A 72,089-nucleotide genomic window follows, 5' to 3' on the forward strand; every position below is an offset into this window, starting at 1 on the left:
AAAAATTTCTTACAGTTATCTGCAGCAATGCTATGAAATTAGGGAAATGATTATTATTCCTGCCTGACAGATGGTTAAACTGAGTAGCCCAGAAAAAGGAAGTGACTTATCAAAGGCGTGCTAATGGAAGAGTCAGGCTTTTTGAATTTCTGGCAGGCCAGAGCTTTACTTGGGGCCTTCATTTAACCATGGATTGGTCCTTCGTACTCTGTGACATCGCAGCTTCTCAAAAGCTGTTTTATTCATGTTAGGGAGATAGAGCGAGTTGGGCGACTATGGAGGCAGAAGAGTGTGGAGAAAAAGCTAGGAACATCTTTAGGATTTCATGTTTGTTAAAGACCACCAAGTTCAGTGCAGTAAGTCCAGGCTCTGGCTTCTAGAACATGGAAGAGGCACAAAAGACAACTCACCCCATTAGGCTAAAAATTATTTGGTGGGGAGGGTATAAGAGTAGTCTGGGCCTCACTCTCCTTATCAGTCACAAAGGCAAATAGAAAGTGCTGACAGGGTTGGTCAATTTCCTGAGGAGGAAGAGAGAGCTTTTGTGCAATAATTAATAACATCTGGCAAAACCGTTTCTGATTAGTCAGCATGGATTCCTAGGGTAACACTCCAGAATTCAATGTTGTACAGTTCACATGTGGTTGTCAGTGTAAGACAAATGTAACAATAACTACACTTCTTCATTCAGATCACTCGCTCATCAGAATCCCCCATTCAGAGATTAAAAAAACATGTCTTGGGTTCTTCTTTCTTTTTTTTTTTTTTGTAGGCTTCACTTCTAAAGTGTACCCCCTCCCTGTTTCTAGGCAAGGTTAGGTCAGGCCACAGGAAAACAGCTTCACTATTTCTCTCTGTTTCACCACCACCTATTTCAGCTTCCCCTCCCTCTCTGTCTCCCCCTCTCTCACAAGTGCAAGCATGAGCACATGTGTGTGTGTGCGTGCACACACACGCACAGTCTCAGTGTTGCTTCTCTGTGTTAACCTAGGAGATTCATACTCTCTCACCACAGATATGGTGCGGTTCCTCAACACAGCAGCTTAGACTGTCCAAAAAAAAATTACCACTGCCAACTTCTTACCATATGCCAGGTATTGTAGTTTTTAATAGAAACCCTGTAACAAAACTTGATTAAGTGATATTTTATATTGAGCTATAATTGCCATATAACATTATATTTCAGGTGTATAACATAATGATTCACTATTTGTAGATATCATAAGAATTGGGAGATATTATTAATCTGTGTCTTATAGATGAGCAAACTGTGGCTTGAAAAAGGCAAGGGAGGCGATGGAACTAGAAATCAATGCCAGGTATCTCTAGTTCCAAAGCCCCATGCTCTGTGTATTAAAGCTGCTCATTGAGGAAGAAACAGCACACCAGCCAGGCACTAATCATGAGAAACTTATATCTGTCTTATTTAATTCTCATGACAAACTGATGAGTGAGCTCATTCTGCTATCCTCACTTTACCGATGAAGAAACTAAGGCTCATACTCACTCCCACAGTACAGTATCTAAAATTGGAGCACTGGAAAGATCATTAGCATGGCCCTATATAAAGAGGACATATAAATTATACCACACTTTTATATATTTGTGCAAGAAAATGACGACTAGCAACATGAATGAATGAGTACCTGTAGTACCCTATATCTTGAATGAATCTCACAGTTACAATATTGGATGAAAGAAGCAAAACAAAAAGGAGAAAGTAGGATATGATTCCATTCATATAAAATTTTAAATCACTAAACCTAAACTATAGTGTTTATATAGAGAAAAGCGAGGAAAATATTATTTATTATTGTATATTCTCATTTATTTTCCTTCCCTTACTCATTCCCTCCCTCCATCATTTCCTTTCTTCTTTTCCTTTCTCCACGTCTTTTCTCTCAAACAGGGATCAGCAAACTATGGCCAACTAGGCCATATCCATCCCAGGGCCTGTTTTGAAATGGCCTATGAGCTAAAAATGCTTTTTAAATGTTTAAAGAGTTATAAGAAGAAAAAAAGGAAGAAGAAGAAGTAAATGATACAGTGTTTGGCCCACAAAGCCTAAACATACTTACTATTTGGCCCTTGACAAAAAAATTGGTCTAACCCTGCACTAGACCCTAATGTAGGGGGAAAAGCACGTGTAGTGCTTAGTCTGTGGGAGTTACTTTTTCTTTAACCTACCCCATCTTTCTTACTCCTCTTCTTCTAGTAACAGATTCTCCCCAGTCTGGGTGATCATGTGATCTAGGCCTGGCCAAACAAATGTCCCACTTCCTCTGGCAACAGTGATTGGTGCAGCCCAAGCAGGGCTAATCTGAATCCTTCTTTGAAATACATGGATGGTAGGAGAAAGAAGCTATTTTTCCATTGAAGTTGCTAAACCTAGGTTCTTGACAGTCATTTTTCCTGTCCAGTAGATAAGTGAGAGGATATGAAAATGACTTGCATAAAGAAGCAAAGATGAGAGAAGCAGAGTAAAATAGAGTCCCAGCAGCTTTGAGTCCCTCATCATAGTCATCAAAGTCTGGGTTCCTGCAGTTCTTCCTTTGATTCTGAGTTATCCTAGTCCTGTTCCCAAGATGATCCCAGTAATTTCCTCCCAGAATAAAGCTAATAAATACATTTTTGTTGAGTTGTTTTTTCCTAAGCTAGACCGAGTTGGGTTTCTGCACTTATAACTAAAAGAATCCTGCTCCAATAGAGGACAGGTTTAAAATCCAGTACACCAGAAATCAAATCAGTATCCTATCTTCTAACTATATAACCTTTGGCAATTTACATCATGGTTCCAGGGCCTCAGTCTCCTTTTCTATAAAACTGGGATAGTAATACCTATGTAGTAGGGTCATTGTGAGAACTAGATTAGATACATACAATAGAAGCCACAGGGCCGGATGCAGGAGATAGTCCATAAATTTAAGTTCCCTTACCCAATGATAAGATCCAAAAGCCCAGCTGATCTGCATATAGGAGAAAGCATCTGTGATTCCTAGCTTCTCATACCTTTCTGGGTGACTCCTGAGCATAGTAAGAATTCCAAACATCCACCCTATAAGTTAGATCCTGGGCCAACCAGTCAGTGTGGCAGGTGTGGCTTAGGAGCTTGGCATTAACAAACCACTGAAGCTCCTCTAGTTCCTCTTTACCCAAGTCAGTCTACTCTTGATGCACTTGTCCAGCCTCCTAAATTGTACTCTATAGCCGTCCCAGGTTTTCCTAGCTGTGAAACAGGCTCATCTGTAACAAAGCCCTCCAATTGGGATGAAAGGGTGTTCTGGCCTATCTGACTGAGAAAAAAAATCTAAGGTCAGCACACCTGTCCAAGAGAGTAGTTTCATTAGTCTTAAAGAACAACTCCATTAGCCTTAAGGTGGAGGGAGAATAAGTGAATGAACTGGCCAATGGAACAGAAAAAGTAGTCCAGAAACATATCCATGCACATATAGTCAACATATTTATGTAAAAGGTGATACTGCAGTGCAATGAGGAAATAATGGCTTCTTAGATAAATACTACTGTGTCAACTGGATTGCCACATGGGGAAAAATGTGCCTTGACTCCTATAATACCATACCTGGGACACAGTTTCAGTTGTATTGCAGATCTAAAGGTGAAGGATAAAACAATAAAGGTTTCAGGGGGAAAAAAAAACAGCATTTTCATGACCTTGGAGTAAGCAAAGATTTCTAAAACAGGACACAAAAGCCCTGTCCATAAAGGTGAAATTCAATATCAAGAACTAAATTAAAATTAGGAACTTGTATTTATTAAAAGATGTCATGTCAAGAGAAAAAAAATGCAACTCAGTTGGAAAAGATATTAGCAATATATCTGACAAAGGGCTTATTTCCAGAATGTATAAAGAATTTCTACAAACTAATACCAAAAAGACAAACCTGTTATAAAAATAGGCAAAAAGACACTTAACAGAAAATGATATCCAGATTCTCAATAAGTGTCGAAAGGAGTGCCCAATTTCATTAGGTATCAGTGAAATACCAATTGAAACTACAGTAAGGTAGGGTAACACTAGATACTCACCAGAATGACTAAAAAAATACCAAGTTTGGGTGAAGCAATGGAGCAACTGAAACTCTCATATACTGTTGCTGGAAATGTAAATTGGGACAAACACTTGGTAAAACTCTTGGACAGTATCTGCTAAAACTGCACATAGGCACATCCTACTCCTAGGTATATATACCCAACAGAAATTGGTACACATGCTCATCAAAATACATACTCAAGGATTTTCATAATGGCACTGTTTGTAATAGCTCAGTCCTGGAAGCTCCCCATATGCACAGCAATGGTAGATGGATAAAAAGAATAAATACATTCCATACAAGGAATACTCTACAGCAATACAAATAAAACTTCTGCGGTTATGTGCAACAATGTGGATGAATCTCACAATCCAGCAAAGGAAGCCAGAAACAAATGAATGCAAACAGTATGATTCTGTTCATATAAATCACCAAAACAATCAAAACTAATCTATGTTAGAAGTCTTGATAAATGGCTATTTTGGGGATGTGTTGTGACTAGAACAGGGCAGAGGTGGAACTTCTGGGGTGGTGGCAGTGGTTTTTACATATTGATTTGTTATACTTTAATAAGAGAAGAGAAGGAAATCATGGCAGTGTATTAGCTTACCAGGGCTACCATAACAAATTTCTACAAACTTGGTGGCCTACAAGAACGGAAATTTATTTTTTCATAGGTCTGTAGGCCAGATGTCTGAAATCAAAGTGTATTCCCTCTGAAATCTCTAGGAGAGAATCCTTTCTTGCCTCTTCCAATTTCTGGTGTTCCTTGGCTTGTGGCTGCATAACTTTAATCTCTGCCTCCACCTTTATATGGCTTCTCCTTCTTTCTGTGTCTCATGTGGATCTCATAAGGACCCTTGTCATTGGATTTAGGACCCACTTGGATAAATCAGAATTATTTCATCTCAAGATTCTTAATTACATCTGCGAAAACACTTTTCCAAATATTGTCATGTTCCCAGCTGCTGGGACATTAAGACATGTACATATCTTTCTGAAGACCACTATTCAACACACTACAGGTAAGAAGAACATTTCAAGAGAAAATTTTTAGCAGAGGAAGTCTTTCACTGAGATCTGTAAAGGCCTCTTGCTCAGTGCATTGGTATTTACTATTGCTATTCTGGCCTCTTGAATCGAAAGTATTGCCAAAATATTTCAGCAGTATGTGCTTGGTGACCTAATTGAAGGCACAGGCTTATTTGAGATTGAAACCCTGGAAGAGATTTGGAGCCAGGACTATTCATGAAGGAGTCACAGGAGAGGCAATTGTGGAACTACCTGGCTCCCATACTCCCAACAAAAGTTTCTCTGGCAGGTGGTGTCTGTCTAGTCCTGCTCTGTAGGTTACCTTGTTTCCAGCTGTCCCCAGTGACCATCCCCATGCCTTTGTCTTTCTGTAGCTGAGCCAAGTCCTATAATGTGGTCAGTCAGCAGGGCAGTTAAAAAGGAAGGGTAATTTGTATTCAATAATGCCATTCTCGAAGGCATCTTCATGCTGAGATCTGTAAGGTCCTATTGCTTAATGTATTGGTATTAACTACTGCACAGTTAAGACCTTTTGTTGGTAGGTGATAATGAGCCAGAATGGTTGCATTTGTGAAGGAAAACATGACATTATTGCATAGGTCCCCGGAAAGACTCAAGTTCTAGCTCATGGCTGACTTAGGGTATCTCATTACAGATGAGCCACATACCTGCAGAGTTGATGCCTTAACCAAGACAGTGACACCCGAATTTAATTTCACTTTGTTCTCTTCATTCAGATATCTCTTTAAGTGGTTAATAGGCATCTCAGACTTAACATAGAAAAAACACAGTTCTCACCAAAACCAGTCCTTCTCTCATTGTTACTCATTTCGGTAATTGGCACCTCCACCCAACCAGTTGCTCAAGTGAAAAATCTAGAAGTCACCTTTGATTTGTTTTACCACATGCATTCCATTGGCATGTCAAATCAACTCTGCCTCCAAAATACAGTGTCTTATGAATTGACCTACTGCTACTACTCAGTACTACTGCTAACAACCAGGTCCAGGCTCCTAGAACATCTCATCTGGATTACTGCAACAACCTGCTAACCAGTCTCCCTACTTCCACTTGCGCCCCTACGATCCATTCAAACAGAAACCAGAGTGATATATTTTTAAATAAAAATGTTACAGGGTTGTGAGTGTGAATTTTCCTGTTGGCTTGATTGTGATAATGAGGGTCTAAAGAAGGAGAATGAAGAGGAAAAGGAAGAGGAAGAAGAAGATAAAGGGGGAAAAGTACCTCATTGTAAAATATATTGCCAACAACTGAAGCCAAATATGCTCTCGAGGGCTTTCTGGGGGGTGAAAACATTGGTCTTGTCACAACCCCAGTATCTCAATCACCACTTAGCATGTAAAAAGCATATACGGGGCAAGGAAAAGAACTATCAACCCCAGGCATCATTGGCCTAATGGATAATATAGTGGCTTTTGCTTCATTTTCATGGTTTGAATGTGGGACTGTCCTGACCCTCGAGTGATATGAGAGGGTGCTTCAAGACAAAAGAATCACTCTAAGCAATTGTGGGAACCTTTGAGATGGGAAAACTAACATCTTATTCCTCGGTCTGTAAGGAGAAATGAATTTCCTGTGCATCAAGTGGTCACTCTAGAGAGTAGCTAAATTGGAGCTATTTTGCTAGGTGCCTATCCAAGAGGGCCTGCTACAAGGCAAGGGCTCCCCAGCAGCAAGAGTCTACGTGGTTTACAGGTGGGAGTGGCAGAAGAGGATGAACTGAATCTGGATCTCCCTCATTAGGAAACTAATCAGTAGGAGGCCCCTAATAACTCATAGGTGAACCTCTTGAACTCAAGGCATCAGTATTCAGTCAACATTATCCATAGAAACCAAGAAAATCAACAGAGAGGATCACAAGTGGGAGTACTTAAGAAATGTTTGTCCTTACTTTCCCGTTGTCTCTTTCCCCCAACACCAGAGTGGTTGGGTCTTGAAAGGGGAAGTGGAAAAAGTACCTACAAACTTGACCACTGCCACCCCCTTTCCTGTGCCCCGACATGCATATCAATCTGAAAGTGCTGGAGAGGGTGGAGTGGGGGGAGGAGGAGGAGAATAACATTCTATATGATCTTCACAATTTGGGCCCCTGGAAGCTACTTCCACCTGGGCCTATTATGCAGAGGGGAAAGCTTTGAATGAAATATGAAATTACAACATTAGATAGGGTCAAAGTTTAATAAAAAATGTGACCAGGTAATTGTGGAATCTGCCCAAGCTGTCCTTAAGAGATTTGCCACTTAGCAGTGAAAGAGTATTTGGCATAGCACACAAAGGTATTGAAGAATTGCAAAACTATGTCGTATTTGTTCTCTGCTGAGTGGCCCTGTTCAATAAATCTGTTATGCATAGATAAGATCTTGTCACTTTCGTAAAACACTCCAAATGCATCTGATCTCCGAATAAAACCAAATTCTTTATAATGTTAAACAAGGCCCAACATGGTCTCTCAACAACTGATGCACTATACCAAACTCACATTAACTTTCTCACATTCATTTAACCCAACACACTTGTTCTCATCTGTGCAAATTGTCATTTCCTTTGTATGCCACCTTCTCCACCTAGAACTCACAGGTCTGATTCCTTATCATTCAATTATCAGCTCAAACATTACCTCCTGGGAGAGGCCTTTGTGGACCACCCTATCTAAGATGGCCTCTTTGTGCCCCTCATTTATATCTGAAATCATTTTAATAAGATTAATTGCTTATCCGTCTCCCTTCTCTAGAATATAAGTTCCATGAGAGTTGGGAATCTTTTTGTGTTATTCACTGTTGCATCCCCAGCACCCAGCACTGTGGTCGGCACATAGAAAGCACTCAATCTGTACTTGTTGATTAAAAGTATGAAATATCTATAAAATCATACTAGTGTAGAAACTGCGGCTTACCAAGATATTTTGAGAACGTTCAATTCAACTCCCCACGCAATGCTTACTCTGTGTTTATAATATTATTAGCCAAGTCAATTATTCCCAACTCTGTTGGGACACTTTCAAGAAAAGGGAATTTGTTATACCTCCCGGGTACCCATTTCATCCCTGGACAGTTTTGTGAAATGGTTAGATGAAATCAAAGTACTTTTGGCTGTCGCTGCTGCTAAGCACAATGGAAACCCCTGGACACTGTATATAAAACTCTACAAGAAGACTAATGAGGTCTTCAGGGCCTGAGGATCAGAGATCAGTTCCCTAGGGTTTTGCCTCACACATCCCGAATTGGATACTGGAGAAGCTGGCAACTCAGAAACACCAAAGACCACAGAAAAAAAAAGCTGAGAAAAGCTTGCTGTCTTCTGCCAAAGAGTCAAGAAAATTTTTTTTTCTGAGCAAGACAGAAAAAATTTAAACAATAACAGCTGTACTGCAACCAAACACCACAAAAACAAACTAAAAAATATGGCCCCACACTCACCTATGTCAGCGAAAATCGAATAGGGAGGCTAGAGTTACATCCTAGCCAGATTGTGACGAAACACCTTTCCCTCCTCTCCATTCCCCACACCGTGGATGTAGTAAAGAAGGTGAGCGGGGGAGCCTGGTCTTTCACCACTGTCCAGTGGTGATAAGCCTCCCTGCCCTTCCCTTGCTATGTTGCTAGGACGGGTTTAAGCCTGACACCGAAAGTCTCTCTGTGATGCAGTGACTGCAGGTGGGCTGCACGAGGTGTGGGCTGTTGTTTGCTGTAGAATTGGAGGCCCAGCAGAAGCGCAGGGTGGGGCTGGCTGCCAGGTAATGGGCTGGAGGGGAGGCGGATCCCAGGGAGACATGGAGCATCTCGCCGGCCAATGCAGCTTCATAATCGGCCATGAGGGGCAGGCTCAATGCAGGCAAGATGGCGCCCACCTGCAAGCTGCGCAGCAGGGAGCTGAGGAAGGAACCATGGCACCTGTCCCTCCAGTCCTTGCCTGGTGCCAGGCAACTCAGTCCCTCCCTGCATGTCTCTTGCATTTCCTGAGCTGCTGACCCTCTGCCAGCACCCATGGTGCGTGTCTGTGGGTGAGTGAGTCTGTGCTTGGGCCCTTTAAGGAGACATCTGGGTTTTCATGTTACTTCTGTCTCACCTGGATGGCTGGAATCCCCACTTGGTTTTACAGTCAGATTTTATGGGAACTTCTCTCCCTTGAGGCTGGAACCCTGGGCTGGGGAACCCCTGGATGGGGTGGGACACCCCTCTCCTTCAGGGGGGACTCTGCAGCTGCACCCTCCCTCCCGATGCTAGCATGCTTTGTGTCCACCCCTCTTACCCGTCTCCATGTGGCCTCTTCTTTATATCTTCAGATGTATGTGTCATGATCAGCTAGATTCCAGGCAGTTCTCCACATTGTTTGCTTTATAATTTGGTTGTAATATTAATGTGGTCCTGAGAGGAAACGAACCCCGCTTTCACCTAGCCCGCCATCTTCACCCCGACTCTAAATTTTAAACAAGGATCCTCATTCTTTCTCCTGATGCAACACTAAACAAATCCTATTTTCCCTATTTGTTCCTCATGACAGCTCCTCAGGTACCCGAAGTTAGCAATCAGTTTGTTTCCTATACCATCTGCCTCCCCAGTCCTCTATTATAGGCTCAATATTCCAAGTTATTATAGTGAGTCCTAATAGAACGTGAATTCAGGTCACTTCCCCAGTTGGGACCTTCATCTTGTGACACACTCGAATTTGTTAATAGAATTTTCTATTAACAACTTAATATCTGAATTTACACTGATACACTGATCAGTAAGTTAGGGGAACTTTGAGATGGTTATATTATTACTAAGTATTGATATTGATATCTCTTTCTAAAATGATAATTAAGACAGGCCAGTATTATTGATATCCCAGAGATCTAGGTTGGAGAAAATGATGTGGACAGTGGGGATGACACATCTAATGAAAACAGGCTACCATCTGAATTTAGTGATTCTTTTTCAGGTGATGAACATGGGTGGCTTCAAAGCCTAGAATGAATTTATTATCCTCATCACTGGAGGTGATTAAGAAGAGGCTAGATTAATTTCTAGGGATGGTGTAGAAGGGATTCCAGCAGCAGATGGCAAATGATATTAGATGGCCTTTAAGTTTGCTTCTAGCCTTAATGTTCTGACTTGATGCTTCTATCCTTTGCCATTCTAGTACTCCTTTCTCTTTTTCTGTCTAACTACCTCTATAATAAGGGTCATATCAGTCAACTTGTGATTATTTTAGGGTTTTCATTTCTTTGACTCCTGCTTCTGCCTGACCCCCGTTAGTCAGTGAGTGTGGCTTCTCAATAAGAATATGCTGAGAAATCTAATAGGCAGATTAAAAATTAATACATACAAAACCACACTCTTGATTCTTTAACCTCATAAAACTTGCTCCTCCCCCAGTCTTCTCATCTGAATAACTGTCTACACTATTCATCTAGTTGTTCAAGCCTAACACCTAGGAGTGATCCTTGGTCCCTATTGTTCCCTCACTCCCCATACCCAATCCAGTAGCAAATTATCTAAATCTTACCTGCAAAGCCAATAAAGAATCCAACCATTTCTTATCACTTTATGTCCAAACCAGCATTGTCTGTTGCCTGGGATGATGTTATAGCCACCTTACCTTGTCTCTTCTCGTCTACTCTTGCCCCCTAAAGTCTGCTTTACACAGAGAAATCAGAGTCATACTTTTAAAATGGAATCCGGATCATGTCTCTCCTTAGATCAATACCCTCCAGGGGCTTTTTATCACACTTAGAATGAAATCCAAACTCCTTACCATGGCCTACCTGTGTTCTACATGACCGGCCAGCCACCTGCCAATCTCTGACCTCTCTTTCTAAAACTGACATTCTTGGTATTCTTTGAACACCCCACCTCTACACCTTTGCTCTTGTTTTTCACTAATGCTAGAACACTCAGAGAGGCCTTCCCTGACAATCTTGTCTGAAATAGCCACTCCCCATCATATACTCCCTTTCTATATTTTATTTTTATTCCTAGTGCTTATCGATACTTAAAATTATGTTGTATATTTGTCATTTGTTTATTTTTATCTCTATTCACAATAACAGTAAGTATCCTTTGTTCATTATCTTCTCTGTCAGAGATATATGGCAGACCTCAAGATAAGATTAGGCTCCACTGTCTTCTATCAAGGGAAATATATGAGGACCAGAATAAAATATATTTGAAGCCAGTGTCACACATTAAATGTGTCTGAAGTAGAGCTCTTTACAGCTCTCGTAATGTAAGCTAGGCTCAGAAGGCAGAACAAGTATAGGATTATCGTTTCACAAAAACTGCAGGGACAAAGTCATGTTAACAAAGAATACATGCTTTGCTCATGTGGAACTAGACTCCGTCCTGGGAAAAAAATTATGCCCTGCTTGGTAAGGTGTGCTTACTTTTTAGGTAACTAAAGATGAAGTTATCTATGGCTTGTACCAGTGGTGTGAATGAATTGGAATCATAACACCCACCACTCACACACAGGACCAGAGCTCACTCTTTTGCCTTTAGAGAAGACACAGGGCAAAAAATAGTTTTCATTATCAACAAGCCAAAGCCTGAGGAACTAGAATTTTCAGAACAATACAAGGGGAGAAGCTATGGAAGGGGTGGGGCACTGGAACTAAGGATACTGAAAAAGAGAGGTCTAAGAGCAGTAGAGAGCGATTGGACAGAAAGTGAGATCAGAAGACAAGGAGCGTTTGCTTGGGTCACGTGCTTGAAGACCTAAGTAGTTAAGGCTTCTTCCCATTGAGTGGTGTAAGGAAACTAGAACGTTGGTCAATACAAGCACAATGGAGCGCTTCTGCACTCTGTGGAATCCAGTGCATTTACCTCTTTCACTGTCAAGAGTGTTTGGTCAAGGAAAAACGGGCAAGGCAGGAGGTACTGGGGGTGAGGGTTGTTCTAAAAGAGATAGAATTCAGGCCATACTCAGAAGTATTAGATGGCATGATCACTGAGTATCTCTAGCTAGGTGGGGGAGCGCTGTGGACCAGCAGCTATAGAGAAACAACTGACCAAATGATGACTCATCTCCAGACATCCACCACACTCACCAAACAGCTCATCTATAGGGTAGCAAGGAGCATCCCTAAGAGATCTAAAATAGAAGACTTAACTTCATCCAATAAAAAAGATGTGAGGTCGAACGATGATAGATTGAGATATTCACAGTTATTGAGCATTTCTAAACGCATTTCATTATCAAAAAGCTCTAGAAACTTAGTATTTCTAATATATTTCACTTGAATAAACTTGATCAGAGTCACACAGTAGGTGAGCAACTCGTGGCTTGAATTCGGGACTCTCCTCAGTAAAGCCCATGCCCTTTCTACTGTATTCCAGTACCATTTCATTATTGATAGACAAGAGCCAATATGCTGTACCTGAAAGAGCAAAGGTTTTTCAGTCAGAAACACCTGGTTCCAAACCCAGTTTATGCACTTTCTATCTTAATGACCTTAATCCTTCCACTTCTCAAATCCTAGTCACATCATCCATGAAGTAAGAATATGAGCTCTGTCTCACTGTGTCATTCATTGTATTAAATGAAATAATATATAGGAAGGGCTTAACACAGCCCACGACATGTATTAAGTTCTTTATCAATGGCAGCTATTTAGCAATAAGACTAAAATAGTCTTACTGCTATTTTCGAAATGAACCTGGCAAAATACGTATTACATATTAGACAATGATTTCATGGTAGCTAATATTATTATGGGGTTTGTTGTCAGAACAGAGGCTATGTTTAACTCTTAATGTTGCTACTGCTTAACTGCATATCTTTGGTAAGTCACGTAACCTCTCAGAGCCTCAATTTAAATAAGCCTGTGGACAGATGTACCTCAAGATTCCCGTGAGGCACAGATAAATCAGATAAAGTACTTATATAATCCTAGGTAGTCAGTCAACTACCTAGGATTATAACTTCAGAGTTCATGCCACATGCAGTGGGAACCTGACATGGAGATGCCTGACAAAGGAAGTGGGTGAATGCTTGTTCTCAATCCTCTAGCGGTTCCCCAGGAGGGGAGACCCAAGAACTCATGTTTTGGTGTTGAAGAGTTGTTTCTACATTGGTCTGGGGGAACCTCTTAGGTCAGTGAGGCTGGTTGAAGGCTGGAAGGTGGAAGGCTGGGGTGAGGGAGATGAGGTTGTCAGAGGGAAGTGGTTGGAGGGAGGTCTGCGTGGGGTTATTGCTAAGGAATCTTAAAGTCTCTTGATATAAACCCAGAGACACAGTAATTCCAGGAGTCAAAGTAGAGGTAAAGACCCGCCCCCACCCCATGCACAAGTGGAAGGAATTCAAACGTTTGTGGGTAGAGGAGCTGGACACAAAAAGGAAGGTGACTAGTAATAAAAGTTCCAGTGAAAGAGAGGTGAAAAGTAAAGCAAGGCAGGGGGAAGAGGCTGAGACTGAGGCTCTCCTCCTCTGCCCCAAGAGGAAAGGCTAGGATGGGTAGAGAGAGAGAGAACCTTCCAGGCATAAAGGAAAGGGGTGGAAGGACTTTGTGCCTAACAGTATCTGTTTTCTTGATGACAAGGAAAGGCGTCCATTTTTCTGGACAGATAAAGTGCCAGAGCTGGGACTTTAGGGAGAAAGTGGAAGTGTAGAATAGCTGTGCAGAGAGGATGGAAAGAACCTCTGGGAAAGAGAAAAGAGATTTCACTCAGGGCGTGCTTTAGAGCTGTGGTATTCAAAGTTGAGTGAGCATCAGAGTCACCTGAGAGAGCACGTTAAAACAGTTTCTGGGCCTATCCCTGGAAACTCGGATTCATTACTTCTGGGTGGGACTAGAGAATTTGCATTTTAAACAGATTTCCAGGTGATAGTGATTCTGCTGGTGGAAGACCTGAGTGAGTGAGAGTGCTTAAATCAGTTCCTGTTTGCTGGTTGTGTGACCACAAACAAGCTCCTTGGTCTCTCTGTAGCTTGGTTTTACATTGGAAAGATAAGGATGATAACCATAGTACCTATTTCATAAGGCTGTTGTGAAAATTAAATTAGCAAAGATATTCGAACCACTTAGAATGGCCTGGTGGCACCTTGGCGTCAATGCTGAGGACTCGGGAACAGTTGGAAATGCAATAAGGCTGTGCTGTCATTTTGTTCTGGCACTCTCTCCTCTCTGCCCTACTCCTATATCTCAAACCAGACCCCAAGACTGCCTTCACCTCCCTTATAGGTGCCAACTAGTTTCTGGGGATATCTGTGGAGAGGCCTGCTCCCGGAGACTTAGTAGTAACTGCCTGTAGCTTGTATACCTAAGCGACCTGCATCCACTGCCTTCTTAGATCACGCGTTAAAATTGCTTCAGGGTGAGCTGTGAAAGCCCAGGTTGACCTTGACCTCTCACCTTATACTTCACTGGGTGGAAATCAAGCCAAGGTTCATAAAGCCACCCTAGGGACAAGGCTTGAGAGGCAGCTAGAGGGCAATCCTAGGTCTAAACTCCCCTGTAGAAATTACTCCAAATCCAGGCAGGCTGGAGGTAGACAGTAAGGGCAACAACCCTGGCTGCCTGACCTCAGGCTGGTAACATTAAGTTAGTAGAGACATATGGAAAAGACCATTGTCTGGAGCCCCGGAGACCTGGCTCTTCATTCTATTAGCACATCAGCCCTGTTGACCACAAACCGGCCTGTGCATTCCCCGAAAGTCCTCATTGGGCCCCTCAAGCTTACAAATCTCATCTGTTCCTTCTACCTCTTGACAGCCTTTCAGGTATTGACGGAAAGTGACCAAGTCCTCCTGAGACTTCTCAAACCAAACACAGTGGCAGGGGGTGGCAGTGCAGTGGGCGTCTGGATGTCTTGCCAATACTAAAGAGAATAAGAATTTTAGAAACTGCCCTCTGGACACTAGATAAAACTCTTATATGACTATGAATATTTTATATGGTATGTGTCCCTTAATGTCACCACTTGCCACAATAACTAATTTCTTTCCTTCCCTCCTTCCCTCCCTTCCTCCTTCTCTCCCTCCCCGTTTCTTCTCTCTCTCTCTCCCGCTCCTTCTCTCCCTCTTTCTTGTTTCAGGCATGTCATGCTACAGATTCCTTTTGAAATTCTACTGAGGTAAACTATCTTAGTATTTTGCACAAACACTAACCTTATGGCCCTCATCCTGTAAATAAGTTCTTACAGAGAATTAGCTAAACTTTTTTTTTTCTTTTAGCATCCTCATTGATAGTTTTGTATCACCACAAGGCTGTCTGTAAGTGAAAAGCAGCATAGTGCTGTGCAGACAGCTTTGAGATTGGACTTACAAAATCCAGGTTCAAATCTTAACAGCCCTGCTTGGCAGTTCTGTGCTCATGTGGATTTCAGTTAATATTTTCTTTATCCATTTTTGTTTCCGTTTGAAAACAGAGGTAATAATCCCCAGATCATGGAAGCGCTCTAGAAGGATTAGTGAGATAACATAAATTGCCTATCGCACTTCCTGCATGGAGTACATCTCCAAGAGGTGGCATTTCTGCCCTTTCCAATTAGTAAACTGGCATAATAGCATGATTATGAAGACTGAGTGAGATACAGGTGTACAGAACTCCAAAGGGCCATGCTGCTCATTAGTTCAAAGTAAGATTAACAAACACATGCATGGAAGAGTCAGAGCTGCACAGCCTTCTGGTTACCGCATGCTGAGCTTCTAAGCCTAGCCTTGTAGAGGTCATGTGCAGAGAAGACACAAGGGTGGCTACTTGCCTTAGTCGAAATTACATTCTTTCAAGTGACATTCGAGTCAAACAAAAACAAACAAAAACAGAAAGCAGTGACAAGAAAGACCAATAAGGTTAGGCAAAGGGTAGGAAATCAGTTGGGGTAAAAGCTTGATAACTATAGCCATCATTATCACCATTATCTGAACAGAGCTCAGCTATTGAGTTCTGTGTGTCTAGACCTAGGTTAGGAAGTATGTAAATAGTCCTCTTTAATCTTTCCTGAAACCTTGTTTCTTTCCATATTTTATAGATGAGGAAACCGAGTCTCAGAGAGGTTGCAGTACTTTCCCAAGATTACAGAGCATGCAAATTAGTAAGTGACAGATCTAGGATCCCAGTTCAAAATTCAGAGCCGCTCTACCGCTGTGCCACATTCTTACTCACTAGAGCAAGAGCAAGACGGCATGATATGACATACTTACAGGCAGGTCCTAGCTATAGTTTGGGATTAAGCTTGTACTCTCTGTGTGTCCTTCACCAATTCGGTTAATTTCTCCACTTTTGAATTGTCACATGTATACATAAGGGAAACAGTACCAACTTCAAAGCATAGCTTTATGGCATAAATAAGATGGTGTGTATAAAGTGTCGTGAGGGCCCCAGCCTCATAACATCATGGAATGAGACAAGGGAGAGTAAAGATACAATGTGAGAAAGAGGGCTTTAGAGAAATATAGAGAAACCAGGAGACAGTGGTGTTCTCCCACTCAAGAGAGAACACTTCCCAAAGAAAAGAGTGACCAGCACTGGAAAAGAACTATAAATAAATTAGAAGACTAGGGAAAATATTCCCTAAAATTTGGCAGTAAAGAGGTCACTTGTGACCTCAGGGAGAGAAGACAGGGCTAAAAGCCAGATTACAACAGATCAAGAAGCTAAAGGAAAGTGAAGGCACGGGAACATTGAGTGGCAACTAGTCTACTCTGATCAGAAATTTGAGAAAGAGAGGTGAGGCTGCTATTTGAGGAGAAGGTGATATGGAAGAAGGTTTGATTTTCTTTCTTTTGTTTTGCAGTGGGAGAAATTTGAATATGTTTTGAGGTAAAGAGGGTGGACACAAGAGGAAAGGTGAATGTTAAAGATACCAGTGAGAGAGGAGTTAGAAAACGAAGTACAGTCCATCGGGGGCAGGGGAGAGGGAGAAGGTTCACGCTCTCCTTCTCTTCTTTCAGAGGAAAAGCTAGAATGAGTGAAGACAGAGAGAACCTTATAGATATAAGGAAAGGATGTAGAAGGACTCCATGTCTAACAACATCTGTTTTCTTGATGAGGAGAACAGCCAGAGGAAGAGAGGCTGGAAATGTGCAAGATAGAGCAAAGGAGGGCAGACAGGAGTGGGTACAGAGAGGGGTTACTCTAGCACTGAAGGTAGATCTGAGATAAGAGACAAGGATAAGTTTGAAGATGGTGGGATCAGAAGATGTTTAGAGGGTTCTAGCTTGGTGCTCTTTTATGGTATCACTGAAACTAGAGGTGAAGTCATCTACTAGGAGTTCACATAAGATGTATTCGTGTTGGGTGCTTGAAAAAGAGGAGTGAGTTTGAAACAGCCATCTTGGGCAGGTGGAAAGAAAGATGATTAAGTATGAGAGAAAAGACTGTTGAACTAAGCTAGGATCCAACTGAAGTTTGAAAAATCCCAGGGCTGAGAGTAACTCTTATATCTCAGCTTTCTAGTCCAGAAAATCCAAGCCCGTGTGTGCCATTACCTCAGCCATCTATGGGAAAGGTTATCTACATACATCCCACAGGCTAACTAAAGCGTACCAGGAGCCGATCTGGGCATTCAAGGACATCCCTAGAGATGCCAGATTCCCTAGGGACTGAAACACACCACTCAGTATCCCCTGGTGCCTTCAGTCTCTGCTTGTGCTCTTTGTTGCCAGCCTCCTAGGGGACTCTAAGGGTTCCAGTGTGCCTGGATAATCATGAAGATCTTTCATGAGAGGTCACTGCCTATGTTGAACCCTGGAATTAGAGGCTGGTCAGGCTTCTCTAAGACACACCCAAGGCCAATATTCTTCTGAGAGACCCTTGATAACCTCTACAATACAGCTGGGGCTGGCATCAGGGAGCCCTGCATTTTTTTACTAGGTCCCAGAGAGAGGCTTGGGGAGGCTGGCCCTGTTCATCGAGCTGTCCGATCAGGCTGATTCCCACAGTGAAGCGTAATCAGAGAAACCCTTTCCCTGAGAGTAGTTGGTTTGATTTCATGAAGTAGCTCCTGCCCATATCAAGAGAGGTGGATGGGGCGAGTGCCCAAGAAATGAGCTGAGCAGCCTCACTGCAGCCGCCCTGGTACATGACCACAGTGGCTTCCCCATACAGGGTACTGCTGAGAGCCTTAACTCTCCAGAGCCTGACATTGCTACTGACCCTGACATTGTACCTCTGGCCTTTGGGATGGTGCTGAGGACAAGTCCAAAAGGCCCCAGCAGTCCCATTACCCTGCATGGGATAGGGTGTTTAGGGAAGTGCTCTCTGACAAGGAGGAAGGGAGGGAAAGAGCCATGCAGATATCTGGGGGAAGAGTCACCCAGGCTGAAGGGATGGCAAGTGCGAAGTCTGGGTTCAGGGTGTTGAAGGAGACAGCAAGGAGGCCAGTGTGATTTGATGCGGTAGTCAAAAGGCAGTGGTAGGAGATGAGATTAGAGATATAGGGGTAGAGTGGGGGTGATGGAGTAGGGCAGAGCGTAGACTGTGGTAGATCGTTGTTAAGGACTCTGCCTGTTAGTCTGAATAATAAGCCAGCCTTTGGAATGCTTTGGACAGATTTGGGCTGGTTTACATTTTCGAAGGATCGCTCTGGCTGCTGTGCTGAGAACTAACCAAAATGGAGTAAGGACAAGGGCAAGGAGCCCCACTGGAGGCCATGACAGTAACTCAGGTGAAAAGCGATGGTGGCTTGCATGCAATAGTTGCAGTGTAGGTGCTGAGAGTTGTGGCATTCCAAGTATTTTTTGAAGGCAGAGCTGACCAGTTTTGTGGATGGATTAGATGTGAGATGTGAGAAAAAGAAGAGACAAAGGTGATTCCAGTGGTTTGGGCTTCATAAAGTTTATGTAAGGATGAGATAAAGTCATCCATGTAAAACACTTGGAACAGGGCCTAGCCAGTGCTCGGCGAGTGTTGGCCACTAGTATAGTATCGCTGGGAAAGTTATGGTGGCAGGTAGTAGTTCCATAGCTGCGGTTCCCTCCTAGCCTGCAGAAAGCATCATAGAGTCCAAGGAGCCTCTTCATCTATAAGATGCAGATAGTGATTTCTAGCTCAGAGGACTTTCATCAGCTATGAAAGGACACATCTGAATGACCTATAAATGCTCAGTAAATATTGCCCCTTCCTACTTTCTCTTCAAAGAAGAATTCCGATGATGTTGTCCCCTAGCCTATGCAGCAGCAAATATGCCAGCAAACACCCTTCCTATTTAGTTTCCTCAGACAAGTGTTGCTGGGATCTAGCGCAGCTCCCCATTCTTGCACGCAGTTTTGATCCTGTATTATTAGCAGGATCAAAAGAGGCAGAGCAGTATATCTGAGAGCAAAGGTTGAGTGAGCCCTCGAGCCTGGGGTTGTTGAAAGGCCCCTACTTCTGGCCTTAAAGGATGTTCTCATCTCAGCTGGAAAGGAATTGTGTTTAAAAAACAAAATGGCAGTGTGGGTGTGCCAGGTGGGAGAGTGTCACCAGGCTAACAGGTCCTTCTTTCTCCCACAGGAGCATCCTTGGCAACTCAAGTTCAACATATTCAAAATCCTCCTGGCCTCTCTCATTTTTTCCTTTGACCCTGCTCCTCTCGTTAATCTGTTTATTCTTTCTGCTCTATACCAGAGACTCCTTCCCAGCCCTGCCAGTTGCTAGGTGTTTGACATTGGGCAACTCAGTCTATGCCTCAGTTTTCTCATCTCCGAATTGTGAATAATACTAGAGTACTTACAAGGACTAAATAAGTTAATGTATGTAAAATATTGAGAAAAGTGCCTGGCTGATAACAAGTGCTTTAAAAAAGTTATTAAGTATTAGCTCATGATACTTACTGATTAGCAGAAGGGAAAGAATAGACATTAAGCAGGTAAGCAAATGAATTAATTAAATGATTACAAATTGTAATAAGTGCCAGTAGGAAATCACCAGGGTGCTGGAGAAAGGGGGATGACTGGACCAGTGAGGCTTATATGAGAAAGTGACATCGTCACGAACACTCACATCCTCCCTTGACTCACATATCAAAATTTCAGTCTTAACTCCAAAATCTCTCCTGCTTCTATTCCCTCTTTTCATCACCATAGATCAGCCTCTCACTACCTCTTGCCTTGATCATAGCAGAAATCTAATTGGTATATACTACCAGCTTTTACTCCACCTGTTACTGGAGAGTGGGGTTCCGCTCTCCTCGACACATCATCCAGGCTCTCGATGTCTGGAACAAAGACTTGAGCAAGACACCGAAGTACAGCAGAAAAGAATAGCATTATTGGAAGGGAGAGTAAAGCAACAGCACACTTCCAGAAGTGGAAGCGGCCCCAGCAAGATATGGGCAGCTCAGAGGGCCCAGAAATAAAGACTCTGGGGTTTTATCCCTACTTACTGTAGGTGGTTGCTTTTCTGAGAGGGCTTTCTTAATGGGTATCTAAGATAGATGGGACTCAGGGACTCGTTGTTTACTTTCTATGCATGTTCGTTCCCAGAATTCAGTCTGTTATAATGGTATTAAGGAACTTCCAGGCATATGCATTATATTATAATGATGGCATAATGAGGCTCAGGTGAGTTGGAAGTCATTCTGGTCTTCATTGTGTAGGTGCAAGTGACCAGCTTAAACTGGTACCTAATTCTCTGCCTACATGTTTCTTTGTGGAAGTTACTTTTTACCCAAAAATGCCTTTTGACTAACTTAATTGTGGGCAGACTGAAGAGGGTGTTTTCTAGAACAGGATGACCTCAGCATTTTGCAGGTAGACCCAGAACACCCCTGCCCCCACCGTCTATCTTTCCTGCCTAACTTTTTCTCTAAGAGCCATGAACCCATTCTCATTAGTATGGATGTTCAGGGATGAGAGATCTCTTCTGTGTCTGCTTCCTGATGAGGAGGGTCATCGTCCCTGCCTATTGGGGTTTCTTGGAGCTCTTTCCCTCTCTGCCTCAGTCAGAATGGGGTCTCAGGTTCTCCTACCAGAGGATGTATCCCCCTGAAATGCACCCCTGTCCCAAGACAAGGAAGAAAGGAAGATGGAAACTGGTTATTTAAATCATTTGTCTATTACTTTTCTTACTATTGATTTTCTTATTAAGTGAAAAGAATAAACTTAGTAAAGGAAGACAGACTTGGTTAATACATTACATAAAGAAAGCAAGCCCTGGGTTAAGAGTCCCCTTCCCCCTATAACTTGGATGGCCCTGCCTGGCCAAGGCAATTTCTGGTTACAATGGACCGAGAAGAATGCTAACCTTCAGTGATTCTTCATTAATAGCCAGGGGACCTGAGTTACTTAATCGATAACCAGAAAACCCAAGTCACAAATTTCAGGGTAATTATCGGAATTAGAGGGGGAGGGGCTTTTTCCCAGAGAAAAATAAAAACCTTAGCAAAACTTAGTAATATAAAAAAAATAGTTTGAAAAGCGAGATTAAATGTTCCATGAGCACATTTTGTAAATAATGGCCTGTGTCACACCAATCCCTTTTCTACCTGGCAGCCACACCCATTTTCTTGAACTCCGGAACCTGGAGTATCCTTTGTGCACCTACTGCATTCAGCTCACATTATGAACATCAGCTCATTTCACAATCACAATACCATGAAGAAAGTATTATTAGTCTCTCTCTGCAGATGGGACAGCTGAGGCTCAGAGAGGATAAGTCCTCTGCTGAAGAGCCAACAGCTAGTGGATGTTAGAGCCAGAATTGGAATAGAGGTCTCTGGATTCTAGTTTGTATTCCTTCAGCTGCCTCCATGCATATTCATTTTATCCATTGTGTGATGACTATGGACCCAAAGGAATAATGATAGCAGATACTTACATAGCATTTGCCATATACTAGGCACTGTTACATGCATTAATTCATTCAGTCCTCAAAGCAGCTCTATGAAATAGGTACTATTGTTGGCTCCATTTGAGAGATGAGGCCATTGAAGGACAAAGAAGTTGAAAAACTTGCCTAAGGTCCCACAAAGGGCCCAGAGAAGTGGCACAGCCAGGATTTGAAAGTAGGCTCTCTGACTCCTGTGCACTTAGAATCCATATACAATGATAGACACCCTTCCAGGTCATTGCCACTGCAAGTATAGTCTGTGGTCCAGCAGCATCAGCAACACTTGTATGTTAGTATGTCCCAGACTCTGTTCTAAGCTCCTTATACACATTAACCCTATTTTGTATGCTAACTCACAGAATCCTCAAAACAACCTGATGAGGAAGGGATCATTATTGTTCTCATCTTACAGACAAGGTTCCTGAACCACAGAGTAGCTAAGGAACTCACCAAAGGTCACAACAGACTCAGGCTTCTAGCCCAGGTGGTTTCCCCTCCTTCTGGGCTTAAGCCCACAAGAGTCTTCTAAGAGGCCACATCCTGGTCCCAGTTCTAACCAGGGGTCATATGTTGAGTGCACTCAGGACCTAGTCAAAGTCACCTTAGGGCGTAGTCAGCGTTTTTTTTTTCCATCGCAGGTTTTGCGGCCCTTGTGCTGTGACTCCACTCCACCCTAAACTCCTAGCATATGGTTTTTGCCCACGCCAGCTGAGGCCCCTCAGGGTCTGATCATGGCACATTGCTTGGTCCCCTCCCCCATGCCTTGGCTCACAGTTTCCCTCTACTCATAATGATATTCAGTCCTCCATATTTTTTATGCTCCCTAATCTATTAAAGAACATTTGCCTTGCCCGGCTACATTCTCTCTCTCTCCATCTCTCTCTCCTCTCTTCCTTCCCCCTTCCCCCACTCACTGCCTTTCTAGACTGGACCTCATAGTTTGGCCCTTCATTCCATACTGTGTGCTGTTCTCTATCTAGTCTGTCTTATCTCCCCAACTCCTGTGCAAATTCTTCAAGGTCAGGGCCTAGTAACATTCCCGGACTTCTTCACTGCTGTATCCCCCTGAAAACTCCCAAAGTACTCTTGCGAGAAGAGCCCTTTGGGACTATCTACTCCAATCCTTTCTTTGCAGAGATTGATTTCACAGTTCAATTCTCCTTGATTTTTAGTAGTCTTTCCCCTGCTTTATGTCTCTTCTCCTCCTCCTGTCCAAATCCTACCTACTCCTCTGAAAGATGGGGTATAAAAAAGGCGAAGCCAGAACTTGAAGTGGCTTTGCCATGAGTCTGAAAATCGTTACTTTTCCAACAGTACTTCTCTCTGTCAAAGTTCAGGCCTGCAAACACACGTATACTGAACTTTGAGGAGCTGAGCTGCACCCTCCTGTAAAATAGTCATGAGAAATGGAATCTGCAATGTGCCTGCAACCACGTGACCATTCCTTCTGTTCCCACAGACAGGGCAGGAACTGACTCTCTGCTGTCCCCTCTCTCACCCCTGCTTCAGTGCTGGAGCTTTTCAGTTCCTGCAATAGGAGTGGCTTGGTCACTGTTCACCAGCCCCGCCCCCTTTCCACCCACTGTCCATCTCTGGGGAGGCAGGCACTTCTTTGCATAGCCACGCCTAGACATTTGGGTGGTCCAATAACTGCCTCGGGAACCTCATGGAGGCGGAGAAGTGGGCGTAACAGGAAAGGAGAAGAAGGCGGGTTGGGTCTGTTGTTGCTACACGTGGATGTGAAATGAGTTGGAGAGGAGCTTTGATTACAACGGATTTCATCTGCTGTGAGTGTGGTTAGGGGCTAGGGGCTGAGCGGTGGGGGCTTGGTGGGATGTCTGGCCTGCACTGAGGTGCATCTGTCCAGGAATTCTGTTGTGGGAGCAAGATCCATCTGTCCTTCCACGTACAGGGTAAGTATGGGAACACCCCCTGGCATGACAAGGAGGCAGCTCAGACCTGTGGAAGTTCAGGATCAGGCTGGGACGACCCTGTGACGGCACTACAAAGTCAGAAGGGCTGGGAAGGCATCCTGTAGCCATCTGTCAGTCTACTCGTCTTCATCCAAAGTTGCTGTTTACAGTGACAGGGACCTGGATTAATGCCCTGATGGCCTTGGCAGCCAGGTTCTCCCTCTGTAGGTTTTTACCGGGCTCCTCTGGCCTCTGGGAACATGCCTGGACGCGTCCAACCACCCTGAACATCTGACGCTGGGAGATAAGGAAGAGAAGGAGGCTGAGCGCTTAGGGGAGGGAGGAAGGGAGGGGTTGGATCTGACATGTGAAGCATCCCGAGGGAAGTTTAGCTGCCAGCCCACCCACGTGGCCCCTGGGCAAGTCAGGGCTTGTGCAAAGAGCACACAAGCTCTATTTGGGGGCTTTCAGTCTGCTCTGTCACCCACCCGGCTGGGTTTCACTTGATCTCTCACTCCTGGAAGCTAAGCCCACAGCAGTGATATTTTGATCTTGCCTTACCCCAAACACTGGCCAAGGCTGAGGCAGCTGTGAGAATGGGGGGACAAGAAGAGACCCGCCAGGAACTAGGCTGGGAAAGCAGAGACAATAAGGTCTGGTTTGAACAGGTGTTGGCATGTCACACAGGTTGGCCAAGGCAGGAGAGCGGGGCATCTTACCCTACACAACTCTCTTGTTCCTTCTTCACCCACCATATCTTCAATTTAACATAACAGTGTCACAGAGCACCTACTCTGTGCCACCACTGTGTGAGATATTTAAGACATAGGCTGTGCCCACTGAGACCTGATGGTCTCATCATGGGTATAAGAACAAATAAATATAATACAGGATAGTTTTTAAAGGTTCAGTCCAAATGCTTTGAGGTTATCAGGTAAGCATCCTATCAACCTGAACCAGGGAAAATCAGAAAGCATTTTTTTTATTGTTTTTTGACCTTGTAACACCTTTCAGGGCTCCAGAGCCCTGAGTTCAAATCTCATTCCCACTGTTTATAAACTGTGCAACATTGGAGAAGTAAAATTGCTTCCCCATCTCTGAACTCTGATTTACTCTAGGCTAAAATAGAGATAATAATAGGGCTTACTTCATCACGTTTTTGTGAGGATTAAATTAAGTAATCCATGTAAAATACTTGTACACAGTTAGCACAGTGGCTAGACCAAAATAAGCACTCAATAAATGTTAAGTATTATTATTATTTAACATGGGCCATGAATCACAGATAGGATTTCAACAGATGGAAATAGAAGAAGAGGCCATCCAAGTAGAGAAGGCAACAGGAACAACTGTTTGGATGCAAGGAAGCTCAGGGCCTGTGAAAAGAACAATGGCTGAACTGGATGTTAGAGTATAATTAAGGGGAAGAGTGGAAGTTGCAGTTGCCATGGTTAGATTGGCGGCAAACTGTGGAAGAGTGTGGATGCTATACTCTGTTTGATTCGGCAGACAGTAGAAAGCCATTGAAAGTTTCTGAGCTAAAGAAAAAAGTCAAATCTGTGTTTCAGGAAGTATTGCCTGTTAAACGTGAGCATTGGGTTTGGGATAGGGAAATGTGAGAGGTGGTGGCTGTGGGAATAGAAAGAAGGCAATGAATTTAACTAGACATCACAGAAGTTAACTCTACAGAACTTAGAAGGTGATAAGTTATATGAGATTGAAGAAGAAGGAATGAGAACATCAGAATCTCTTGAGATTGGCTTAGACTTTGGGAGGTTGTGCATTCCTATCCCACTTCTATCCACTTCTGTGCAATAAAAATAATATCCACTTTCTGAACTAGACACAGCTCTATGTAAGTCCTGGATCTGCTGCTTACCTGCTGTTTGTGATCCAAGCATATTTATGTTATTCCCAACCAGGATTGCATTTCCATAGGGCATTTAGAAATACGTGTGGGAAGTGTGGATTGTTTTATTTGCATGAAGACTGAGATACTTCTGCATTTAGTGCCAACCAGTTTGATATAACAAAGAATTATTCCACCCTCTCAGTCATAACACCGGCAGTAAGCCCAGTGGAAAACACTGAGCTTCTCTGAGCCTCAGTTTTCTATGCTGAAAAGCAGGGAAAGTAGTACCCATGTCATGGTTTTGTTGGGAGGATTAAAATAAATAATCCCTGTAAAGTATCTAGCATAATATCTGACATTTTACTTTAAAACATTCCTTTTTAAAAGTTTTAAACCTCAAAATTTATCTTAACTTTTTTTTCAGCAAAAGAGATCTGGTTTTGAGTCTTTGTAGCGTCCTGTTATGTTTACACAGAGATCAAACAATATAAAGGGAATAAATTTCTGCCGAGTTATCTTCTCATAGTTTCACTTGGACACAACTGTCCATTTAATTGACATGGACTTTCAGCATCAGGACAGAGGATGTGGGTGGGAATGGGTGTGTCCCCCAGTGTCTGTGGTACCAACAAAGACAGACTTACAGATGGGGCCGGGGCCCAGCTCCCAAGCCAGTTGGAGGGGAGTATACCTTCTCCACTATCTCTGCCTTGGACACTTCCAGAGGGACTGTACTTACTGATCTATGAGAGAGTCCATTCCCTTCATGGAAAGGCTTGACTTTTCAAAAGTTCTTCCTTTTGTTCAACTGGACTCAGTATCCCTGTGGTATGCACCTAGAGGTCTTATCATTCTCTCTGGGGCCACTCAGAGCTGTCTGCTCATTCTCTTTCATGACAATTCTTTAAAGATACAAAGACAGAGACCAGATCCTCCCACATCTTCCTATCCTACATCCAACAGCCGAGCTCTTCCACTGTTTCTCATATGGTGTGGTGTCGACTCAAATAAGAATGTGAGGTTTTGAGCTTTAAAAATTGTGACGATGGTCATGAGTTCAACATGATGGGAAACACTGCAAAAGGAGCAAGATGAGTGAATGTCACAAGCTGCTTTGTAATGTGTTATTTCTTAAGTTCCTACTATGTGCCAAGTACTTTTAAATCCATCATCCCACTGAGTCCTTGCCCCAACTAGGGAAAGTGCAGGTGTTCTAGCCTTAGTTATACAGGTGGCCAAACATGCCCAGAGTAAACGAAACTTGGTAGAGATCATTTCATTGGCAAGTGTCTGAGCCAAAACCCAGAGCCAGATTTTTCTTACCCTGAGGTCGGTGTTTTGGTGTTTTGTTTTGTCTTTTCCATTTTCCACAGCTCTTTGGGTTTAAGGTTCAGGCTGGGCAATTAGGCCAACCTTGGCACTAGGGAAGGAGACAAGAGAACAGATCCTCTAATTGCCCTATACTAATCACTCCTTCTTTGAAAGAACTCATTTAGAAAAAGCTCTTTACGGGGGCAGAAGACCCTACTCTTAGAGGAGAGTTGAGGCATACCTCTCTACCTGGGAACATGAGCCAGGCCCAAAGTCTCCTCTGAGTGTTTTCTTGACCCTCTCCACTCGAATGCCTCCTGCAGAGAGTCGAGCATCTTGCGGAGCCATTTCTCAGAGCTGAAGCTCGATATTGAAGCAGAAGCTATTTGTCTTTGCTTTCTTTCTGGAAACTAGCTCCATCTATCAGTTCTCTCCTTGGGTGCCTAACAAGAGGAATGTGAGTCGGTTGCACCATCAGTCTGTAAAATGGAAGGAAGATTATTCTGTGTTCGTGGGAGACACGAGAATGGCTATAGTGTGTCTTGGGTTAGAGTTGCCTCTACGTGTTTTCTGTATTTCTGATAAGCCGATTACTTCCTAAAGGCAGACAAGGTGCTTTATTCACATCTGGTTTCTCTTCTTGTCACCAAGTGCTAACAGAATGACTACCATAGAAGGTTCTTGTCAAGTGTTTTTTCAATGGCCAGAAATTCATTCTTCCTGTCTCAGAGTGACTACAGTTATGATCTCCCTCAAGCACCCCAAAATACATCATGCCATCCTCAAAAATAAAGGAATTGCCATGTAACATGTACAGTGGAGTCAAAGAGTAAGATGTTTTCACTTCCAGAAGGTGGTTAGCCACCATGTGGATGAGCCAAAATGAGTGGGCAGCGCCACTTTCTCTCCATGGGCCGCCTCTCCCCGACCCAGCCCCACCCTTTGGAGTTGTTCCTGTTGAGAAAGAGCGAAGAAAGAGCCTTGGTGATATACTCACTGAGTAATCAGCCCTGAACTTGAGCCTGCTTCTCTCTTTAATTATGGCAAATAGACAAGCCACTGGGCCCTGACTTTGAAGACTTGGATTCCAGTCCTGGCTCTGCCACTGACGAATTCTGTTACTTTGGGAAAATTCCATCCCTTCTCTGGGCCTCAGTTTTCCCATCAGCATCATAGGGGAGTAGGGAAGAATCCTTTTGGGATTCTGTGACAATATGTTTCCAATTATGTGATGGTTCTGAAGTTTTAATCTGTTTCTGAGAGGAGAAAAAATAAACCATAATGAAATATGTCGTCTTGTGAGTTCTGAGGTGGCTATTACTGAAAGAGTTCACGTAGAGCTGGATGGTATTTTTTTTTTTTTTTGGACAACAAAGTGGAAGCTGGGACTAAGAAGAGTTTTAAACTCTTTTCTAACTCCAAGATTGTGGGATTCTGTAAATTGTCTTACAGAATATGCACTTACATGTGAGATCATAGGCTTCTTATTGTATCAGATTTACCTTTCTCCCATTACCCTGCCAAGTCTTACACTTTTCTCCGCCCCCTTCACCCTTAGGCATCCTAAAAAAAATGCAAGGAATATTTTACCATCAGTATCTCATCCTGTATAGGCAGGCTTTATTCTATGGACCAATTCTCCCATTACTATTAAGGATAAGTGGTCTTGAGCTATGCTTGCAAATACCCATCCACTTATATGTCTGCTTCCTTAGGATATTTCATTCTCTGGCCTATGAGTAAGAGATAGTGTATTTAATAGAATTTAGATTACTGTGGGAGGGAATGCACTGTTTTTATATCTTCAGGAAGGTACAACTATTTCAGGTTGCCTGGTAAATTGGACAGGGTACAGAGAATGTGGGGCAAGACCAAAAAAATAATAGAAATCAGAAATTGGTGCACATGACTGAGCTTTATCCACTTCCCAGCCCTGCAAAAAAAAAATCCTTCCATGAATCCAATTCCCAGCTGGGACAACTCAGTCAAAAGCACACCCTACATGGGAAGTCAATGAATACCCATTCCCAGTGCTGCTGGTGGGGTAACTCATCTGTGATGATACCATAATTTCACTATCTTGTGGGGGCTGGTACATAAATAAGTGACTCACTTTGGCTCAGGCCACAGTGGAGCAAAGCATGGGCTTCAGGTATTGGCTGTTTGTCTGGCCTGTGGCTCGTCTCCAGTGTCCTTTGCTCCCCAGCTCTGGGTGTGATAGTAACAGCAATCATAGCAACCCCTCACATGTGTGGCACAATCCAGAGTTTGCAGAGCACTCACATACATTATCTCATTTTTCCCTTGAACATCATCCAGGGGAGTTTCTGTGCCTTTGCTCCCACTTGGGAAGACTGTTTCAGCAATCATTAAAAGGATATTTCCCCATCATAATCGGCCCAAAGTTTGCTGGTTTTAATTTCATCCCATTCCTTTTATTAATTATATCACTGTATTCTTGGCTACACAGTCTTTTCCCTCCTTCCTTTCACAATTCTTTCTCAGCCATTGCCAAACACTAACCAAACATCTATGTACTTTTTAGCGCTTTGTACTCCTTAATTTACAGTCTTTCAAGTTATGTTTGTCAGTTTAGTTTTGTACTTTTTAACTGTGAATGTGTATGCTCACACATGTTTTGAAGGAAAGGGAATTTAACTCATATGGTTAGTGTTTGCTTTTGACTAAATGGAAATGGCCCAGTTCGATCGGCTGTCAATTGTATCTGTGCCTGTACACTGACAATTGCTTTTTTAAAATGATTTAATTGGCTTTATTGTAAGATTCACGAATCGTGCAGAATCAGGTGCTGTCTCAACATAGCTTCTTCTGTGCGTCCTCATAGGACTTCTGTTCAGCTAGACTTCAGGTGATTGTCAGAGATGGTTGTTCTGTAGTTGTAATTTTGATGTGGTCATGGGAGGAGGCAAGCACCACGTTTACCTCCTCCATCATATTAAGGGGAAACCAACAATTGCTTTTAATAAGATTTTTTTTCTTTTTCTACTTTGGCATCTTTCTTCTTGCTAAGGCATTGTCTGTTGCTCTGTACAGTTGAATAACGGACAAGGTAAATAGGTGAAGCTCCTTTAAGCTCCCTCCGTTCTCCTCTGATGTACTCATCTTGACATTACTGGAGCAGATGTTGCTACCACTAACAGTTGAAATTCTTCAGCCACTTTGGAAAAAGAAGTCTGCTAAAAACTGTAATAACCACCTGTGGTTTCTGAGCTGTTTCTATTCCATGTGCATATTATAACATATCTTAATATTTAAAGAGAATTTACTTTTATCACATGCCTACAAAATCACATCAGAATAATGCATCTGGTTTTGATAGCCCCTACCTCCTAGTATCAACAACTGACAGTGCTGCTCATGCCTTACTTCTTAAGAATCTGTCCTACCCAGGTTCAAGTCTTTCTTTCCTGGCATCCCCTTCTTGGTCGCTGCTGGATATCCTTTCTCTTCTGGCTCGAGATAGGGATGTCCCACAATATCTTATTCTTGGCACTTTTCTTTGTTCATCTAAACTTCTGCCATGATTTATCTAGGCCGGTGGTACTCAGCCTCCCAGAGTTTTTATTTAAATGGTCTGTTATTTTAAACTTTATCTTAAAGTCCCCCAGATAATTCTAATGTGCATTCATGATCTGGTCTTTCATGCTTTTGCCTTATCTTTAGTCCTAGCCTGTGTTCTGCATATTTTAATTGCCTTCCGGGCATCACCAGCTGCCATGTTCCTCTGTTCCCTCCAACTCTACATAAATTAAAATAATTTGAAAAACTGAGTACTTGAGTACATTGTCCTTATTTTTTTCTAACAAGCAACTTCTCTTTCACTCTTCACGGCCCTGAGGTTCTCCCAGTGTTCCAAGCAGAAACCCTCAGAATCTTCTCTGACTCATGTCTTTCCCTCAGCTCTCACATCCATGGAATTTTAAGGTCCTATTGACTGTCTCTGTAATGTCTGTATCTCCAACCATCACTTCTGTTCCTCTGGCTACCACCTTCATCTTCCTGGCCTCTGTCTTCCAAAGTTTGGGCAGTAACTGTCTAGGCATTCTTTAAAGCACAGTCAGATTAACGTTTAGAAAATACCTTTTTCTGACAACCTAAACTATTACTGGTGAAAAATTAGATTTCAGCGACACGCTAAGAGGAACTCCACTCCCTATTTCAGAGTTCGCTACTGCTTTGGAAAGCACATTAAACCCGTGGATCTTAAATTACCTGTGAGCTGCAGTTTTGTTTCTTAGTAGTTAAATAATTTTATGGGAATCTTTTCTCTTCGAGCTTGTTTTTTAAAAATCTATTAATTGGTGATAATAATCCCTGGCTTACTCCTAGGCTTATTTTATTGTAAGGATTCTTAGAGCTAACTGATGTGAAGCCCTTTAAAAACTATGAAACCTTTCACTCAGAAGATTGTTGCCATTAGTTTGTAGGCTTTCACCATCAACTCATCAAACAAATATTTATTTAGTACTTATTATGTGCCAGGCACTGTTCTAAGCATGGGGGTGAAGTAGTAAACACTACATTCTAACAAACAGGCAAAAAAAAAAAAAAGATATATAGTATGTCAGGTGGTCATAAGTGCTATTGAGAAGAAGAGGAAAGGGGATAGGGAATGTGGAGAGAAGCTCCAGTTTTAAAAGAATGGTCACAAAGACAATGGTATAAGAACAAAGAACTGAAGAAGATAAGGGAGGCGGCCATGTGGCTATCTGGGGAAAAGCGTGCCTTAAGGTGGGAGCATTCCTGATAAGTCTGAGGGCTAGCAAGGAGGCCAGCTGGGCTGGGTTAGGAAAATAAGAGGAAGAGTAGGTCATGGGATCAAAGAAGTAATAGCTTAAGGGGACGTAGGCAGGTCATCTAAGGGCTCATTGACCATTATAAGACTTTAGTTTTATTGAGTGAGGTGGAGAGTCATCGATGGATTTTGAGGTTGGAAATGACACGATCTAACATATTTTAAAAGAACCACTGCACCCTCACTCCTTTTATCTTTATTGCCCATTCTTTCTAGAAAAAAAAAATGGGTAGGCCCCAGGTTACTCCCTCACCTAGTTCCCTCTGAATGTGGGGGAACAGGAAAACTTTTTTATAGCTGTAACTTATATGCAGGCAAAAGAAACGAGAGCCAAAAAGAACCCTTAAAACAGTGATTTTCAACATCAGCTGCCACCTGAAAATCACCTGGTGAATTTTAAAATGCCAAATATTCAGGATACACCTCTGACTAATTTCATCAGAATCTTGAGAGTGGGACTCAAGTATCGGTATTTTTGAAGCTCTCAAGTTGCAGCCTATACTGAAAACCACGACTGTAGGAGACTGGTCAAACCCTCGTAGTATGAACAAGGGCCTTCGGTCCACCACTGGGGAGGAACATGATTCAGATGGCAGGACTGGGCCTGGGACCATGCACCAGTTTGAGGAATGCAAACTTCACAAATACTGGGGTAGGAAGAACGTGAGCTATTTAATAGTTTTAAAACATATTATAGGCAAGACAAAGCTGGGATAGGAGAGGCACAGGGCCAGGCCAGGAAAGGGAAGGCTGAGAGCCAGCACCAAGTCTAAAGCAACATCTTGATTGGAGGCCAAACATCTGTAAATGATGAGGGCACCATACATATTAAAAGCCTGATTTTCAAAGAAAGTCATGTTTTCAGGCCAGGCTGAGCAACTGCTTTGATTTGCGCCAGCCCCGCGCACGCGAGTGGTGTCCTAGGAGGGGGCCGGGCAGGGCGCAGACCAGCTGCTGCTTCCTCACCCTCTTTAATCCCACACCTCCTGCACTGTCCAGGCGCAGCATATATCTTCCCTGAAGTCCTACATTCTTAATTTAGCCCTATCACCCTGTCCTGTCCACCCACCCTAGGTAGAGAATGCATGTTTCACCCCGCAGGCATGTGCAAGTTGAGAAGAGCGGCAGCCCCAAGCTGCAGCCAGAGGCAGCTGCTGCCAGCAGCCCGATTACCTTACATGCAGCAGAAACTTGGCCAACATTGATTATTCAGGGCACAATGAGCTAATGTGGAGATTATAATTAATCCCAGCCTAGTTGCTTCTCCTCTTCCCCATCTGCTTTCATTTTTACTCTTCTAGGTTATTATTTTGCAGGAGAAATCAGGACAGGTGGATGGGCAGGGAGAGCAGCCACGTGGCACAGGCAGATGAAATAAGGAGACACTCTAGTCATTTTGCCATTTGTCAGCCCCTCTGGTTAAACTTAATCAGTATACCCAAACAGCACTTCCTCGATAAATTTGGGTTAGAAGTTGGGTGAAAAAAAAATCACAGTTGGAGGTATATATAAGGATAGTCATGGTAGCTTTAAAAAAATTTTATCATGGGGTTAACTTAGGCAATATCTTTTGGAAAAATACAGAGTAGTTCACAGTATTAAAGAAAAAGCTGAAGAATCAGTTTTTTAAAAAAATGAAATATCATTCACATCCCATAAAATTCACCTTTTAAAAGTGTACAGTGCACTGGTTTTTAGCATACTCATGGTTCTACAACCATCACCACCATCTACTTCCAGAACGTACCATCACACCAAAATGAAACTGATACACATTAAGCAGTCATTTCCCATCCTCTCCTTCCTCTAGGCCCTGACAACTACTAGTCTGTTTTCTGTCTCTGAATTGCCTAGTCTGGACAGTTCATGTAAATGGAATTACCTGTCCTTTTGTGTCTGGCTTCTTTCACTGAGTATAACATTTTCAAGGTTCATTCACATTGTAGCATGGATCAATTAAGCAGTTCATCCCTTTTTCTAGTTGAGTAATGTTTCATCATACGGAAAGACCACTGTTTATCCATTTATTACTTGATGGACTTTTGTTTTATTTGTTTTTTTGTTTATTTTTTCTATTTTTTGGCTATTCTGATTAATGCTGCTAGGAATAGTTATGTACAGTCTTTCGTGTGGATATTTTTTTTTTCAATTCTTATGAGTATATACCTAAAAGTGGAATTGCTGGCCCATATGGTAACTCTATGGTTTACATTTTGAGGAACTGCAAAACCATTTTCCAAAGTGTAAACTACTTTATATTCTCACTAGCAATATGTGAGGGTCCCAATTTCTCCACATTCTTGTCAACAGTTAATCACACCCCGCCCCCATTTTTTCATTAAGCCATCCTAGTGGGTGTGAAGTGGATTTCATTGTGATTTTGATTTGCATCTCCCTGCTTGCTAATGATCTTGATCATCTTTTCATATGTATTAGCCAATTATATATCTTCTTGGAGTAATGCATATTCAAATATTTTGCCCATTTTTCATTGGGTTGTCTTTTTTATTGTTGAGTTGTTAACTTTCTCTATATTCTATACATAAGTCTGTTATCTGATCTCTATGATTTCGTTTCTCTCTCCCATTTTGGGCGTCATCTTTTTATTTTCTTGATAATATCCCTTGAAGCTCAAGAGTTTTAAATTTTGATTAAGTACAGTTTATCTTTTTCTTTTCTTTTCCTGTTTGTGCTTCCGGTGTTGTATCTAAAAAAAAGCACTGCCTAATCCAAAGTTACAAAGATTTACACCTATGTTTTCTTATAAGAAAAAAAATCTAAAAAGTATAAAAAGTTTTCTGTTTTCTTTTAATAAACTTTCATGTTTTATTGTTTCATCTTTTACATTTAGGGCTTTGGTCCATTTTGAATTAATTTGGTATATGGCATGAGGTCAGGGTTCAATCTGATTTTTTTAATGTGGATAGCCAGTTGTCACAATATTTTTTAAGCCTATTCTTCTCCTATTGTGTACCATTGTTTTGGTACACTTTTTGAAAATCAATTGACCGTAGCATAGCAACTTTATTTATAATAATCACACATCGGAAACAGCCATGTTCACCAACCAAAAAATGTACAAATATATTATGGAATATCCATACAATAGAATATGACACAGCAATGGCAAAGAACAGATGTTGCTACACACAAAATAATGCACAAATCTCATAGACATTACATTGAGCAAAGAGAAGTCAGAAATGAAAGAATGCTCTTGTATGAATCCAGTTTATATGAAGTTCAAGGACAGGTAATACTAATAATAATGGTGATAGCAGCCAGAATAGAAATTACTTGGTAGAAGGGGATGGTATCAACTGGAAAGGGGCATGAGAAATCCTGCCGAGGTAGCGGAAAGGTTCCTAGATAGTGTTTATGTGGGTGTGAACATGTATAAAACTTTTATCGGCCTGTCTGTACTGCTGACTTATCCAGCAGTTGGGAGGATTTGGGCACATCCTCTGCGACACTTCAGAAAAATATCTAGATGCAATTATGGGACACCTTCGAGTAGCTCTTATTGTCTCAAAACCTAATTATTCTCTTAAAATAAAAAGGCAGTTACATCTGCCACATCACACTGTTGACCACAGGGAAGAATTTGACATAAGGTCTGAGTTTTTCCGTGGATAATTACATTTAACCCTGGTTAGACAATTCTACCCATATGCCCTGACTTTTTCAGAACAGATCAGAGTCTACGTGATTTTGTTCTGTTTAATCAAGGTAATTTGTTAACCTCATACTGAAAAACAATTTAATTTGTATGCTTTAGAGAAACAGTTTGAGGAAAAAAGGTGGAAAAGTGCTCTGTTTATTCCCCGTGTTATAATATGGGGATTTGGCAGCAAGCTCGCCTGGCCTAGACATAGGCCTCAAAGCCAGGGCTAGAGGGGTGGGTTAGGATTCATGCCACATGTTATTTAGGAGATGGATGGGGCTCTAGAAAACACCCAAAATAGGGTGTCTTGGACACCCAAAGGCCAGAAGCAGCTGCTGTGGAAATCTCGGATGACTGTGTCAGCAGCTCCGCTTGGTGGCAGGGCTGCTCTTTGGCTCCTGCCAAAGTTTTCCTGTTTTCGTGGCCAAGAAAATACAAGAAAAGGACGCAGGGGAGTTGTTCAGACCAGTATGCTGGCCCTGTGCCTGTGACACTTAATGCCCTTGTCACGAGGGCTGTGAGACCATTGATGGTCCTTAATGAGAAGGAGGGTTAGGGAGGGGAGCATGCCTACTGATGCTGACACTGTAGGCCAGTAAACAAAACAACACAGGAGGGTGCATCTTCAGCTTTTGCAAAGTGGATTGCTTTCTTCTGAATAAAGGAATGGGAGAGAATGGCTCACTTTATGGGAAAAGATGCATTCAAGCCAGGTGCCAGCCAGGATGACTTCCTCTGTTGCCATTGGGAGGAGTGATAGCCTCTCCATGTCCAGTGCACACTATCTTTTCTTCTGGCTTTCAGTGCTTTCAGTACTTTCAGAAACCAGCTGATTCATCTCAGCATGAGGTTAAGGAATGAGCAAAAGAATCTGAGCCCTCTTTTCCCTTTGAACAGTGCAAGTCCTGGGTATGCATCACTCGAGTCTCCCTCATTAAAATTCATCTTTGTAGTGAACTATCTCTGTGCATACTGAACTCTGTCTTATTTTGCATAGCTTTTCAAAGCCTTCACAATGGTTCGATGGACCTTACTTAGCTAATTTAATTCTCCCAAGAGCTATATAAGGGAGGTGAGGAATGTACTGTCTCCTTTTTGCAGATTAAGTAACTGAGGCCAGAAACTCATCCAAAGTCATAGGTTGAAAGAAGAAGCAACAGGTAAGTTGACCAAGCATCTCGTGTTGCCAGGTACTGTCCCAGTTTTAGCAGTGAAAGTCCCATGTTCTGCGGGAGACTATTATTCCTGAGCAAACCTGCATGATTGGTTGCCCTACAGTCAGGATTAGAACCCATATCTCCCAGCTCTCAGACCAGTGCTAATGTGATTGCACTATGCCGTCCATATTCCAAGGACTGTTATCTGAGCAGTGTCTCCTCTTCTCCACACCTTCATGCAGCAAGACATATATTCATGTTGGGCCATTCTCCCCTTCCGTCCTGCCTAGGACAGAGGCAATAGCAGTCAGGGGTCCTCAGAGGTACTCAAGACAGTTTTGGCAAAAGAGAACCGTGGTTCAGCTTTCTCAGACACAGAAGAAAGGTGATGATCCCTATATTGCCTACTGCACATAGACATTGTGTGGAACCAATATCATTGTATATGAAAGTGCTTTCTACACTGTTAATAATTGGCCACATGTGAGAAATCATGGTTATTATCTATCCTCCCGACAGAAGCCACCTTCTTGTCTTATTCTCTTTCCAGTTCAGCAAGTGACATAGCCAGTAACCGTGCGAACTTGGGTGAATTCCTTGGCTTCTGTGCCTCAGTGTCCTCATACACATACTGGGGCTAATATCCCTGCTATCATTGTTCTAAGGATTTAATTAATCATTACACATACAGCATTTAAAAGAGTCACGGCACGTGATCGGGACTGTATAAGCATCCGCTTTCTTATGTTGGCTTTTTCAACCCCTCTAAGTCAGAGCCGGAGACTAGATTAAGAGGACACAAACCAAGTGACACGGAAGCTACTACTTACCTTGCGATCTCTTTCCCTTAGCTCCTTGCTTTTTTGTGTTCTGTACCCACAGCCCTCCCATCATGGATTGCCAAGAAAATGAGTACTGGGATCAATGGGGACGGTGTGTCACCTGCCAGCTATGTGGGCCTGGACAAGAGCTCTCCAAGGTAAGTTCCCCGAGTCACGATCGTTTTTTCTGTTACATCTTAGGGACCATCCTGGTAATTGAGAGGGTTCACGATTGGGATAGTCAGGCCCACCTGAGGCTAATCCAGTTCAGCAGGCTAAACACAGAATCCAAAGATTATGACAATAGCAGTCACGGATCCAGCAGGAAGTCAACCTGGCAAGATCGGGGTCAGAGGAGAGTTCACGAGATAACAGGGTATCTCAAGAGGATGTGTGCACTACACTGGCCTAGGAAGACTAGCATTAGGGCTATCTGTCCGCTAAGGCAGGGCCCACCCACCTGGGGTTCAGAGAGTGGGAAAGAAGAGAACTCAGGAGGCGGAGGCGCAGCCTCCATCCTGAAGCTGTTCAGGGTGGGATTAAGGGGCGGGGAACTAGAGAGGGTCTAGTGTCTCAGTGAGTCATGAGGGTCAGAACAAAATGACCAGTCAGGCAGGCACTTTGTGCCAAGCCCTGGCTTGTGAAGATGGAGCTTAATTGTCCTTATCTCAGGTCCCTGTTTGTCCCAGAACCTGCAGGGGTGTTAAATTTAGGCTGCAGGTGGGGCCAAAAAGCCTGAGAGCAGACAGCCAACAGATGTTTTCTTCACATGTGCATTTTATTTTCTGCAGTTCTTCATGCGTTTAGCCATCATTATTGAACATCTTCATGGTTGTAGGCGGAGTGCTTATGATAAAACGGGCTAAACCTACACCCTCATTGACCTTTCCCTTTAACTAGTGACACAAAGAAGTAGATACATACATTGATAAATGACTAACTTAGATATAGAGGTATGATACGAATTAAATTAGGGTGATCTGATACAGAGAGACTGGGGACAGTTTTAGATAGTGTAGCGGGAGAAGGCCTCTCTAGGGAGGTACCTTCTGGGGCAAGAAAAAGCTAACGCAGAGTCACAAGGTGAGAATGAACTAGGCACGTTCAAGGAAAAGGAGGAGGTTCGCACAGCCATCTTACGGTGAGAAGGACAGTGGTGCACAGTGAGATCACGGAGTGAGCTGCGGGCCAAACTCTGTGCAGTCAGGAAGCCTATGAGAATTCTTCATTTTTTTCTAAGTGAACCAGGAGCTCCTTGGAGGGTTTTGGGTAGCAATTATTTAGCTCTCCTTCTTCCCACCTCCTTATTTCACAAATGAAAAGACTAAGATTAGGGGATATTAACAGACATACGCACTAGCTCTCATTTTAACTCTTTACACATAACATCTGTACTACTACTGCAGAGTACCCACATGGGACCAAGGAAACATTACCAGACATTAGGTCATGTTGGACGTTACAATGGACCTGATTCTTTCTATCTCTTGAAGCAATGTTACTCTCACAAAGTGGCTCATGATGAAATGTACATTTTTCTAAGCACATCTCTGGTTGCCTTTTATTTCAGCACCACTAGAAAGCTCAAGAAAAGGAATAAATTGCAATATTGTACTGCAAAATCTCTATATATAAACAGCTTGTGCTTGTATAGCAGCCTGTATCTTGTAAAGAGCTTGCATATGCATGATCTCATTTGACTTGCAGTCCCACTGAGAAGGTATTATCAGCCCCATAAGTTTTAGATGATGAAAACTAAGACTCAAATAGGATATGTGATTTGCTCAAAGTCACAATGGTTTAGTAAAAGTAAACATGAGCCTGGTAGACATGGATCTGAGGTCCAGCTTTGCTGTGGGCAAATTAGTTCATCGTTGACTCAATTACTGAGTTAAAAGTTACATAAAACGTAACAGCTTGAACCATAAACATGTTTCTTTACATAATGAAATCTGGAGGCGGGGAGCCTTGTGGTCAATTGGGCGGGTCAACAATGTCGGCAAGGACCTACGCTCTTTTTATCCTTCATCTTGGACACCTTTCTGTTTTGTCCTCATGCTTGTGGCCTCGTGATTGCCACGATTCAAAGCATCACATCTCTACATCATAGTCAAAGTCAGGAAAAAGGGGGAGGGACAAAGTAGCTTGACTTATATTAGGGAATAAATATTTTCCTAGATGCTCCCAACAGATTTTTTATATCTCATGGGCCAGAAATGGGTGCTGTAAGTATCTTTGTACTGCAAGGAGGCCAGGCATGAGTACCTGCCAAATGAGACAAGACTCTCAGACTCGGAACCCTTGACAAAAATGAATTGACCATCGACGCACGGGTTTGTTCCTGGACTCAATTCTATTCCATTCGTCTTTATGTCCAATATACCAGACTATTTTGATTAATGTAGCTTTGTAGTAATTGTTGAAATACAAAATTTTTTCTCCTTTTTCAAGATTGTTTTGACTATTTGGGACCCCTTGTAATCCCCTATGAATTTGAGAATCAGGTTTTAAATTTCTGTACTGATGGAATTTTGATAAGGATTCTATTGAACCTATTCACCACTTTCAGTAGAATCAACATCTTGGCAATATTAAGTCTTCCTAAACATGAACACAGGATGTCGTTCCATTTATTTAGGTAAGATTGAATTTCTTTCAGAGAGATTTTCTAGTTTTCAGTATACAATTCTCTCACCTCCTTTGTTGAAGTTATTCCCAGGAATTTTATTCATCTAGATGCTATGAAATGTAATCGCTTGTGCGTGTGTGTGTGTGTGTGTTATTGTCCAGATTTATTATAATTTGAATTAGAAAAAGTATTTTTTTGAACTACAATTTGGATACAACCTTACCTTATTATATTGGTTTCAGGTGTACAATATAGTGATTCAACATTTTTATACCTTCCAATGTGAGCGATCACTCCACTAATTCTAGTGATCATCTGTCCATACCAACATTGCAATTGCCTTTAAATTTTTTTTTTGGATTCTTTTGTGCTGGCATATAGAAACACAACTGATTTTTGTGTATTGACCATGTACCCTACAACTTTTCTGAATTCATTAAGTATTGCTTTGCTGGGGCCGCTAAAACAAAATACCACAGTTCGTGTGACTCAAACAACATAAATTTATTTTCTCATAGTTCTTGAGATTAGCATTATGAAATCAAGGCCTAGGCAGCACTGGTGTCTTCTAAGGCCTCTCTTGGCTGATAGGTGTCTGCCTTCTTGCTGTGTGTTCACGTGATCATCTCTCTTTGTCTGCATTTGGTATCTCTCTCTCTCTCTCTCTCTCTCTCTCTCTCTCTCTCTCTCTCTCCCTCTCTCTCTGTCTAATCTCTCCTTATAAAGACACCAGGCATATTGAATTGGGCTCACCTTAACCATCCCATTTTAACTTAGTTGTCTCTTTAAAGGCCCTGTCTCCAAAATAAAGTCATGTTCTGAGGTGCCAGGAGTTAGGGCTTCAACATATGAGTTTGGGTGTGGGATGCAATTCAGCCTATAACATTTTATTAGCTCGAGTAGCTTTCATGTGGGACATTTAGGTGTTTTATACATAAGATCATGTCATCTGCAAATATAGTTTTACTTCTTCTTTTCCAACTTGAATGCATTTTATTTCTTTTCCTTGTCTTGACAATAGCTCCATTAGGACTTCCAGTATAGTCAAATTTCAGCAGTAAAAGTAGCCATGTTTTTTTTACCATGTTCTTGTTCCTGATCACAGGAGAAAAGGTATTGGTCTTTTCCCATTGACTATAATGTTAGATGGCTTTTTTCACATGTATCTTTTTCATGTCGAGAAAGTTCCCTTGTGTTTCTAGTTTTCTGAGAGTTTTTATCTTGAAATTGGTGTTAGGTTTTGACAAATGTCTTTTCTGTGGCAATCACAATGATCATTTTTTTCCTTCATTCTACTAATGAGCTTTATTACATTGTTTGATTTTCTTAAGTTAAATCACCCTTGCATTTCTCTGCTAAATTCCACTTGGTATATAATCCTTTTAATATGCTATAGGATTCACTATGCTAGGATTTTGTTAAAAATTTTGCATGAATCACAAGGGATATTAGTGTGTAATTTGAAGTCTGTGTTCATTTAGATTACATTCAGCTAATATTTTGATAGAGATTTCACTGAGTGTGAGGAGCTAAAAAGACAAATAAGAAGATTTCCCTCTTCTTTCGCTTTTTGGAAGACCTTGAGAAAGATCACTGTTAATCATTTAAATGCTTGGTAGAATTCATCGATGATGCCATCTGGTCCTGGACTTTTCTTCATTGAGAGGTTTATGATTACTGAGTCAGACTCTCTATTTCTTATAAGTCTGTTGATATTGTCTATTTCTTCTGGAGTCAGTTGAGATAATTTGTGGATTTCTTGAAATTTGTTCATTTAATATATATTATCAACTTTATTGGTATACAAATGTTCATAAAACTTTTGTAATCCTTTTGTTTAATTTCTCTAAAGTTGATAGGTATAGCTCCACTTTCATTTCTAATTTTAGTCATTTGCATCTTCTCTCAGAGCATTTTTCTTTGTCAGTATAGCTAAAAGATTGTCCATTTTGTTGATCTTCATGAAGAATCAACTTTTTATCTCATTTATTCTATTATTTTTCTACTCTATTTCATTTATCTCTACTCTAATCTTTATTATTTCCTTTCTTCTGTTAGCTTTGGGTTTCATCAGCCCTCTGAGTATGGTTGCTTTTGCTGTATCCTATAAATTTTGGTATGTTGTGTTTTTATTTTAATTGCTCTCTAAGTAATTTCTAGTTTCCCTTGTGGTTTTTTCTTTGATTCATTGATTGTTTAAAAGTATAGTATTTGATTTCCACATATTTGTATATTTTCAAGTTTTCCTTCTGTTATTGATTTATAGCTTTCTTCTCTTATGGTCAGAAAAAGACACTGTATGATTTCAGCCTTTTAAAATTAATTGAGACTGTTTTGTAACCTAACACATAGTCTGTCCTACAGAACGTTCCGTGTGCAATTGAGAAAAAAGTGTGTTCTTCTTTTGTTGAGTATAGTGTTCTACATATGTCAGTTATGTTTAGTTGGTTTATAGTGTTTTTAAAGCCCTCTATATCATTATTGATCTCTCTAGATATTCAATCTGTTATTGAAAGTGATGTACTGAAGTCTACAGCTAGCTTTGTAGAACTGCTATTGCTCGTTTAAATTCTGTCAAGGCTTCCTGGATTTGGGGGCTCTGCTGTTGATGTGCATGTGTTCATACTTGTTATATTTTCTTGATGTATTGACCCTTTATTAATATATAATGTCTTTCCTTGTCTCTTGTAGAAGTGTTTTACTTAAAGTTTGTTTTGTCTGACATCCGTATAGACACTCCGGGTCTCTTTTTGGTACTATTTGCATGGAATATGTTTTTTCATTCTTTCACTTTCAATCTACTTATGTATTCGATTATAAAGTGAACCTCTTTTAGACAGAATATAGGTGGATCATTTTTTTTTAATTTATTAGTTTCAAGTATACAGTACATTGGTTAGACATATATATAGTTTATGAAATGATCCTCTTGATTGCTCTTTCTCTCCTCTGGCTCTCCACCTAGCCATTACATTACTGCTAACTGCATTCCCTATGCCATGCTCCCCCATCTATCAACCACTGATTTGTACTTCTTTAACCCTTCACCCCATTCTCCCAACCCTCCCAACCTCTCCCCTATGACCATCACCAGATTGTCCTCTGTATTTGTAACTCTGTTTTTGATTACTTTGTTCTTATTGTTCCTTAGATTCTGCATGTAAGTGAAATCCTATGGTATTTATCTTTCTCTGTCTGACTTATTTCACTCAGCATAACCTCTAGGTCCATCCATGTCATTGCAAGTGGTAGGATATAATTTTTTGAATGGCTGAGCAATATTCCATTGTATATATGAACCATAACTTCTTTATCCAGTCTGTTGATGGGGATTTAGGTTAACATGTTTTTTTTGTTTTTTTGTTTTTTTGTTTTTTTAATCCAGTCTGTCAGTCTGCCTTTGGAGAGTTTAAAACATTGGCATGAAAAGTAATACTTTAAGAAGATGCTTCTGACATTTTGTTAATTGTTTTATATATGTCTTATGCCATTTTCTGTCCTTTATTTTCTACATCATTGCATTTTTTGTGCCAGATAATTTTTTTTGCTGCGAAAAGTTTTAATTCCCTTATTTCTTTTGTGTATATTTTTAGACATTTTCTTCATGATTACCATGCAGATTCCACTTAATTCCATTCTAAATTTTAACAATGCAGTTTGAATTGATACCAATTTAACTTCAAAAGTGTACAAAAACTTTATTCTTCTGCAGCTTCGTCTCACCTCTCTCTATATTATTGTTTTCACTTTTATTGTTACCTTAATCATTGTGTGCCCAATTAAATATTTATAATAATTATTCAATTTTCTTTTACATATAGGAAAAGGTGGAGTTAAGAACCAAAAATGCAATAATGCTGCCTTCCATACTTGTCCATGTATTTACCTTTACCTGAGATATTTATTTCTTTGTATAGCTTTGATTTACTATCCAGTGCCCTTTCATTTTAGCCTGAAGCACTCCCTTTAGCATTTCTTGTAGTACAAGTATACTGATATCAAACTCCCTCAGCATTTGTTTATTTAGGAACGTTTTCATTTCTCCCTACTTTTGAAGAATATTTTTGCTGCATATAGAATTCTTGGTTAACATTTTATTTCTTTTTATACTTCAATATGTCACCTTATTGCCTTCTAGCCACCACAGTTTCTGAAGAGAAATTGACTTTTAAGCTTATTGAGGATTCCTTGGACTTAACAAATTGTTTCTATCTTGCTGCTTCAAAATATTATCCTTGTCTTTAGTTATCCATGTTTTGTTTATAATATGTCTCAGGATGTGTCTCCGACTTTTTTACTTGAAATTCACTGAGTATCATGGATATGTTTATATTCCTTTCACCAAATTTGGGAAGTATTTAGCATTATTTCTTCAAACATTCTTTCTTCTCCTATATCTCTCTTTTCCTTCTAGGACTCCAAAATTGTGTATGTTAGTCCACCTTACAGTGTCTCTTGGGTTTTGTTTACTTTCCTCATTACCTTTTATTTTTTATCCTCTTGATAATTTGAACTGTGCTGCCTTCATTCTTCTTCCTGCTCAGACCTGCTGTTGAACAAGTATAGTGATTTTTTCATTTCAGTTATTTTACTTTATAGCTCCATTATTTATGTTCAATTTCTTTTTACTTTTTTTTTCTTTATTGATTTCTCATTATGTTCATACACTTATTTTCTGATTTTCTTTAGTTTTTTTGTTCATGTTTTTCTTTGAACATGTTTAAGACAGTACTTTTAGTCTTTGTCTAGTAAGTCCAATCTCTTGACTTCCTCAGAAACAGTTTCTGTCAGTTTTATTTGCTCCTTTAAAAGGTGCCATGCATTTCAGTTTCTTTGTATGCCTTGTGATTTTGGTGGTGGTGGTGTTGAAAACTAGTCATTCTTTTTTATTATAATGTGGTAACTCTGGAAATTAGATTTCCCCTTCCTTATATTTAGCTTTTTTTTTTTTTTTACTTTATTTGTTAAAGGCTATAGTAGTCCATTTGTTTAAGTGTTTTTCCAAACTATTTTTTCAAAGACTGTATTCTTTGCCACATGTAGTCAATGAAGTCTGTGTTCATTTAGATTGTGTTCAGCTAATATTTTGATAGAGATTTCCTTGAGTGCCAGGACTTAAAAACCCAATATCAACAACCAAAGATAAAAATAAAGGAAAAACAACACACACACACACACATACACCTCTCCCAGTCTTTGCAGATTGGCTCTGCGTTGAACTTCTCCTTCAACACTTAGCCAAAATTGTACTTAGACTATGGATCAGCCCAATCTGTAAGCTTTGGGTCTTCTCCAGTCTTTTCTAAGCATGTGCCTAGCTCTAGGCATACATGTGCCTTTATAAATCCCCCCATATACTTGGGTGCTTTTAAATGTCCTAATTTCTGAAAGAATCTCCCCCAGCTTTAGCTCCTAGGATTAGGCAGCCTATTGTATATCTTCACCCATAATTTGTCACCCTAGGCATCTGTGGTTTGTTAGTTTACTTAGTAATATTTTAAAACAAATGCCCAGCTGTTTTCAGTCTGCATTCTGAATTGAGTGAAATGGAGATATCACTCCTTTAGATCGCACAGACGTACACAATAATTTGTGATTAGGTTTTACTCAACTCACTCTGCAACTAGGGATAAGGCTCTCACACTAGGAACACTGGCTGATGCCACTTCAAGACTGCCTCCACTTTGGGACTGGTGCTCCTTTAGGGAGAGGGTTGTGGTAAGGGCAAGTAAGGAATGACATGAATCTTTCCTAACATTTTCAAGTTGCCTTTTTCTTGATTCAACATTTGCTTCATTGCCGTAAACCTTTGACTGTTTTCAAGATTTCTGACAGTTTCTACTTGCTCTTTTATGTTTCCATGAGAGAATGAAAGCTTGGAGCTGCCACCCCCTTCATTGTCCTGATAACCTCTTCATTTTTAATATATTGATTTCATCATCTTTGCAGGTGTCTCTATGCACAAAAAAAGTCAAAGTATAAAGGAAATTAAGGATATTTAAATACAAATTAAGTATAAAGCTAAAAACAGGCTATTCTTTTTGGTGGGGAGACAGGCCTAGGAGAGGCATACATCATTTTATTCCATTGCCTAGAAATTAGGCGCATGGCCTCACCTAACTGAAGTGGGGTTAGGGACTATGGGCTACGGTATTTCCAGGAGGAAAGAAAAATGAATTTGTTGAACAACCAGCCAGCTTCTGCCACAACTACCAAATAGCTAATATCCATTGATAACTAGAGTTGTGTCTTTGATAACGAGCCATGACATATCAGGCCAGAAGCCTTGTTCCTAGGTTAGAATGTCAGAGCTGGAAGAATATTTAGAGACTGTCTATTTCAGTCTCTTCTGATTACCCAAAATGGAGAGGAACTGTCCAGAGTCACACTGAGTCAATACCACACCTGAGACAAGAGCCAGCTAGATCATTCATCTCTCCAGTATACCAATGGCATTCAAACATTTTTCACCAACAGTAAGAAATAAATTTCTCATTATAACCCAACACATACATATATTTTATCTGTAAAAGATTCACAAAATACTGAGAAGTAGGTAGTGATTAAAGCTATTTATGAAATATTTCCAGCTCCCCACCTTCTGGCATGTTGTAGAATTGCACTTTGTTGGACTTTTGTAGTCACTAATGATCAAGTGACGTGTGTAGTCAGGATATGTGAGCAAAGTGAAATGGGCAGAGCCAGTACACAATTCACAATATTCTCTTTTCCCTGATGCTCAAAGCATGGTAGCACAAACATGAAGCCTCCGACACCCTGGGTAACCCAGTGAGGATAATATAATGCAGAGCCCCAGGAAATCTCTGGGAGGCAAACGGTGCGAGAGATAAACTTTTATTATTTTACGACACTGAGATTTGGAGTTTGCTTTTTGCCACAGCATAATCTAGCCCTTGTTGACCTATGTAAATACCTAGCTTTTGTACACTCTCTGCACTCTGCTCTCTTACATCTTCATTTTGTTTTGTCCTATTTCAAGTTTCAATGCTGGTTGCAAGCTAGAAAATTGATTTCATGACTTGGTATGGGTTACAGCTTGCAGTTTGTGAAACATTACCCTATGCGATCTCTACTCGTCCTGTGGCTGATCCTCTCTTCCAGCTCCTGTGGAGCAATGTTCATGACTCCCATTTCTCTGCAGGATTGTGGTTATGGAGAGGGTGGAGATGCACATTGCACAGCCTGCCCTCCCCGCAGATACAAAAGCAGCTGGGGCCATCATAGATGTCAGATTTGCATCACCTGTGCCGTCATCAACCGTATCCAGAAAGCCAACTGCACAGCTACCTCTAATGCTGTGTGTGGGGACTGTCTGCCCAGGTGAGCCCGCCATATGAAGCCAGGCTCTTCTGGGCCTTCTCTAGCCCTTGGAGGTCTTTCTCAACCTAATCTCTCAGAGCCTAGCTGAAGTATTCTAAGTGTCTATATCACAATGAGTCAAAACTCCTCCCAAGGAGAAGCAGTGTCTTCCCAAACTTCCCCTCTAAAGTGCCTAGCACATAGTCAGCCACAGATGAGTATCAACAGCTGTATCTTCGTGCCAGAATGCTTAGCTCAGGCCCAAGATTCAAGGTAAATCTCATTGTAGACCTACAAGAGATTAGGGAGCAGTTGAGGTCAAAGTAGTGCTCCCCTCTCTTATGAGACTAGTTCTCCTTTTGACTATAGGGTGGAGTAAAGGGGCAAGAAGTGGATTATTTGAGACTCTGAGCCAGAGTCAGACACAGTGGCAGAGAACTCACAAGGGGTGGTGGTGGGTGCTGGCTTCCAGGAGGGCAAGACTTCGGGAAGCTGCCTGTGGTCTCAAGAAGGACCAATCCAGGGGCACTGATTGTTCCATCACCATGCCATTCCTTGTTGCTCTGACTACAGGTTCTACCAAAAGACACGCATTGGAGGCCTGCAGGACGAAGAGTGCATCCCGTGCACGAGGCAGACCCCCACCTCTGAGGCCCAATGTGTGTATCCAGTTCTCTTCTTCCTTTTTCCTCCCCAACCCATTGGACTGCAGCAAGACTGAGTAGTGAACACATCCCCTGCCCCCTCGTACTCTTTCCTATAGACTGATAAGGGGACAAGTTAGATTTGAATCCTGGTTTTACAACATATTATCTGTATAACCCTCTGCAAATCATTGAAATTTATTGAACCTCATTTCCCTCATCTGAAAAAAATATAAGTCATGACAATCATTGTTCTTAGTACCTTATAGGATTGGCTATCTAGGTATAATGAAATATTAGATTAAGAAAGCACCTTATAAATTATAACATGTGTACACTTGCAGATGATGATGATGATGATGATGATGATGACAATGATGTGAAGTTTCTATGAGTCCCTCGTGCTTAGGACTAGTAAAAGTCTGGATGAGCACTAGGATCTAGTCTATGTCTATAGCAATATCCATTTATCTGTCCATCTATCTATCATTTTATCTACCGTCTATATATCTACTCATGTATTCTTTTTAAATTATTAATATCTTCTTTAAATCATAAAATATAAAATATTTTAATAGGTAGAGACATTTAAAATGCAGAAAATATAAGAATAACATGCTCAGTCACACATCATCCATAACTAATAAATCTTAGTATTTTGCATATTTGCTTCAGATTTTTTAAAAGAACAAAGATTCCACAGGTTTAATGGAATTCATTTTTCATCTTCTCTGAGTTCCATTCTCTTCCTACGTCCTTGGAGGCAGCCACTATCATGAAATTGTCTGTATCTTGTTGGTAGACCATGCTACAGTCACAAACCCCAAATCTCAGTGACTTGATAGAATAAAAGCTTGTTTTGCACTATGCAAAGGCCTTCCTTCATCTTGTGCTATACCATGTTGACATATGGCTTCTAGGTTCATGAGACAGGGAAAGAGATGGAGATGGCATACTGGCTTTTAACTGTATCAGTCTGCAAGTGGCACCCATTAATTCCCCTTATAGTCCTTTGGCAAGGAGTACTGTGATGGCCGTACTACAAGGTTGCATGGGAAATGCAGGGAAGCATGTGAATAATTGATGAGCAGTATGACTGCCACACTCCCCAGCCGTGTTTTAATGCCTGTGTTCTTCTGTGATATATGTATATATTCATACACAGTATATGTCATTATTTTATATTTTATAATGATTTATATAAATGACACCAAGCTATATATTCTCTTTCACCAGTTTGCTTTTCCCCTCTAGATTATTTGTATGGATCCATATAAGTCTTTTATTTTAAGTGCTATATAATGATATTACAACATAGGATTATATCGTGATTTGTTATCCTGTGCCTTAACCATGCATATTTTAGTTTGTTTCCATTTCCCTAGGTTACATAGCTAGATGTGACATGAAAGACCATAGGATTTGTGCGTTTTCAAATAATTATACTAATTGGCACCACACCAGCAGTATATACCAGTTTTTCCACTTTGTTCTTTATATCTTTGCCTGCTCGGCAAGGAATTAAAACCAGCATGGCAGCCCTAATTGGGGAGGGGCCTACGAGAGAGTGACATTCTGAGGAAGTCTGGTCCCATGGTGGGCTTACTGTGGACTAGTGCACTGACTGACCGCCTCCGCTTTCTTGTCTCACAGGTGCCTTCCGACTGAGCTTAGTAAAGGCAGATGTACTCACGGTGCTGCCTCAGGAGGCTACATTTGTCATACTGGTGAGCAGTCTGCTCATGGTGTTTACCCTGGCCTTCCTGGGGCTCTTCTTCCTCTACCGCAAGCAATTCTTCAGACATTGCCAGCACGGTAAGGGTGAAGTGGGAACAAGGCCCTAATTAGCAGAAGAGAGGTGTTGTCTGGGGGGTGAGTGTTAATAGGCCTTCCATGCGGTGCTGGAAAACTGTAGGGGTGCAGTCTCTGCAAGTGGCAATAGAAAGCACAGGACCTCAGAGGCAGCTGAGGCCAGCGCTGCCAGTTCATGGGACCTGGTTCACTAAGGTACAAGGGTTCCTCAAGGAACACAACATCATGGGAAAACCCTTGGGAAAGGAATCTGCAGAGCTAAGTTCTATAACTACATCTAAGTCAGCTGGCTTCTTTGGAACTCTTTCTCCAGAATCTTAAAAATGATAGATGGAGTTAGAGTAGTGGGCTTCTAAGTTCTTTTCCAATTTTTCATTTATACTAGTAGGTATAGATTTTGGAACATGTCAGGAATGAAGGAAGGCTGGATGGATTTGAGAGATGACTGTAATAAAAGCAGGTGAGGTCTTGGGTAACTGTTATTAGTACAGTAATAACCCAAATATGGGTAACCAAGAGCCCAGTGTCCACAGAGGAGTTGGTAAACCTGGACTTTTTTGCCATGACAATAATGATTTTCAAAGAGGTCTGTCCCAGCCCATAGGAGCTGGCCATGGGAAATTCCAGAAGGCCATATTTAAGCCAAGAGTCACATTGTGATGTGTTTTCAGCACAGCTCCAGCCATCAGCCAAAACTGTGGGCCAGAATATCCAGGACATGGAGGACAAAGATGTGGGAGGTGGGATGATGGCCAGGCAGGGCCAGGCAAGGTGTTAGAACTCCAGCCAAGAGTACCCGAGGTTCAGTCCAGCTTTAATGTCACCGAAGGAACTGAAAGCTAGGCAGAGACACCACAACAGGCACACAGGCTAGACAATGATGTGGATGTAGTAAGGAATGGGGAAGATAAGGTTTACTAAATGCAGGGGTGTGCAGGACCCCCCTCAGCCCACTGGGTGCTGGGCCCAAGGCAACACAGCTTTAACCTGTCTCGATTTGTGTGAGAAGATGCCTCTGACGTAGACCCGCCTTGGTTGGTTTGTCTCTAGGGCCTGACAGCCAATCTCCAGAAAGCCTAATGGATATGTTTTGCTGTATCCCTGGCCTAACTTGAGATGAATCCAGCATTTCATAGGCTTCGGGGACACAAGAGGAAACTGTTGTTCTTTCTCGACCCTTATCAAACTCTCTTTTTCTATCCTCTATTCTTCGGAACCTTGTTGTCCAGGAGAGACCATCCTATGTCTGACTTTGGAGGCCTGTTTCTCAAATAAGAGCTGTTGCCTAGTCATTGGGCATGAAACATGGGCAATGTAGCATTTGGGGCCCAGGGCACAGAAAGACAAGACACCATCTGGGAGCCACCTGTCTCTCTCCTTTTTCTTGACTCAGAGGAGGAAAAATAGGTAGCCCTTCCATGCTTTTTCTCTGTCCTCAGCGTAATTACGTAGTGCCCTTTCCTGGGGATATGAGCGTAGGCAGCTCCCTCAGGGTCTCCACAGCGGAACGAGGGTTAGACATTTTCTCGTTCGGGGAAGGTGTTTATCAGGAGTCACTGGCTGATGTGCATGCTGGGCTTGTGTAGGTGAGATTAGTGTGTGGATTGGAGCCTATAGAAGGCTCAGGAGAGGAGTAGGGACTGTGGCAGAGTGAAGAGTTCTCCTGCTCTCCGAAGGGGAATGTACCATTCAGCTCCAGCTATTTGTTACCGTGTTGACATAGTCAATGTTTCACGATCTTCTGGATTTTCAAGAGAAGCCAAAAATTTGGATTTTCTTACAAAACAGTTTTAAATCCTGGAAATGAGTTGTAATTTAAACACACACACACACACACACACACACACACAAGCATAATGTAGAGGTCAAACAAACACGTATCCCACAGGCTCCCAGTATGTAACTTGATGTCAAGCCAGACTTAGGCATGAAGAACGTACTGCTATTCTACCACTGTCATAACAAATTCCCACAGATGTGATGGCTTAAAATAAAATCCATTTATCATCTCACCATTTCCGTAGAGCAGAAGCTTTGTAGGTTCAGCTACATCTCTGCTTAGAGTCTCACAGGGGTGAAATCAAGGTGTCGGGGGGGCTGTATTTCTTTATGGAAGCTCTGAGGGAGGATCCGTTCCCTTGATTATTCAGGAGGATGGAAGGATTCGGTTCCCTGCCTCTGTAAGGCTGATGTTCCATTTCCTTGCTGACTGTCACCTGAGGGCCATTCCCAGTTTCTGGAGACCACCTATATTCTTCAGCTCATGACCTCATTGCATTTCAAAACTAACAATGGTGGGTTGAATCCTTTTGATGACACATCTCTCTGATACTCTCTCTGATTCTTCTGCCTTCCTCTTCCACTTTTAAGGACACACATGACCACATTGGGCCCACCATAGGTCATTTCCCTATTTTAAAGTCCATAATCTTAATCCGTCTGCAAAGTATCTTTTGCCATATAACATAACACATGTAAAGGCATAATGCCAGAAGCTGAAGATCATGGGAGTTGGGTGTCGAGATCCTGCATCCCATGACAGGAAATTTCTTTCTCTGGAGAAACTGATTCTTTTCCCTGCTTCACCGCCAGGTAGCTTCAATAAGATACCCCAACGTAAGTGTGTTTCTTAACTGTGTCATCTCAGTCTGGTGCTAGGTGCTCCAGTCCTCATGGAGAGGAAGGGGAGCGCTAGCTCCCAGACCCTTCCTTACCTTGCACTGAGGACTAGGTGCCCTGCTGAGAGGAACCCCTGCCTTCGGGTGACCCAATGGCTTTCTGCTTCGAGTTGCAGGAGGTTCGCTGCAGTTTGAAACCGACGAGGCAGCGGAGGAGGACTCTCTCTTCCCCATGCCGCCTGGCCAGGAGGCCAGTCCCGAGTCCCCACTGGGTGAAAGCATCTTTGAGACCCAGCTACTTAATCCCACCCTGGATGACGACCGCAGCTCGACCCGTGGCTTCCCCACTCAGGAGTCTTTTTGCATGTCCTCCTGCGCCTCAGAGAGTCCATCTCACTGGGTCCACACTCCCATCGAATGCACAGAGCTGGACCTGCAAAAGTTTTCTAGCTCTGCCTCTAATGCTGGAGCTGAGACCTTGGGGAGAAACACAGCTGAAAGCTCTGGAGACAGGCTGGAACTCAATGTGCCCTTTGAAGTCCCCAGCCCTTCACTTTACTGAGGTGAGCTGGAAAAGTGGGGAAGAAAGACCAGAAATTGGGGGCTGCCCCCAAGGAATCTTCCTCTGGAGGACTGCGGTTCACTAGGGCTAGTGGTGGAGGAAGAGTGAGCTAGGAACACTGGTGGATGGAAGAGCAGCAGTGGAGATGCTAATCTTTCGAGCCAGTTATATATCACATTGCTGGCCCTACAACTGTCAAGGAGCTAGCTGGGTTGACGAGACACCAATCTCTCTATCTTGGCCTTTTACAAGCTCTCTCAGCACCCCACTATCTACTAGTTATTCAGTTATCTCCCCTTATGTGTACAAGCACCAGGGCACAGTAGAAAAATATGTAGGCCTTGGCATCTGGGAGCCATGTATTTCAAATGTAACTCCATTCATTAACAGTGATGTGAACCTTGTGTAAATTTCTTTACCCCTCTAAACCTCAAGCCATTAATCTGCAAGATGTAAAAAGCACTGCTCACTGCCTAAGTTCTTGTGAGGGTTGAATGAGAAATGCATGTGCAAGTCCCTTTTCCAATATCTGATGCATTAGAGATATTTAACCCATGTTAGCTTTTCTTTCCTTCCACCACCCTCAGTCACAATTTACTCATCCCTTCTTATCCACTACACTCATTTGATGATATTCATAACATCCCTTCCCTGGTAAGCAGGTCCAGGTTTGTTAGTCTCATTTCAGAGAGGTGGGAACTGAGACAGAGAGAAAGTAATTTGCTCAAAGTCACAGTCACAGAGCAAATCAGTGGCAGAACTGAGCTGGAGCCCAGATTTGGAGGCTCCAATTCAGAGCTTGTTAATTCTATCAATATGACCGTTCCATAGCCAGCGTTGCTTTCTCAAAGGCATAACTCATGGGAGGCAGTATGAGGCAGGAGGCTGGGTAGATTTCTACTTTTCAACTAACCAACTGCCTTTCACCGCCATTTGCCTATTTCTCCAGCTAAGGTATTGTCCAGGTCCCCCATGACACACTCTGCCCAACATCCTACCTGAGAAAATATGAGCAATATGCAGATGAAAGCCAAGGCTACTATCAAACAGTCATCCTAGATACCTTCAAGGTCATCTAGTCCAACCTACCCTCCAAGTCCTTCACTCCATACTTGAGTCCGTTTTCTAATATTCTCACAAGTTTTTGTGTCATCCTTGCTCACATACTTGCAGTGTCTGTGAGCTCACTACTGCCCAATATATATTGCAACTATGACTGGTGGATTTGAACTCATTGTAAAGAAAACCTTTCTGTCTTTCTGTAGTACCCACCAGTGGGTCCTGGCTCTGTTCCTTGGGCCGCACAGACCACATCTGCTTCTTCTTCTTCCTTGTGATAGCCCCGAAGAAGTCTGAAGATAGCATCTCCTCTCTGGAAAGTACCACTTTTGGTTCCTCTAAAGTATGTGCAGCTTAGAACTGAACCCAGTTTCATGACGAATGTTCTCACCAGCACAGAATAGGGTAGAACTATCATCTCCCCAGCTAGATGATGTATTTCTGGTATTGCATCCTAAACCATTGGCCAAAACCAGTTTTTTTTTTGAGGGATGGGGAGAAGAAGGGGCTATTGAGATTGCCCCACAGGTTTCTAACTTGCTCTGCTCCCTCCCTAGGTCTCTTAGGCTCCTGGCAACCTTGCCCAGTTCTTCTCCCTGGACTCTCCTGCCTTGTTCCTATATCACAACAGCAGCAGGGGCCTGGGATGTGATGTCCACAACAGCCAGTACTCTATGGATGGGGCACATCCCATCCCATCCCACCAGAGAATCAATTATTCACCGTTTTCCCAAGACTGGTCTGCATCATTTCTTGCTTCTCTATTCCAGCTAGCCTGGAGAGCTGGATACCCCAGCCGTGAGACTACCAGACATGTTCTTAACTCAGCTTGACTGTAAAGGAGAGGAGAGTGAATGACAATGAATGGGGTAGAGTTTTACTGCCTCCATCTTTGATCAGGTGGACCTGAAGGAATGGCCCCTCAGTACTCTACTGATACGTCTAAGCACTTTAGGGAGAAAATCACACCCCTCCCCCTTTAGATCCTCTGTGCTGTCCCCCTCCCTAACACAGACACACACACAGACACACATACACACACACACATCTCAGGAGCCTGAACACATTGATTCCCTATTCATCTCCTAGACTTCTGTGACTGTGACAGCTCTGGTGCTAACTCATTTGCCAGAGTCTTCCTCCCCACATATACGTCTCTACCCTTCTTTACTGGGACCTCAACTCAGTGTCTTTTTGATCTTTAAAATGGTACTTCTGAAGTTTCTTTCATTTTTATTTCTCTTCTCCTATTGCCTCTTTTGTCCCTTCCTGTTGCCTGGTCTTATAAGGCCTGAGGTTGAGTTTCTAGATCCCCAAGGACAAACTCGGGGCTCAGAGCTTTGGTCTTTGGGGTTACACTGAAGTTCCTGAAATCTGCGGGGGAAACACTGACGATCTAAGGTCCTGCGTGAGGCCTGACCCTAAGGGCAGCTCAGGGACCCTTGGTGCTTTCTTGGTTTACAGAAAAACCAATCAATTTCTAATCTCTCACCACGAGTTTTACATGCATCTCGGAATGAAATGGAATTTCTTTCTCCATGACTGATGGCACAGAGAACCTCAGGACTCAGATGTGGGTATCATGGATTATTTTTAAGTCTACTTTATGTCCTTAATGGGCCACTTGGTCTGATGCCCACTCCCTCACAATGGGTCAGATTTAGAAGGATAAAATGCTCAGCTAAGTGGAACAACTGTCTCCTTTAGGAGCAGCCTATAGAGTCCAGAATGTTCGATGTGACTTAATTTGTAAATACCAAGATTGGAGATAGGGCATTGTTATCCTAGGATAGGAAGACAGGAATTGACTACACATATAGGCGCTGCACTTTATAGTTTATAATGTTTGTTCACACCTATCATCTCATTGGATCTCTACATAGACTCTAAGGTGGGCAAGTCAATGATTACAATCCTCTGTTTACAGATGAGGAAACTGAGATTCAAAGATAGAAAGTAGCCTTAACTAACTTAGTTATGTAGAGTTAAATAGCAAGGCTAATGGGCTCTCTGATATACTGAAATCTTCATTTTCTGAAAGACATTGTTTTGGATAGGAATCTTTTGGTTTTCTGGTATATCTGTTTCAGAAAACAACTCTCTTTGGGAGGAAAAATGGTGGAGACAAATAAAACCCTTACGCTAGGGTGTAAATGAGGTAATATCTTTTCCCACCGGGCCTGTTCTCCTCCCTTCTCATCAGGTTCCCCACCCAACTCCACAGGCAGCCCGGATGTGCATTCTCTGCTCAGTCTGACCCCAGTGGAAATCTCAGAGGCTTCATTCAGCATTGACCCTCAAGAGGTCAAAAATAAGGCTGGAAGGTCAGACAAGACTCTTTCTACCTGTCTGTCTTATCTCCTTTTGCCCCTGGGGTGTGAAGAGAAGGGATAAAGGCTGAAGCCAGTAGGACCATCTATACTATTTGCCCTCCCCCTATTTCTTCAGTTCATTTTAAGAGTACCTGATCTTAGTTGGGAGAAGACTTGAGATTTTAATTTAGAGGTGGGAAGGGGGCAATTATCCCATCTTTAAAAGCTTCCTCCAGGTAGATTATAGATATTTGAGCAAATCTGTCAATTATAACACTTTGGTGCTTTACAATCTAAAAAAGTTTATTTATACATGTTTGCCTATTTTAAAGATGAGGAAACCGAAGCCTAGCAAAGGAGTATTAACTTACTTACCCAAAGCAATTCATATTTGGGAAAGGCAGCCCGCCCCATACATCCACCCCCAGACCCAAGTGTGCATCTCATGGCTTGGTATAGAGGCCAGTAAAGGGCAAGTAGAGCAGAAACTGCTCTTGGCTATGGCAGAGGGATAGGTGTGGGTGTTGTATGACACTGGTTATTTCTCTCTACTGCCTCAATAACCCTTAAAAGATCATAAGGAGCATAGGACAGAATAGGAAAGTGATGTAAGAGGTTGATTAAGACAGTGTTTCCCCGCTACCAAGAAAAGCCACTGGCTCCACAGTCTGTTAAGTGCTACTGAGGAAGTCTTCCATTGAAAAATAGCACACAATGTCATCTGCATCAGAGATGGAAAGAGTTTTTGTTTATTTCTTGTTTTTATTTTTATTTTGCTTTTCTCTCCCTGTAGCTCTTACCTTCCATGGCCTATAAAGTTTCCTCTGCCTTCTTCCAGGTCCCTCTAGACTCACTGAACTCCCTGAGTCAGCTGGAAGGTCTTACATAGTTTGAAGAGCGATGGCCCTGCATTGCAGCATAGGGCAGGGCAAGCAATGTCCTTGGGGAACTCCTGGGCCTCACTCTTTATTTGAGGTGCTAAAACCCTCCATCTCCAGCAGGGGACAAGGCTGGGGTTTGCCTTCTTGGAAACTTACAGAACATTTCTGAGCCAAGGTAACCTTCTCAATTTCCCCAAACTACCTCCCAATAGCTCCCAAAGACACCTCCTAATTCCTTTAGGGACAGCTGGATCAGGAGAAGAAAGGAGCCCCACTTCCTGTATCTATTGACATGTTAATTGGATCCCAGCTCTCCCACCACCCCTTACCATTTGATTCTTTCTTCAGTGTTTTTGCTTTAGCTCCTACCTATACATCGCACAACCAGGAAGGAAGAAGTTCCTTGGAGGCTGGATTCTTTATTATCTGGTTGTCTTTTGGAAACCTGTACTGCTACTTGCTTCCACACAAGTACCTGTTGGTTAATTAAGTACATTAGGCAACCCGTGTGCTTCATCATGAGGCTCTAGTCCTGGCAGAGAAGTGCTCTCAGTGGCAAGACCTTGATCACGTTACGTACATCTTTGGAGATAGTCTCTCTATAAATGCCGATTAAGGTCTCCTGGGACACCCTGAAAAAAAGTAGAAAGGTCCCATCGTACTGGACTAGGAGTTAGAAGCAATCGAATTACAAGCCTGTGTCCAGCAGCCTGGCTTCATACAGATATTAAGCAAATGTGTATGAGCCAAGGGTTTAGACCTTGGCCTTTAGGTTCTCTGTTCTTTTCTTTCTGGGACACTATATTCTTGTCTCAGTAGCTTTAATTAGTCATATCTACACCTTCTGGTAGGGTAAGAACTAGCACCCAAACAGAAAATGATTCAGCTTGAGCAGGCCTTAGATCTTCAGAGGTCTCCATGTGCCTGGCAGTGGTTCAAGCCCAAGTCTGAGACCACTGTTCTATGGAAAAGATTGTGATTGTAGCACAGTAATAGTAACAGTACTATGATGATAAAATAATGCAGTCACCCTTCTTCACTGTGCCTGCTCTAGACTTTATCATTTACAAAGCTCCTTTGCGCCCATGGTCTTGTTTCGTTTTCACAAGCCCCTGAATTCAGGGGTGTCGTATGCCTTTTAAAGAAGAGGAAACCAGCTCATATTACATATGTAGCTATGTTGGGCCAGAGGTCAGCCCAGCCCAGGTCTCCTGATTCCCAGTCCAGGGCTTTCTGCACTGGTCAAGGCTTTCCCTTAACGACTGCTTTAAGATGGTACAGTTACCCTGGAGGCACTGGTGGCACTGTTATAGGAAATCCAGCAGCCATGTAGTGAACTTCCCCAACAATGTGTCTATAAACACTGTCACTACAAGGTTCAGTATGATCTCCACCCAAGACAACAAATGTCCTGTTGGCATGCCCAGCCCTGAATAGCTTCTTACCATGGACCTTTCCTGTACCAGCGAAGACACCAGCCTTGGGTGCTGGGTCTACCTCAGTTTGCAGCTGTGCCAGCCAGAGCAAGGCCCTTAGCTGGTGTGGCCATCCCAAGACACGCCCAGAATCACCTTGGTTCTAACTTACTTTCTGAAGTTTAAAAATTGCTTTCGGCAATTGGAATATGGAAATGAAGTTAGACTTTGCTTTTTAAGGTGCCTTGGGGAGAGGTGAGGTAAATTATGCATTTCTTTCTTCAAATTGCTGTTTGGCCAAATGTCACTCTCAAGTGTTCGTTTGCTCCTGAAGAGTGCTTTTAAAGATTTTCTTTTCATTGCTTTTAAAGTGCAGGCATCTTTGTTTCAGTACCTTGCTGTCATGTGTCTTTTCTACTTGGGGGTTATTGATCAGCAAAAGCACAAGAGACTTAATAGAAATGTTTTCAACATACCTCCAAGCCCAGATAATAGTTGAGTTGTCTATATTTGAACTAGTAAAAGAAAGTTGTTTTTATTTGTAAGGGTATGGAAGTGCTGGCTGCTGATGAGTCTGGTTTTTTGGTTCACTGTTTTCCTCTCTGTACACCTTGATTTGGATTTTGACAGGGATAAGTCTGAGAGTAACTTTCTCCTCCCAATTTCTCAAACTCAGGCTAGCTAAGAGTGTCTATACTGCAGCAGCCTCTCCCCAACACACTGCCCAACTGTACTGGGAAAGTAATCTCTCAGGCTCCCAAGTCACTGCCTGCCTCACTACCAAAGTCTTCGGCATTTTACATTGAATGTAGGTACATTTAAATTACCTTGCCATCATAAACTGGATAATATAGAGATTTTGTTAGATCTTGAGCCATATGCATGTGTGGCTACTGATAGAGTTGTGTTTTGTTTTTCATGCTCTGGAAATATTTCATATTAGCCAATAAACATAAATACATTCAAACATTGTGTTTATTCCTTTACTTTCAAAGAACCAAGGTGCCTCATTTGGCTGGTATGTCTTTGCTCAGTGAGAACAAGAAGAAGATCTGTTTCTTATCAGTGGATGCAGCCCAAGTACTGTGATCCACCGACATGTCACCCAAGAGATCTGGGCTATAGTCCAAGCTTTCCTTCCACAGTTTTAAATTGTTTATGACAGTTATCTTCTCATCTGGACTACAGATCTACTAAAGTTTTTTCTGCTCTAAACTAATACCTCTTAAACAGGGTTCCATGGCCCTAAGAAGACTGTGCACATGTCTTCTGAGTTCTATAAAATCTCTAGGAATTTGTGCATATGTATGTTTTCATATTGATCATAATATTTTTAAAAATATAAGCATATTCCATCTTGACCATCTGGATTATTACCTCTTAAAAGTTCCGCCTTGCCATTTCAGAGTCTGTGTTTGTGTTTACAATCTCATTTGATTCAAGAAACCACCTAAAGACATACTGTTTAACTTCAATGCTGTTCTTTACTATAGTCTTATTTAAAAGCTAGAGAAATCAAGTTTTCTGCCATCTTTAATATTCTGTGGTCCTGACAACACATTAGCAATGGTGTGTAGAAGTGAGAAGCCTCATACATTGCTGGTGGGATTATAAAATGGTGTACCCCGTTCTAAAAACAGTCTGGCAGTTCCTCTAATAGTGGGAGTTAGAATTACCATATGATCCAGTAATTCCACTCTGAGGTATATATACCCCAAGACAAAGGAAAACACACATTCACACAGAACTTTTACACAAATATCCATAGAGACATTATTTTAATATCCAAAAAGTGGAAAAAAACACACATCTATCAATTGATGAATACATAAACAAATTGCCATATATACATATAATGGAATACTATTCAGTGATAAAACAAACCAAACTGATACCATGCACCTCAAAGAACTTGAAGTGAAAAATTCAGACACACAAGACCACATATGATTCCATTTATATAAAATATCTATAAAAGCAAGCTAATAGAGACAGAAGGTAGATTAGTAGTTGCCTAGGGCTGGAGGTGAGAAAGGCGATAGAATGTAAATAGGCATGAGGGATCTTATTTGGGAATGAAAATGTTCTAAAATTGAGTTACGATGATGGCTCCAGCACTCAGTAAAGTTAATAAAATTTGTTGAAATGTACACTTGAAATGGTGGAATTTTATAATATGTAAAATATACCTCAATAAAGCTGTGTGTTTTTTTTAATTCTATGATCACTGATCTCTGATTAGACTGGTGTTGGTTTACCAATTTGATCAGTTTCCAGACACCTGCTTTGCCAGAAACAATCTCAACCTTCTTCTCTCTCTCCGTCTCCCTCTCTCCCACCCTCTCCCTCGCATTACCTCCCCCTCTCTCACACACACGCTACCCTGTTACTTAATTCAAGACAAAAGAGATTCTGAGTCCTATTTAGTCCTCTTCATTTTGAGCTTCCATATAACCTGAAGGACAGAGAGAAAGGATACATCTATAAAGAACTTAGAGGAGGAAGACTTAGGAGCTATCACTCAGACCAAAGGAGGAAGAACAAAAAAACTCACTACAGCTTCAGAGGTGAATAAGGAAAATAGATATTGGGGGATACCAATGCGAGCTACAGAGGAGTTTATTGAGGGAGGCACCACAGAATGGAGGAGTAACTGGGAATTGCCTGGTAGGTAAGAGGCCAGGACTTGTAGTGAATCTGTTCTCCCCCTGTGTCAGAAAAGACTTTTGACCAACCAGGCTTCCCATCTTCACTCAGTAAAATTTGAATGCTGGTACACTGGGGGAGATTTAACCCTCTAATTTATGGCTGGCGATGAAGGCACGGGAAGACTTAGCGCATGGGTAGCCCTTGTCTGTTTTGGAGTCGATATCAGTGAGTGCTCGTGCCAATCACAGGGCAGTCAACTTAGACCACAAAGATACGAGGAAACCAGAGTTCTGTGAATAGGTGGATTAAAGTAGCAAAGAAGTCATCAAACTTTCATATGAGATTCTTAGGTGACTTTTAATAACCCTTTTATTAGAGGCTAGGAACACGTGCATATTTCTGGGCTGGTATGATGCTCTTTCCCTTTACATTCATTACATGACTGGCAAGTGTCTGTGCACCCAGCAGTTAGCCTTTGTAATACCTTAGAAACCAGATGTATACAAGTGTGTCGATGGTTCAGATGCTGCCTACCTGGAAAAAATGGATCCCCAGTGAGGGCAGAGGTCACAGGTTATGGTTGAGAGGGGCTTTCTTTGTCAATGCATTGTACATTATTTGGGTTGCTCAGTTGGGAGGACATTATTATTTCATGGGAATTTGTCTATAGGACCATAAATGGTTATTATTACTGCCAAGTGTCATGAAATGAGTCTATTCGCCATTCCCACTGACCATGAGGCAAGAGACCTGGTTCTGCTATTTATTACCTGGCCTTCTTTTCTTGGATAAGCCCTTAGCTTGTTTGGATTTCAGTTACCTTCACTGTAAACTAATGAAGAAGATTCACTTAGTGACCTCTAAGTTCCTTGTAGCATGGACATTACATGATTTTATTGATTCATTTATTCAGAGCATCTCTGTGATATGGAATCTCTCTTGGACACATTATTTTCCTGCAGGCTGTTTCTCCGTGGGCATCTGTGTTTTCCAGATTGTGTTCAAGGAGCATTATTACCTCTAGATATCATTAAATAGTCCTGAATCATTAATCGAGGAACCTGAATCTGGTTCTACCTTTCCAAGAACCAGTTGTTGAGGCCTTGGTGGATTTACTGAACTATGAACTTAGTTTCTTCAAATATAAAATCTAACGATCGCCTAAATATTTACAGTGCCAGGTAGGTACTAGAATAATCGGGGGGATCACTTTGTATATTATATAAATGTCTACCCACTATGTTGCATATTGAATGTCAATTGTAATTGAAAAAATACAAATACAAATACAAAAAACAAAAATAAAATCTAAGGTCAATCCTACATGTAAAAGCCTATGAAACATATATGTGTCTGCAGGATAGTTCCATCCTCTTTCCTCTTGAAAATGAATATTATAAAAAATTTTCAAAATAATATAATAGAGAACTTCTTGGTTAAAACTTCATACTGAAGTTTTTATGGATTAAATGGCATTGTCTGTAATTCGCTTTAATGTATTTGATCAAAAAAAAGAGTGTAATAGATGAAACAAAATTAGAAAGTTATAAATTTGATGACTATTGAATTTGCATGATAGAATTGGGAGCGCAGTATATTATTCTATCTGTGTATGTTTGAAATGTCTAATAAAAAGTTTTGAAATTATGAAAGTCAGAATCATAATAGGTTACATGTAGATTTGATATATCCAGATTATTTCCCTTTATGCATGCTTATGCCAATTGCTGCGAGTTTGCTAAGACTATCAGTTGAAAATAAAATACATTTTCATGTAAAACACTTAAAAAACAGGATTAGCACTACCACTGCCACTCAGGATTTCTCTCTCTCTCTCTCTCTCTCTCTCTCTCTCTCTCTCTCTCTCTCACACACACACACACACACACACACACACACACACACACACAGTTTTGCTTTAGTTGGGGGAATATTACTTCTGTATGAGATGATAGTCAGTTGGTATGCGCTGGTCTGACAATACTAGTTTATAAAATACTAAAGTACTTCTATACTGGTTTAACAAGTGGACTATGTGCCGATACCCCTGGGTTCCCCAATGCCAGCCCAGCCCTGGCCCTTAAATTCCCTCATCTTATAATCCAGCAACAGAAGCATTAACACCAGGCACTACAGAGGGTCATGTGACCCTGCTTCAACCTCATAGCCCATGATGATTATCTTGATTGATTAGTGCCCAGGCCATACTTATTGGTTTAAATGTGCTGAATAACACCCCTGTGTAAATGGGAATATTCTATGGTGTTGTATAGGTGGTCTCATGCTTTGAGAGGCGACAAGGTATTCCTTCCCACCTCCATATTTTGATCAGTTTTTGTTCTCTGAATTACAGATCACCCTTTATTTCTAACCGTATCTACTAATCAACTTTTCTCTCATCTCACCTACAGTATGATCTTTACCCACATCAGGAGTGAGTCTTACTCCCATAAATGTTCTGACTGTCTGTGGCTGCTTTGCCACTTCTCTCTGCTCAATTTCCTCTCCCAGGCATCCTCTACTTCCCTGCCCTCCTTTCCTAGGAGGTATGCTACCCCAGACACCCTCTGGTGAGCCTGACACTTAGAGGAACCCTCTAGCCACCAAAGCACATTTTATTCCCCACACATTTCTGTCTGCAGCATAGATCCAAGCATACCAGCCAGAGGCTCTGGGTAATCAGGTCTTATACATAGGCTTGCTCTTCCAAAATCTGTACATCCCTTGCCACGTGGTAAAAAAAGGCTAGTGGCTATTGAGTGGCTCTTTTAAAGCATAGAGTAGAACAAGGGCTTTGCATTGATGGAACAAATCACTTTCATTGGCTTTGGTTTAAAAGGGATTCCCTACCAAGCCAAGCTTTATCATTTTTGGTCAAATAGGTACAGTCTCAGAAGATTCATAAAAGAATATAGTTTGAAGTGCTTGAAACATTACTTTAGCCAAGATACACTTAAGCACAAAAAGCAACTGAGAATAATCACAGAGAGTAAGCAAAATGCTTAAAACAGAAATTGTAGCACGTTTCATTCTCTTTGTCACTTCAATATCATCATAAAAAAACGGCTCACTTGAAGACCCAGAAAGTTGTGTCCCATCATTGATCCTCTGACAATCTGCAGGTGACAGAAAGTCACAGGTTTCTCAAGGAGTTCTCACATTGTGTCCTGGTGCTGCCACCATGTCCCTATTCTACTTCAGAGATAAGACAAATATCCAGAATTGGTGGCATAAACATAAAGAAATGATCAGGTGTATGATGGGGTGCATGAACCACATGAATTTGTGCATGTAGATGGTGGAGGATGAAACAAGAAAGTTTATTTACAGGAGAAAATAGAGAACTGTGATATTAAAGTAAGATTAGAGGTAGCTAAACACCAAAGACAGAGTTAACACCGAAGATGTAAGCAGAGGATAAAGAATTTTTTTAAAAAGAAAAAAAAAAGAGAAAAAAAAAAAGAAGAGGAAAGGGAAGGAACCCAAAGAGTAGAAAAAAACACCAACAATGGGGAAATCCTAATTAGCGAGGAGATAAGCCTCATCTCAGGAGATTGTGAAACACTGGATAAAGCAATAGCTAAAACTCAAGCGTGAATAGCCAGAAACAAATATATATGGAAAGGTGAGCTCCTGGGTAAAATGTTGGAAGGAGAGAGAAGTGGTTTTGTGCCCATGAGGGTGCTTCTGAATGTGTATGTATGGCATGTCTGGGGCATGTGTAAAATAAGAGGAGACTCAAAAAGGTATGGCAGGGTGTATATATATACACCCTATATATAAATTGAAGTGAGTTAAGCTGAAAAGGATATAAAAGAAAGGTTAAAAAAAATCCCAGAACCATTATAGATACATTGCGGTAGAGCTATATACATTTAACACAGAGATAATTGAGATAGAACCATAGAATTAGCACAGGAAGAGAATTAGCACAAAAAAACACAGGAGTTTAGGTTATAGATCTACAGAATTGTCACAGGGAAGTACAAGACATTAAGAAAAATCAAGTCAGGAGAAGGGGAAATGAAGCTACAGCAGTAAAGAAACTCCGATTCCTGGGGCATAAAGTTGCCACAATCTGACACCTTCCAAGATTCCCCTTCAGGCATGAGATTACATTCAGGCTGTTAGCATGGAAATTACAGGTAGAAATCAGTAGGGCAGGAAGATAGAATGAGGGGCCACAAGAGGTAGTACACATGCTTGTCCCTGTGTGAATACAAGTGTGTATGAGTGCGTGCATGCATGCACCCGATTGTGTCAATGTTCCAATTTAGGAAGCAACAAATTATAGTTCATGGGAAGTGGTTAGGGTTGGGGGTTGATTTAATTTTCTTTTTTATTATTTAATTTTTTAAATCATCTTTATATTTTCAATTACAGTTGGCATATAATATATTAGTTTCAGGTGCACAACATAGTAATTAGACATTTATATTTCTTACAAAGTGATCACCTTGATAAATCTAGCCCCATCTGACACCATACATAGTTATTACAGTATTATTGACTATAATCCTAATGCTATATTTTACATCCCTGTGACTAATTTGTAACTACCAATCCATACTTCTTAATCCCTTCACTTTTTCACCCACCCCCTCAACGCTCTACCATCTGGCAACCATCAAAATATGCTCTGTATCCATAAGTTTGTTTCTGTTTTGTTTGTTTATTTTGTCCTTTAGATTCCACGTGTAAGTGAAATCATATGGCATTTGTCTTTCTCTGTCTGACTTACTCCACTCAGCAGTATACCCTCTAGGTCCAACCAGGTTGTTGTAAATGGCAAGATTTCATTATTTTTCATGGCTAAATAATATTCCATTGTGCGTTTGTATGTGTGTGTGTGTATCACCTCTTTTTTATCCATTCATCTACTGATGGACACCCAGGTTGCCTCCATATCATGGCTACTGTAAATAATGCTGTAATGAACATACATATTCACTTGTCCCTTTGAAGTAATGTTTTAAGTTTCTTTAATTAAACACCCAGAAGTGGGATTACTGGATCCTTCTTTGTCTCTTGTGATAACTTTTGTTTTGAAGTCTATTTTGTCTAGTATAAGAATTGTTACTCCAGCTTTTTGTTTGTTTCCATTTTAATGAAAGTGGCCTTATGTAATATGTGTCTTGTGGTGCAGTCTCTCTGGTCACTTGAGCCAGGTGCTCCAGGTGTGTCCCTTGTATGGGTTGTGTGTGCCCTAATGTTGTAGTTGAGACTTGGTTGCTTTTTGCACATCAATTAGAGGGACCGACCTTCAGGCTGATTCCTTGTGACTACAGTGGAGGAGCTGTTGTGTAGGTGCTGACCCTATGGAGCAGGATTTGCTTTAGCAGGGCCCTGGTGCCTGCCTAGTCTGCTCTTTGGTTGTGTCATCCTCGGATATGGCCCCAGGTTGTGCTCCAACTGAGACCAGAACTGGTCACTGGGCATGCAGGCTGGGGCCTCCTGGGAGGGAATCCCACTGCATGCCAAGTTCAGCCACAGCCTGTTCCTTGCCTGGGGCTACCTGGCATGAGCTACCAAGCAGTCCACAGATGGCCACCATGCACACTGGGCTTGGATGTGTCTCAAGAGGCCAATTCACAAACTGAGGCTGGCTGCCACTAGTGCTAGGCTTGGGGCTGATCAGCAAGAGGTACATGGCACACCGAGGCCAGATGCTGATGGTTTGGGGTTTGTGAACCTTTGAGAGATTTTGGGAAAGTTTGCAGCATGAGCCAAGACAGGCTGTTTGTATCGAAAATCCACTGGAAGTGGCTTGTGTGGGTTCACAAGTTGGGCAGAGTCTCTGGGTATCACCAGGGCAGGGTGATGAGTGTCAGCCAGATTGATAGAGACTCGGATATGGTGGCTGCCTGTGTCTGTATGCAGGAGGGGGAAGGGCTCAACAAAGGAACAATGACTTCTGCCAGTAGTTCTGTCTGGAAGAAACTGCCCCTCCAGCCTTTGCCCTGAAGCCAAACGATTCGGTCCCTCATCATGTGTCCTTGGCGTCTTTTGAGCTGCTACCCCAGTGCTGGAGCTCGGAGCAAGTGTGTCCATCAGTGGTGAGTCCACATGAGGTCGCTTAAGAGGAATGGCTGGTACTCCGGCTGCCCCTGCCCCATGCTACTCAGATACAGCCTCACTGGTTTTCATAACCAGAAGTTGTGGGGACTTCTCTCCCCAGCACTAGAACTCTAGGCTGGGGAACCTAGTGTGGGGCCAGGACTCCATGCTCCTTTAGGGGGACCTCCACAGATGACATATCTCTCCCAATTTTTACCTGCCACAGGTGGGTTGTGGGAACAGCCCCTTCCACATCTCTGCCCCTCCTACAACTCTCGAGTTGGCTTCTTTGGTATGTCCTTGGTTATAGGACTTCTATTCAGCTAGACTTCAGACAATTCTCAGTGATGGTTGTTCTGTAGTTTAACTGTAATTTTGATGTGGTCATGAGAGAAGGCAAGCACAGCATTTAACTATTCCGTCATATTGGTTATTTAATTTTCATGCAAGAATTGGGAGAAAAGATTATTGTGAGTCAGTACAACAGCCAACTGGGATCGAGGTTTTTAGATGGGGAAAAGTCACTATAGTTCACCAGAGACCCAATATACAAGTATACACAATAGTAAAATACAAATGCCAATGTGTTCCTCCAGGTGAGAAAGCTCATGGTTCTGAATAAGATGAGAAATCTGAAACCTAGAAAAACTGTGAGAAACCAGAAGAACTGCACAAACTTCTGAGTTTGGGGAGTCACATTAGAGAAGATGGAGTAATAGAAGTCTAGGACCACTCACAAGTAGGTCCTACTTCTTGTGATAACCTTTTGCCTTTTGTCATGGCCACGCTAAATTGAGTCAGAAAACAAATACATGAGAGCTCCAAGCTGGTGCTCAGGGCTACAACAAAGAAAAATAAAGTGTTCCTACTAGTAAGGAGGGGCATTTAAATTGTCTCTCCTCCCTCACCCACCAATCATCCATTCTTACTAACACCAAATATTAATGGTAATCCCAGATCAAAATACTATTCAAAATGCATCTCAATCAGGGAATCCAGTTCTCACCCTTCCCATTTCTAAATCAATGTAGGTGAGACTTGTCAGACTCCTGTAGGATGTCTTGTGGTGTCACTTGCCTCAGTAGTAACTTACTGGCCCCATTAGATATAGTATGACCACCCATCTGGTTCTAGGACTCAGAGTCATCAACTAGAGAGGGGGCCAGGACTGTGCCTGCAGGGATGTTTATGATGGGAAACTGAAAGTAAAGGAATATAAAAAGATATTTCATGCTAATAAAAACAAAAAAAAAAGCTTGAGTAGGAATCCTTATATCAGAAAAAATAGACGTTAAAACAAAGACTTAAAAAAAAGAAAAGAAAGAGATTACAGAATGATAAAGAGATCAATCCAACAGGAGATACAGGCCTTGACAACATTTATGTACCCAACATAGGTACCCCTAAACATATAAACAAATATTAACAAACATAAAGGGGGAGATTGACAGCAATACACTCATAGTAGGGGACTTTAACACCCCATTGACACCAATGGACAGATCTTCTAGACAAAAAATCAACAAGGAAACAGTGGCCTTAAATGAAACATTAGACCAGATGGATTAGATACTTTGAAAACATTTCACATCAAAGCAGCAGAATATACATTTCAAGTGTACATGGAACATTTTCTGAGATAGACCGCATGTTAGGCCACAAAACGTCTCGATAAATTTAAGAAGATTGAAATTATATCAAGTACTTTTCTGACCACAATACTATGAAACTAGAAATCAATTACAAGAAGAAAACTGAAAAACATGCAAACACAATGACATTAATTAATATGCTACTAAACAATGAATGGGTTAACAACGAAATCAAGGAAGAAATCAAAAGATATCTTGAGACAAAAGAAAATGAAAATGCAATAAACCAAAATCTATGAAACACAGGGAAAGCAGTCCTAACAGGGAAAATCATAGCAATACAAGCCTACTTCAAGAAACAAGAAAAATCTCAAATAAACAATCTAACTTCGCATCTAAAATAACTAGAAAAAGAACAGCAAACAAAGCCCAATGTGAGAAAAGGAAGGAATTAATAAATATCACAGCAGAAATAAATGCAACAGAGTCTAAAAAATAAATACAAAAGATCAATGAAATCAAGAGTTGATTCTCTGAAAAGATATACAAAGCTAATAAACCTTAACCAGATTCATCAGGACAAAAAGACAGAGGATCCAAATAAATAAAATCAGAAATGAAAGAGGAGAAATGACAATGGACACTGCAGAAATACAAAAGGTTATAAGAAAATACTACAATTATATGCCAACAAATTGGACAATCTGGAAAAAAGAGATACATCCTAGAAACACAATCTTCCAAGACTGAATCAGGAAGAAACAAAATCTGAACAGACCGATGACTACTAATGAAATCAAATCAGTAATTAAAAAAAAAAACTCCCAACAAACAAAAGTCTTGCACTGGATGGCTTCACAAGTAAACTTTACCAAACATTCAAAGAATTAACACCTATCCTTCTCAAACTATTCCAAAAAATTCAAGAAGAGGGCAGGCTCCCAAAGTAAATTTACAAGACCACCATTACCCCGATTCCAAAACCAGACAAAGACATTACAAAAATTAAAATTATAGGCTGATATCCCTGATGAATATAGAGGCAAAAATCCTAAAGAAAATATTAGCAAAGTGAATTCAGTAATACATTAAAAAGATCATACACCATGATCAAGTGAGATGTACCCCTGGGATGCAAGGTTGGTTCAATATCCACGAATCAAATAATGTGATACCCCACATAAACAAAATGAAGGATAAAAAGTATATGACCATATCAATAGATGCAAAAAAGTGATGAAATTCAACATCCATTTATGATAAAACCTCTCAGCAACATGGGAATAGAGGAAACATACCTCAACATAATAAAGGTCACATATGACAAACACACAGCTAACATCATACACAATGGGGGAAAGCTAAAAGAATTTTCCTTAAGATCAGGAAGAGGGCAAGGATGTTGAATTTCACCACTTTTATTCAACATAGTATTTGAATTCCTAGCCACATCAATTAGACAAGAAAAAGAAATAAAAGGCATCCAAATTGGAAAGGAAAAAGTAAAGCTATCAATATTTACAGATGACATGATAATATAAAAGAGAACCTTAAAGATTCCACCAAAAATAACTGTTAGAACTAATGAATAAACTTAGTAAAGTAGCAGGATACAACATTAATATTCAGAAATTGGTTGCCTTTGTATACACCAATAATGAACTATCAGAAAGAGAAGTTAAGAAAACAATCCCATTTACAATTGCATAAAAAAAAATTAAATACGTAGGAGTAAATTGAACCAGAAAGGTAAAAGACCTCTACTTGGAAAATCACAAGACACTGAAGAAAGAAATAAATGGAAGCATACATTATGCTCATGGATAGAATTAACATCATTAAAATGTTCGTATTACCCAAAGCAATCTATAGATTCAACAAGATCTCTGTCACAATACCAATGACATGTTTTACAGAACTAGAACAAATAATCCTAAAATTTACATGAAAGCACAAAAGGCCCTGAATAGCCAAAGCAATCTTGAGAAGGAAGAAACGATACTACAAGGCTATAGTAAACAGCATGGTACTGGCATAAAAATAAATACATGCCTCAATGGAATAGAGTACAGAAATAAACCCATGCCTATATGGTAAATCAATCTGTGACAAATGGGGCAACAATATACAATGGGGCAAAGACAATTTATTTGATAAATGGTGTTGTAAAAACTAAACAGATACTTGCAAAAATAAAAGAAACTAGATCACCTTCTTACATCATATACAATAATAAATTCAAATTGGATTAAAGACTTAAATGTAAGGCCTAACACCATAAAATACATAGAAGAAAACATAGGCAGTAAACTCTCTGACATTGCTCTTAGTAATTTTTTTTCTGATATATTTCATCGGGCAAGTGAAAGAAAAGAAAAATAAATAATGAGACTACAGCAAACTAAAAAGTTTTTGCACAGTAAAGGAAACCAACAAAATGAAAAGACAACCTACTGAATGGGAGGTGATACATCCGATAAGGGGTTAATATTCTAATATCCAAGATTAATAAAGAACTCATACAACACAACACCAAAATAAACCCAAACAATGCAACTAAAAATGGGCAGAGGACACGAATAGACATTACTCCAAGGAGGACATACGGATGGCCAATAGACATATGAAATGATGCTCAGTGTCACTATGCATCAGAGAAATGAAAATTAAAAATCGCAATGAAATATCACCTCACACCTGTCAGAATGGCTATGATCAATAAATCAACAAGCATCAAGTGTTGGCAAGGATGTGGAAAAAAGAGAACCCTTGTGCACTGCTGGTACAATTGCAAATTGGTGCAATCACTATGGAAAACAGTATGGCAATTCCTCAAAAAATAAAAAATAGAACTACCTTATGACCCAGGAATTTCACTTCTAGGTGTTTATCTGAACAAGTCCAAAACAGTAATTCAAAAAAATTTATGCACCCCTATATTCATTGCAGTGTTATTTACAATAGCCAAGATATGGAAGCAACCCAAATGCCCATCAATAGACACTTAGCTAAAGAAAAAGTGGTACATATATATACAATGCAACATTACTTGGCCATAAAAAAGAATGAAATTTTACCATTTGCAACAACATGGATAGCTTAGAGGGTATTATGCCTAGTGAAATAGTTAGGCACAGAAAGACAAATATCATATAATCTCTCTTATATTTG

The 72,089-nt window shown here is 41.4% G+C and overlaps 1 protein-coding gene across 3 annotated transcripts; it reads left to right on the plus strand.

Annotated features, from left to right (window-relative positions):
* Positions 1-23,545: 23,545 nt before the first annotated feature.
* On the plus strand, positions 23,546-59,587 carry EDA2R (ectodysplasin A2 receptor). Of its 3 annotated transcripts, XM_023537443.1 has the most exons (8): positions 23,550-23,621; positions 36,492-36,550; positions 37,430-37,526; positions 47,160-47,338; positions 47,891-47,976; positions 49,615-49,776; positions 52,568-52,954; positions 54,570-59,587. In XM_023537443.1, the coding sequence occupies exons 3-7, from the start codon at positions 37,440-37,442 to the stop codon at positions 52,951-52,953; spliced, it is 900 nt and encodes a 299-aa protein (XP_023393211.1). In that variant the 5' UTR covers positions 23,550-23,621; positions 36,492-36,550; positions 37,430-37,439; the 3' UTR covers position 52,954; positions 54,570-59,587. The 3 variants fall into 3 exon arrangements, with proteins under 3 accessions (XP_011369787.1, XP_023393211.1, XP_023393212.1); XM_011371485.2 differs by lacking the exon at positions 36,492-36,550 and having other exon boundaries at positions 23,546-23,621; XM_023537444.1 differs by lacking the exons at positions 23,550-23,621; positions 36,492-36,550 and adding an exon at positions 23,674-23,747.
* Positions 59,588-72,089: the final 12,502 nt, after the last annotated feature.

This window comes from Pteropus vampyrus, unplaced genomic scaffold (genome assembly GCF_000151845.1).
Source record: "Pteropus vampyrus isolate Shadow unplaced genomic scaffold, Pvam_2.0 Scaffold191, whole genome shotgun sequence".
NCBI lineage: Eukaryota > Metazoa > Chordata > Mammalia > Chiroptera > Pteropodidae > Pteropus > Pteropus vampyrus.

Bases quoted from the DNA above. Each gene is read 5' to 3' on its own strand.
- EDA2R (XM_011371485.2), top strand. From the start codon at position 37,440: ATGGATTGCCAAGAAAATGAGTACTGGGATCAATGGGGACGGTGTGTC. The intron at 37,527-47,159 runs GTAAGTTCCCCG...ATTTCTCTGCAG, and splicing joins CTGGACAAGAGCTCTCCAAG to GATTGTGGTTATGGAGAGGG. The intron at 49,777-52,567 runs GTAAGGGTGAAG...TTCGAGTTGCAG, and splicing joins CTTCAGACATTGCCAGCACG to GAGGTTCGCTGCAGTTTGAA.